We start from the raw sequence: 60,948 nt of genomic DNA, 5'->3' as shown, positions 1-60,948 counted from the left end.
AGCGGATTCCTTAAAAAAAAAATTGTGCTATTATTTTCCTTTGTTCGCTTCTCCAATTACTATTTCTAATATTGATCTCACATGATTGACTTAGTTTCCTATCCCTTTCCACCTAGTTAAATACTAAATTGATAAATAAAATAAAAAATAAAAAATAAAATCATTTAAATACCTTTATTCTACAAGATTTCAGGATACATAGGTAACTTTCTAAATACTAATATCAAAACCCACAAAGTGATTTCAAATACTTAATTCAAAAAATAATTTTAGAGTTGGATTTTAGGATATGTCAAATTGATTTTTTTGTTTTTGATGTACAACACTTAAATTGTGGAGGTTAAGAGAGAATTAATTTAAAGGGAAAAAATTAATTATAATGGAAGAGGAAACTAAGTCAATCATCACATGAGATGTAAAAAAAGTAATTGAAGAAACAAACGATAGAAAATAATGGCGAAAACTTTTTGAAATAATTCAATTTAATGGTTATTTAATTACATGTGATGGAAAATGGAAAATTAAGTAGAATGAAATTAATCAAAAATATTTTTAAACAAAAAGGCATTAAAAATATTTAAGATTTCACTTTTAGAAGAAATCTACATTTTGTCAATGTCATTTATGTTGTTATGTGCACCCAAGTGCATAGTTTGTGATGTTGAGTGCACCCTTGAAAGGTTGTGCTGCTACACACACCTTTGTCATAGTTGGTGTTGTTGTGGCCAATTTTTCCTACTTTTTTTGACAAGAATTGGCAATCAATACTTGATTAAAATGGCAAATGGCAATTACTATGCTAAGGATCTCAAAGAGGATTATCTAATCCTCCCCTCCCCCCATTCCCCCAAGAGCTTGACTTGCGTAGCTAGGCTGGTTTACATATGAGAGGCCCCAATCTAATAGGATTGTTCCTCTTACCGGGAAAAAAATAAAAAATAAAAAATAAAAAAAAATAATTGCTATGCAAAATTGCAAAGAATCTCTGCTTAGAGACTAGACAAATCAAGAATCTCATCACAAGTCTAGTAGTCTCTTAGGTGAGATCCTTTTTCTAACTCACTATGATTAGACTTATTAAAATATCAATCTGACTAAAGACCCATTTTGCAATTAACCTGTTAGCATTGGATTTTAGTTAAAAAAAAAAAAAAACAAAAAAATAATTGTGATCGGAAACCTTGTGTAAAACCCAAATTTATTCGATTTTATCCTAAATTCGCGCGTTGCTAAATCTCATAGGGAAATGAACATGTTCCTACTTTATCCACAACAATTTGCAACATTTTTACTAAATGCTTGTACCTGTAACTATAAAAATAGAATGAAGATTGTAATAAAAGAAGGGCACGAGCCGTGCATCGTAAGCCCACATGACATGATAGCGTGCCTCATGCTCAAGCGGATCGTACCTATAATGGCAAAGAAATAGTTGTATCGTGACAGGCTCATGCTGAACTTTCATAACAGAATTAATGCACAACCTGTTGTGCCATTTTGGGTCATGCTATGTCAGCAACTACACTAATAATGTTTATATTATTGGATAATTTGGTCACTAATAAGCAAGTCGGCCAGTGGATTGGCATGTCATGCCCATAGTTGGATTTGCGCCAAATTTTGAAAAAAGAAGTCTATGCCCATCGGCGACACGCCGTGTATAATGTTGAACTTGTGACGAGCTTGCTCGTGCCAAGTCAAGTTAATTATTTTCATGTTGTGTCTAACTGGCTCACATGTCAATCTCTAACTGTAGTTATTTCTAAATGGTTTTTAGCTTAGACAATTTGGGAGTGGGGGGAAGGATAAGGGAATCTCCACTTCGAATTGCCTCTAGTGGAATTCGATCCCACAACTTTTTGGTTGTGAGGTAACAAACCTTACCACTAGACCAAATTTTGCTTGTTAAGTTTCTTCTTTATTTACCACTACCTATATCATGAATAAAACTTCATATACAAAACAATTGTATATTAGTATATACAATCAATAATAGCATCATTAAGTGACTTCTTTTCAAAGATTAGGAGTATCATTTTAAGTTGCATTCATATACATTTACAACTTGTAGTCACACACTCACACCTCAATTCATGTTTGAGTTCTCTTTTACACATAAGCCGATTCGTATTGATATGTTACGAAAAGCATTGCTCATGGCTTGAAATATAAAGATTTGCCTTATTAGAGATCGACATGGCCTACCAAATCAAGCAAACAAATCTTGAGGTGTATTGATAAGGAAACGACGAACACTTTTCGTCAAAACTCTAGGCCCCTCTACTCAATTTCATCATTTTGAACAATACTTTGTCAAGCTTCCTTCCTTCTATACTTTTCTAGCTACCCTTCTAAATACTTCATTAAATTATGTATCTTACACTATCCGAGTCAAAGGGGAACATTGTTGTTTAACCTTTCAAGTCCACCTTAATTTGAAATTTATGTAATGTATGTAACTATGCTATGATTTTCTTCTTAGGAACTTTCTACCGACAGTCTATAGATAAGACTTTGTGATGATGTACGAATCACTTGGGAACAAATTTGGCCTAGTATAACTTAGTCAAAGCCTTGTGATCAAGTCATAAACAAAGTTTTAAAGCTCGTTTAAGTTTTGAACCTTAATTTTATTAGTAAGAATATTCATTGCAAGAACCAAACCAGTACATACACACAAGCTTACTAAAATAATCCTTCCCTCAAGTCCTCTATAACTTGTTATATACATCCGGGTGTAAGGTGCACCCAAGTGTATTATGCTCATTTTAAAATAGAATTAGCAGAATTATATCAAATGAGCAAAAAAACACCTTTGGGTAAACCTACCTTTATGTACACCTGGGTGGCTGGCTATATATAAAAGGTTATGGATTTTAGAGTACGTAACAGTACCTGGCCTACTTCTCTTTTATTGTCGATGTGGGACTATAAGGTCAGTAACCACTTTTTTTTTTTTTTTTTTTTTTTTTTTTTTTGACAACTTAGAAAGTAATAAATTTACTGTTGCCTAATAGTAATGAGAAATAAGAGTTAAACAAAACCAATTAGGTCAAGTTCTCAATTGAAGCCCTTATACGTCTTATATGCGGAGGAAGTTGTTCACTTATCAGTCTAAGCTATTAGCTATATGCCTATATCATAGTGACATAGTTTGGTTAACAAAAACATGCATATGATCAAGTAGAAAAGGCCAACATAAAAAATTTGGCAAGTTGTTGATTATCAAATTTAATCTCGTCTCAACTCTCTCGTTCATTCCTTAAGTAGTTGTACCATTTCTCGTCGTTTAACATGTAAACACTCCGTATTAGATCTAGTAGCCCTTATTTTTATACAGAAAAGGTACGGACCACGGAGTTATAACTAATACTCGTATGAAGTATACTTTTTGAATTAAGGCTATACCCATAGTTGTACATAACAGGAAAGAGTACTAAACTGGCTACAAGATAAAGTAACCAGCATAAAGAGTACAACAAACGAACAAAACAAAGGGAAAGTGAAAAATGGCAGGAGTTTATGACACAAATAGTTTACATTAGATTAGATACTAAGTACTGCATTAAGCAGAAATTTGTCTTGTGTTAATATTTTAATTAAAGTTTGCTAGATACGAGGATTTGATGGCTGCAGGGTGTAATTTTCTGGCTTTAATGCCAGGTTCAAAGCATCTCTTTCACTTAAGATTCGCATGTTTAAGCCGCAAAAGCTACAACTACAACAAGTACTCCGTTATGGAATCCATGTTATATAGGGCACGATATTAAAATCTGTTAGAATACTAGAATAGTCGTATTATAATCTTTTAATTTCAAACGATAAATGTAAAATTGTACTCCATGTTTATAAAAATAAAGTCGTGAGGGTTTACACCCCTTAATCTCTTATGAAATTATAATCATGCAAAGTAAAACATTCTATAGAAATAGAAGGAAAATTGTACACGAAATGTTATTTTTAAAGAAAATCGCAGTTAGCTCTCCAAAATCCTGATTACAAAAAACTCACTTTCATTATGTCCCACCAATTCAATCCCTAGCTAATCTACAATCCCAATCATGAAATCAAATTCACGTATTACAACAAATCCGCAATTAGCATGTTTAAAATTAAAAACTGGGATAATATTACTATATGCAATGTTTCTTCCGACCACAAGAATACCAAAAATTTAACATACTATACAAGTATATAATAATGTCAAATTTTTTTATGCAAAGCTATTTTTAAACAAAGGATGAACATCAAACATACAAGTATGTAAAATTGAAGATTACCTTCTACTGAATTTGAAATTTCAAATTAAATAACCAAATAAGAAAGAAAGAAATAACTAATTGAGTATAAAGATATGAAGCAATAATTGAAAATTTGAAACCCTAAAAGCAATAAGTATTTAGCGCTGAAGATTGAACAAATAACTATTCTGATTTTGGTCCAGTTCTATTTCTAATTTGTTGTGCATACTCCTAATTATATAAAGTAAATAATTAATTTACATGATTATTGAGATTGCATCATATATAAATGTGAGAAACAATCAATGTTAGCATTGATAAATGCCACGAAGTATATATGAACAGAAGGCACACACACACATGATTTGTAACTAAGGGTGTGTTCTATCTATTCACCTGATTTTCACTGATCTGAACTTATCTTAACTTATCTGAACTTACCTGAACTTATTTGAACTTATTAGACCTTATTAAAACTTATTTTAATTGTAATTTGTACTTGGGTAGCCCTTATTAGAATTTATTACTCGTAAACCTGAACTTATCTGAACTTATTACACTGAGCCTAAGTTTTATCATATACTTATACTGTATTACAAAAATAAATCAGATTGATCATCATTGTGTACACTTTATTAGAGAAGCTACTCCTATTTTGTCACAAAAAAAAAAAAGAAAATAAAAAAAAAAAAAAAAGAAGCTACTCCCATTGCCAAACGTTTTAAAATGAAGGTTGAAGCTTAGCTAACTTAAACTTACAAAAGTGTTCAAACTCTGAGGTTTAAAAAAGGTTGTTCTCATTGGCATGTACAAGATTCCCGAGTATTTATTTTCCTTCATTTAAGTATTTATTTTAGTTGTTGTAAATAAAATACGGAGTAAATTTCCCAGCTAAATTATTAGCCCCAGTACTACAACAAATTAAAGCAAAAGCCAAATTCCAATAATCTTACCCACTTTTCATAACTTTTTCTTCCCTTTTAATTAAAAAGAAACTTCTTGTCCATATTTATAATCTTCCGTATGAAATATTTTTCATGCTCTAACATAATTGCAACAATACTCCATTTAACTATTATGTTTACAGTTTACTTTATTTCTCGACTTATTATTACTTGAACACCTTAAATATTAGGACCACGCACCCTTACCCCCTTTAGAACATTATCCCCAACAATCAACACAATGATCATACCATTCATACATTCATAATCCACAACTACCACAACTCCACAAGTCCATATCCAATTATCCATCATCATCATAAGGTTTTAAGCATGGAATAGAAAATTACAAACCGTTTCTTTTTCAATAGTTTAAGAGGAAGTAATAGAAACGGTTTCATAGTGCATAACAATTAGCAACGGATATAGAGGAATGAGAAAAAGTGTCGGAGCAAAGGGAGTTATGATGACAAACAAAGGAAGAGCATGAGAAATTGTGAAGGTTTGTTGTGTATGGGGGCCATTGCAAAAACGCGTATTTGACTACTCGCACATGAAACTCCTTTTAGTCTTTTGGTCCCTTAATTTACTACTCGTAATTTGTAATTTGTAATTTGTAAGTTGTAGGCCATGTTGTAGTGACTTTGTGCCCCACCATACCCTAAATTTAGCCCGCCATTTAAGTTCTAACCTTCCTTTCTAAAAGGCATTACAACTGCCTAGCTATTTGTTTTAAATTCAATTTTTGTACCTAATCCGAAATTTTAACTATCCAAAAAGATCATCCACAATTGTATTTTGTACCTAAACAAATGTTTAATTATCCCAAAAGATCATCCACAAGTGTATTTTGTACCTGAACTAAAGTTTAACTATGCCAAAATATCATCCACAAGTGTATACTTCTACTTTTTTTGAGTCGGTTTATAGAGCAGAGTTATGCTAGTGTAACTTGACTTAATATTTTTTTTACACCATTTTCGCTTTTAAACTACCTATTTAATACTCATTCATTATAGGGACCATGACTCGATGGGGACTTTGCCTTGCAATTTGTTACTCGTATATTGGTTGAGAGCCAAATGTCAAAAATTGCCAGAGTTAAAAGTTGTTAATATATTCATGGGGTGTGATATTTATATAAAGACAATGTTTTACAGCTTTAATGTAAAGCCCTGTATTTATTGGATAGATTTTTAGCTCAATTAAATTCAATTTTGTTCAGATCATCTCATTTTAGTTCGTTATTCTACTTCAATTCAGTTCAACACAACTCAAAAGAATAGGGCTTAATTATGTCATTAAATCTAAAGTTTGAGTATTTATGCCCTATAACTATTTCTTTTTTCTGGGTTGTGAGATAGTGAGATACCTCATCCATTTCGAAATAATTGACGATACATTTTTCTAGCTCTTTCATCCATTTCAAATAATGAACAAACTAGTATAATTAATTGGGAAGAGATAGTGTAGTTATTAAAATGTATTTACCTCACCTAAGCTACCATGACCCACTAACTTCTCCTGTCCTTTTTGTTCATCCTATTTGGAATTTTGGAACTATTAATAAGTTGAGAGAATTTTCTAATTTCTCACGATATATAAAATGTAACATAATCATGTTGGGGTTTATTTTGATTCATATCAATTAGTACTTAATTAATTAATACATATTATTTAACTATTATATCTTTTTATTTTACTAATATGCAATTATAGATATTATGATTTAATTATTACATTAAAAAATGTATATAGTCATAGTAAAAAGAACATCTATCCAGGGGAATATAGAAAAACACAAAAATTATCTTACGATCCTTACTCATATTTCTCTAATTATTCCTAAATGAAGCTAGTATAAAGATATGTTATCATAAATACGCAAATGAATGGTTGTGGATTGATGTTGAAGTAATTGAATTTAGAATAGAGATCAAAGAGGTTGACCCTTAATCTTTGGTCCAAGATTTGCTTAGCTTCCCACTAAATGTCATAACATAAGATTAATTGTAATTGTGTGACCCTTTTCAACCCTACCTAGGAGGCTAGAAGGTATGTTCATCTCCAGTTTCCACTATGATATGGTGCTATAGATCGATGCGTTGCTTGAGCTAGCAAGACATGTTCAAATGATTTTGAGCGTACGTAGTTTCTAGGTAGCTAAGATGAATAATCCAATTCAATCTTACACAAAACAAGTACAGCATTCTAATCCGTCTTGAAGAAGGACAAACCACTTGGGAGTACGTAGTTTTACCATAAAACAAATATTTTTGGGTGTATATATTTAATTATTTATTCTTATTTACAATACATATGACAATGTCCCTTTAATGCTTGTTAGTATTAAATTTTGATCATCAATGTCTCTAAGTATATATTAGTATTGAAAAAATGGATATGTGGGACATATGTTGAGAGTCCTTGAGACTAATATGAAAACATTTTACATAATAACATTTTATATTATTTAATTATTAATATTTGCATTGAAACTTAGGCCTTGTTTATTTGGACGTACTTTTCTGTAGTTTAAATCTGTCCGATTAAGTTTAGTTTAGTTTAGTTCATATTATTATTATTACTATTACTATAATTATAATTATTATTTAACAATTTTATTAATTAATATAATTAATTATTATTACGAAGTATTATATTACTAATTATTAATTAAATTTAGTAATTATTATTATTATTAATACAATACCACTAATTAATTAATTTATAATTGATCAGTTCAATTCAGGTCGTTTCAGTTCAAGTCAAAAGAATGAGGCATTAACCTGCGGATGGTACATAAAATTGAGTCATGGCCTGTATTTAAAATAAGTGATAGTAGCGAATTCTATAAATAAATGGGTAAAAAGCATATATATTCCGATCAAAATCATCTCCCGTGCATCTTCCCAAGGCTTTGTGCATCTTCATATGCAAGCTATCTAGTAAAAAAGGTCTCAAAAGACCGCGTGTTTTTATTTTCCTATCATGCACATTCGACCATTGTTTTGAGAATTAAAAATTTCAATTCGTTTGGGAATTGGAAGTTAAAGGATTGGCTCATAAAAGGGGAGAACAACCTAGCTAACACGAATACCATTCTTGAAGGAAACATTATGCTCATTCCTTAAGCTTGTTAATTGAACATTTAGACTGCGTAATCCAAACTCAATGCAAGGGACAATTTGTCAATGGTAAAGTGAGATGCCAACTGTAAATTGAATGTAAAATAATTAATGTTTGTTCAAGCAATAATCAAGCACTATATCACTTGAATTTTATTAATTGTACTTATTCCTTATTGCCAATTGGGAAGAAATAGTTATGAAAATCAATGTACTCCCACCAAACATGCTCCAAAGATCATTCAACATATCTCTTCTAAGCAATTATCTCGAAATAGTCAACCAACATAATTAAGCACAAAAATTATGTGGATTAAATTACATTCCCACTTAGCTACGGAGTATATAAGTTTGTACGACTCATCAATTGCGCACTTAGTGAAGTATTAATAACCAATCAATGAAATGAAAATCACCATTTTAATCATAACTACATAATTAATTCTAATTCATAATTCTAATTTATTGTAACACAATGATGAAGCAATAATATATACATAATCCCATGAATGATACGGAGTAGTATGATAAGTATTAATTCAGCATGGTATGTCTTCATCCTAAAATAATTAGCCAATGTTGACTAAAATAAATTAATGAAAATAAAATACTCCCTCCGTCCCCAAATGATAGTCACTTTTGAAGAAAAATCACGGGAATTAAGGAGAATTGAAGAAAGTACATCAAAAAAGTAAATTTACATTGGGTATGCAAAAAAGTAGAGAGAGAAAGTAATTAAAGTACATGGGAAAGTAAAATTTACATGGGAAAGTTAAATTTGCACAAATATTTTTGCAAAAGTTAGAGAATTTTGATAAAAAAAAATAATATTAGTGGTACTTGAAAGAAGCAAATGTGACTAACATTTTGGGTCACTAAAAATGGCAAAAGTGACTATCATTCGGGAACGGAGGGAGTAGTTCTTTTAGTTCAAGTTCTTACAAGAAAAATAAATAAATATTCCGTAATAAGTACAGTTTGGAAAAATATTAAAGGGTTTATTCAAGTTAAATTTACTACAACTAATAAATTTCAAATAAGTATATTAATTTCTTCAAAATGGAAATAAAATTGATCGAATTGATTAATCAATTTATTACTCCGTAATATAAAGTCATACGACATCTATCTACAAAAACTACATATTAGATTAAATAATAAAGAATTTATTTTCATATAACGTATGGTCGTTGAGTAGACCTTGCACTGTAGGATACCTCTCGCTCGCATCGGTGGAATGTACAACTTCTTGTGTGAGACAATCAAATGATTAGTTGAAATCGTGAGGATAATTTTCATCTGATTCATCAAATCTTTTCTTTCAAATAAAAAAAAAAATCCTCCTAGAGAAGAAAAGGTAAGACTCCGACTTTTGAAGATGAGTAAAAGTTATCATACCTAAAAATTAACAAACAAAAGCAAACAAAAATCACACGAGAAACAAAGATTATTAACACTTAGCCCCTCCCAAAATTCAACGGTGAAGGCTAGGGTTTTAAAGAAATGATAGAGAGTTAAAGAGATAGATTAAATAACTTTAGTATCTACATTTATAATGTTGAAAAAAAATACAGTAGGAAAATGTTATACATAACCCTAAGGGCTATGTGTAAGAAGCTAAAAGAGAAAAGTATTATGAAATATATATATTAATTACACTAATTGCAGAATTTTGTCATGCATTCCTAAACCGATATCAGATCAAGAAATTTTTTTAATACTTATTTGTAGCCCTAAAAGCTACATATATATAACATTCCCCCAAAACTTTTAGTTAATTATGTGCTAAGTTTTTTTTAGTAAGTACTACAATATCTTAAAAAAATTAGCATCATCCTCCTTATTCTTGCGTTATTAAACCTATAAACCCTAAATCATAATCCACTAATTTTACGATGCAAATAACGAACAAACACCAAATTACTCACATCATCAACAAAATTGAAGTTATCTATTAAAAACCCACTTAAAATAAGTGGATAGTGCTAGCAATTGTCTCAAAGTGGCCTTTAATTAAACTCAACAACCAAATGTTCTCAAATTGTAACATCATCTTAATCAAACCCTCCACATGCATTAAAAAAAATAAAAATGAAACAAAATCTTAGCTTTTAAAAAAACCAATGATTCAAAATCTTAGCTAAGCAATAATTTTGTGATAGTCAACTAATAGAATTGAAGCACTAATAATGTGAAACCTCAAAAATATTTCTCCTGACTTAACTTCACATCATTAATAGCCGTTAATTTGGATCTTAAGCAATTGAAATTGTACATGACGTGAGCATTGGAAGCGTGGATATCACGTGCTTTAATATTATGCCACGTGGATAGATGAAGTCATGTGCGAGATCACGCGCGGGTCTTAAGCCCATGAAGTTGGGAAGAGTAAGCAAGGTGGCGCCGCAAATATGGAGGAGAATCACGTGGTTGACCACGTGATATGTTGTTCTGTTGAGTGTGCTATTTCTCGTTTTGTGCCGTAACTTCTGCGTTTTGTCAAGGTTTTTTTACATTTACTCTAAGAAACATTTAAATGGTAATATTTTGCGGGTTTTTTTCTTTCAACCCTCATGATTTTTTTGTCTAATTTTTTCGAGCTAGATAGAAGTAGAAAGTAAGGTAAAGAAATTCCTATTTTCAAATAACAATACTTAATAGTGAAATAATTTTATGGGGTAAATAATTGGAGACGGTCGAAGTGAGTATGAGTGTAAGCTTAGACCTCTAAGATTAAGGTACAGTAAGTTTTTACCATGTGAAACAACTCTTAATTGGTCTATTTTTTAGATAAATTATTTTATTATTTTGAATCTTTATAAAATTCGTTACATTGTATTATTAGAAATTCTATAAGAAATTATGTAGTCCGATGATATATCGTTTGATAAGTTCAATATACAAAGTACTCTGTACTCGTATAGTTTATAAATATAAAATGGTACTCTGTATTAAGATTGTATATTGGGAAGTGTGAAATTAGTGAGATGAAAGAAAAAAAGAATCAAAGAGAATATTCAAAAGTATAAACAATTGGTATTTTAAAATCCTTGTACTTCATACATGTTAGTATTAATTTTTTAACACAAATATCAGAACGAATCTAATAATTTATCAATTAATCATATTAGTATGTATTACTCCGTAATATAAATTCACGGTCAAATAATTGACAATGATTTTTAAAGTAATCTTGTACAAAAGAAGCAAAACACAATGAGGGAGTAGTTTTTTTTTTTCTTTCTAAAATTAAATTATTTATTTTTAAGTTTAACAAGTCTACAGTTGGACTACCTAAGAACCTAACCATGATCAACGACTTTTTTTTTCGACGAGGATATTGTGATTTATTTTAATGTTTATTCGAAAGGGTTTTGTGACTTTTGATCACTTCAAGAGTTGCTCATATATATTTTTTTCAATTAGAAAAATAAATAAGTTGCTCAAGTTTACGAAAAAAGAAAATAATAAGAAAATAGCAGCCTTAAAGTTGACTAGAAGAATAGCCTGGGCTATAAAAACGGGAGAGAATAAAAGGTTGACTATTACAAAATAGCTACATAAATCAATTTTTTTAGAGTGCTTACATTAGTTTTATACTTATTATATCAAATAGAATTATTTGATTGATCATTAATTACTCAATAGTATACGACCAAACTGTACTGTTATACTCCAATACTCCATTATAGTTTTATTACGGAGTATAATTAAGATGGAAAATGTTATACATAGTCTTTAGGGCTACATTGCCTACATATAAGCATTAAATTAAGATATGGAATATTTAGTAATTATGACGAATCGAGATCGACATTTTGCTAATTTATGTACTCTTTTAATTTGTTCTTAAATGTTTTTCATGATTTGACATTTTTTTTCTGTCTCTTGCTAGATTTCAAAACAACAGATATTTTATAATGGAGGGAGTATTTTAAATGTACAATTATGTTAAATTTTATATTTGTTTATTTATAGATAGCTTATAATTATGAAAATTTGTCAAATTGCAAATTATAAAAGCACAAGTTACCTTTTCAAAATTGAAAATCTTACGAGTAAAATGAGAGCAATTTCAATGAAATCAATTCGACATTTGCAATCAAATAAGAATTCGCCAAGCTATTTTTTAATAATTAAGTAAGAACAATTGATTCAAAAAAAAAAAAAAAAAGTAAGAACAATCTCAATAATATCATTAATACATACTACAGTAAAATAATAAGATAAATCAAAATGCTCTATAGAACTTATTATCCACACATAATTAAGTGAACTTGCTAAACTAAAAGGATAAGTCGAGAAACTATGCTTAAAATTAAATCCCAAATACTTCTAGTAGTTCAAATTTGTTATATTTGACATATTACATTCAATTTTAGCCATGTTTATGTATGATTTTGTACGCGTTACATACATAAAACAATCATATATGTGATGCTCTCAAGTCTCAATGGACCTGCATGCAATCACCTACTAGCTAGTTTCACACGACTTGTATACATGTCTTAATAAGTTGTACTCCGTATATATCAACACTATTCTCGTTGCTATTGAGATAATGAATTATCTTGTGTAAAGTTGTAAACTAATACAATCTTGTGTAAAGTTATAAACTAATTCAATACTTCACTATAGTTTTTGCGTGTTGCGGTAATTAAGTAAAAGATATTAAAGTAAATAATTACTCTGTAGTGAAAGTGGAGTAAATTACAAGGTTAAAACTTAAAACCAACTTTATATTGGGTAAAAAAAATGATGGAAGCTGCAATAATATCATCAACATTAGTTAGAAATTCACCTAATACTCATAAATGACGTTGTTATACTACCAGAATCCAACGGTCATTTGTACGTTGTCATACCCTTACGTCTTAATCTAATCATCAATTAATATCATGTTGTCCAATTAAAACACTCCTTTTCCTAATTGTTGCAGCAAATTCTGAAAGTCTAAGAGATTAATTAAATTTTCATCAAATAATTCCACTTAAAACAACTTCAACACGTTTTAATAAATTATCTTTTTTTACTTTCTAGAGTGTTCTTTTCGTGGGTGTCTTTATCGCATGATTACAAATGCTTAATTTCATTTTTATTAATTTAATTTTTGCGATGTTTATTTTGATCATATCTCATCCTAAAGTATAAAATTAATTTTTGTTTTTAGTGGTCTATAACGTGCCACAAGAGAAGATTATATTATCATGACCTAATTATTTAAGATGTTAATGCATGTCATAGGCCTTAACTAAGTTGAAATTCATTAAATAAAATGCAGTCATAGTTTGTTTATGTGATAAACCTTATCAATCTACTCCAAAACACTTTAATTTCAACCATAATTAGAGTATTATTAATATGTAATCTTGTTATTATAGTATGTCTTCATTCTTTTGGTTGATGCTCTACCACTACCTTGCATCCAATGAAATCGTTTAATTTTTCAATGTCAAATTCAAGTTAAAGATGGTTTGACGAATTCTATTTAGTATAGATTAGTATAAGTTTAATATAGGGACCGAAATTAGTAGATTAAACGCACAAAAATCCTTCTAACAAAAGAAAATAAAGTTCTTTAGTTTTATTGACTTCAAATTACTAGCAAATATATGAACTATATTGAGATAAAAATACAATGCGATATTGATTTAATAAAAGAATAAAAAGGTTAATGCAAATGCGAATTGAGAGCTAATGATATTCCAAAAAAAAAAAAGTCAATATTATAGTTATGACATACAGGGTTTTGACAAAATTACTCACCTTCCCCACCTTAATAAGCTATTAATTCATAATTGAGTGGAATGAATAATTGGAGTTTAGAGAAACCAAATTGGTTTGACTATAAGGTATAAATCATGATTATTTTTACCGGCACAGCATAGTACTAGTGGTAAATTGCATGATGCATGACTCAACTCGTACGTCTCATTCATCTTGTTTCATTTTATTTGTCCTATCTAAAATCTTCACTTAAAGTAGATCATTATTTTTGGGTGAAATCAAGTAGATTATCATATTGACTGTATATAACAAATTTTTCCATAAAATTAAGGGTAAAAACAACAAATTCAAATGGATTCTTATTGTATTTTTAATATACAAATTTTTCTATATTTTATATTTGTATTGCCTAGTTCAACTCAAATATATACGGAGTATCTTTTTTTTAGAGTTACTGATTTTTACAAAACTGAAATTATTTTTACTAAATATTATTTTTCAAGGTGAACTGAACAGCGCCAGAGTGAATATTAAAGGGAAATTAATGCAAGAGAAAATGGAGTGACCTTTTCCAAATTGAAGCTGATTTAAGCGGTCATATAAGGGCATGTTCTCTTACATTGAAATTCAGTTCAGTTCAGTTCAGTTCAGTTCAGTTCAGTTCAGCTCAGTTCAGTCAATGAGAACAGGTTTCAAGTTAGGCTTCTTACATTTAACATAATTATGTATAAATATAAGTTAACAAAATTATATTGAAAAAATTATATTAAAAATACGCTATACTGAAAAATAATTAAGATTATATGATTTACAAATCACAATGATCTATTATTATTGACATACATTATCGGCATACAAATAACAAAATAAATTGGATCATCGTCAAATAGACATGCTAAATTTAAATACGGAGTAATGTATACGAAATTCGATTCTGATATACCACTTGCAAGACAATAGCTAAATAAGCAAGCTAACATCCACACGGAAAACTAATTGCGATTCTTTTCATTCACACCAATAAAGAAGTAATTAACCTCCATGAACAAAAGAAGCAAGGCACTAGGGGAGTAAAAAACCTGCGTGAATAAAAAGGAAAAATCATGGAATAATTTTTGGCCTTTTTTCCAATCCACAACTTTTTTTGGTGTAATGGGGTTCATATTCCGTGAATTGATTAGGATCAAATTACTTAAGTTTTGGCAACAATCAATGTCTTAGCTCGTCTTATTAGCTCAAATTGTCTTTTATCTTTTTGTTCTTTTTTCGAATCTTATTTCTGACATTTCAAGAAAAAAAAGTATTTTAATTTTATAAATAAAAAACATTAAAATACGTCGAAATGACATATAAATTAAATAATAAATAAATTTTTAAAAAAAGAAAAATAAAAGTGGTATTACAACTGTGGGCTGTGGGCGTGTGAACGCTGCAACCCGGTCAACACCGAAAAACAAATTAGACCCAAACTTTCACAACCGACACGTGGCAAAAAACTGACACCTGGCGATAACACCCCCACGTGTCAATCTCCAATTGGACAATCAACCCCTGATTAGATACACTTACATCATTAAAAAACCGTTTACCGGGAGTTAAGAAGGACGAAGAAAAGAAAGCAGTATTACGTCAAATAGACGAAAATACCCTCAAAATAAACCCACTTATAAAAAATACTAGAATAAAAAATCAATTATGAGGGTAATTTGGCTGCTTATATAATTGGCCTCTCACCATTGCAGTGAGGCAACCCAAAAACACACAATTTGCTCAAAAAAAGTAAGGCTGAGAGTTTTTCTTCCCCCTTTTTTTCTTCAACCCTTTTTTCACAAAAATTGAGTGAGCCTTCAGAGTTGTTCAGATCTGATTTTTCTCTTAATTTTCCCCCTAATTTCTGTAATTCCCCGCTTCTTGGATTCCCTTTCTGTTGATAATTCATCTGTCTTTTTTGAAAAAATTGAATGGTTTGATGTTTTGGAAGGTTAATTATATCTTATAAAAGTGAGTTTTTATAGAATTTATTTCGAAACCAAGATATCAAGCTTTTGATTTTAAAGAAAGGATAGGTGTTTATTTTTACAGAATCGTGATTCCGATTTTTTAATTTTTGTTTAAAATCGAATCGAATCGAAATCTTTTGGGTTTTCAGCTACGAGGGTAAATTTTTACTCCCTCGAAAGTTGGTTTTTAATTAAGTTGGAAGAAAAGAGAAGAGAATTCTATTTGTTTCTACTTCTCAAATTTTTATTTTTATTTTTATTTTTATTTAGTGTTAATATTTTTGGACTAACCTGTTCTTGAATTTTACTAAGTAACAGGTTGATTATTTTTATTTTATTTTATCTTATCTTGTTTAAATCTCACCAAAAAAAAAAAAAAACAAAAAAAATTCTCATTTTGCAGGTTAAAAATGGCAGCAACAGCAATGGATATGATATTTAGTAATAGTAGTGCACAAATTAGTTCAGACTCTTTTGGTAATGAACTAATGGAAGCACTCTCACCTTTTATGAAATCAAATCAATTATCATCCACTCTTCCACCTTCAACCACCTCATGTTATTCTTTTCCGACGCCGACTTCGGCGTCATTTTGTCTAGCCTCACCTTCTTCTTACGATCCCACCACCGCCACCGCTACCACCTCTTTGTTTCAGGATGGTTGCTATTCAGAGCAGGCCCCCTTTTATGGGCTAACCCATCCAGATCCATCAACTACTTATGGGCTAACCCATTTCTCCCAAGCCCAATTTAGTTACCCACAAGCCCAAACCCAAGCCCACCAACAAATGAGCTATTCATTTCCACCACCACTTCCTTCTTACCAATCCAGCAATATCAATAACTTTCTGTCTCCTAAACCTGTTACCATGAAATCTAACGGTGTTGCCCCGAAGCCGACTAAGCTTTACCGGGGCGTGAGACAACGTCACTGGGGTAAATGGGTCGCTGAGATCCGTTTGCCTAAGAACCGGACCCGGCTTTGGCTGGGAACCTTTGATACAGCCGAAGAAGCCGCCTTGGCTTACGACAAGGCGGCTTATAAGCTAAGAGGTGACTTTGCTAGGCTTAATTTTCCTAACCTCCGCCATGAAGGGTCCCACATCGGTGGCGAATTCGGCGAGTACAAACCCCTTCACTCCTCTGTTAACGCTAAGCTTGAGGCTATTTGTGAGAGTTTAGCTAAACAGGGGAATGAAAAACAGGGGAAATCTGGAAAGTCAAAGAAGAAAGATAAAGATGTTGTTGTTACTTCATGCTCTTCGTCTTCATCAAGCTGCTGTACCACAGTCGCGGCTGCTGCCTCTAACGAAGCAGCATCGCAACAGCAGCAGCAACAAATTTCACAGCAATCGATGTTGCAACAGGGTGATGTTAAAGCCGAGAGCACCTCCGATAGCGAGGTGGGTTCCGGTGGATCATCGCCGTTGTCGGATTTGACATTTGGAGATAATGAAGACATGGGATCGGAAAATTTCTTGTTGGCGTCGTACCCATCTCATGAGATAGATTGGGATGCTATATTATCATCATCATCATCTTAAGAGTTAATTAAATTTGTCTAAGTATGGGTTATTATTAAGTTAGGGAGTTAACATGTGTCATCATAAAAGTCATGTAATGTTTTGTGTAAATTTTTTTTTCGTTTATTTTTAATTAAATTAGTAGGTTGTTAGTGGGTAGTTTAGGAGTGATCTCTACAATGAAGTTTTTGGAAATTGTAGGGACTCCAACAATCTTCTTTGGTGAGGCAAGTGTTTTTTTGATCTTGCCTTTGATCAAATGAAGGGTAGTTTTTTTTCTTATTGTTTTTTTTTTTTTATGTTTATAGTAGAAAAATTTAGGATTGTAATTTGATGATCATTTGTAGTGAAGTATTATTATTTTTACTATTATAATTCTCTGTTATCATTATTTTTGTTAATTATTGTTATTATCTCTATTATTTTTGCCAAGTTAAAAATTGTGAGATGTTAAATGAAATACAGTAATTTGATAAGAGATATTTTGATAAAAAAAATTCAAGAAAAGGTTGGTTGTATAAGAATGAGAAGTTATTTTCAAATGATGCTGGCATGCACTTGGACTGATAAGGTTATAGTCAAGTAAATAATGGAGTGGGGTTGAAAGGAATTGAATTGGATTTGTATCAGTCTGAAATCTGAATTAAATTTTGCAACAAAGTTTGGTGAACTGTTTATCAGTTTATGCTTACAAAATACTCAGATCATAAATTCATAACTTACGTACAAATAATGTTCAAGATTTAATCCACGTTCTTAACCTTATTGTTAATACACTAACATTTTTAAAAAAAAAAAAAATGTTCAAGATTTAATTCATGTTCTTAACCTTATTGTTTTTTTTTTTTTTTTTGAAATTAAATGGCTACCCAACTATAGTAGTTGGGTTCTTAACCTTTTTGTTAAGAACACTAACATTAAATTATTTTTTGGTGAGATTTTAACAAACAGCCACATGTTTCGTTTCAGAAATTACCATTTGGAGTATTAAACTTCTACTCGTATAGTCGCATGTTCAAAGTTTAGTCAATAGTCAACAAACAGTACTTAGACTCTACCATAGTCCAAGTCATTTTATTGTAGGTGAATATTGAAGAAGAAGAAAAAAAAAAAAATCATATGTATGGTAAAACCAACAAAAAAAAAAGAGAAAAAAAAAAAAAAAAAGCATCGTTTAGCCCGTTGAAAACGCAAGTTAATACAAGTGTATCATTGAACGCATCTCTTTTATTTTGTTGAAGAGGATGTATGCCTAGAAAAAAATTCAACTTTGTTAAATAATGTAAATAATTTTAAATTTAGGCAAAGATATAAGAGTGTTCTAGAGATTGTTATATATGCACGATAACTTTTCATTCTAATGGTTCTAGGAAGTACTGCGATCAAATCAATTATTGCTTTAATCATTGATTAAGTTATAATTCGTAATTGTTAAGCTATTATTGTTTGTTTGGGGTTTAGATTGGTCTAGCTAGGCTGGAACTTCAAGTTCAAATCTTACTACCTTCTTGTTCTTGAGTGTAAAGATTAACTACAAAATCTCAATGTCGGAATTTGGGTAGCTAAAACTATTTAAATTGATGTATCTCTTAAACTTATGCAGCTATTTAGTAATAATGTAAAATACAATAGTAAAATTTTGTACTCGTACATACAAGGGGAATCAATTCTATGAGAAATGAAGGCCTTGAACTTGATTATGAGGAAATTGAATTACCTATGCTCAAAACGGCTCTACTCAAATGTCTTTATGTTTGAATAAGAGATTTTCATCATGTAATAAACTTCCAAATTTGTTTCAACCTTTTCCACTAATTCATACTCTAACGAAAGGTATGCAACAACACATTATACTTTACTAGGCCTAGTCGATGAGTCCATAACAAAAGTAATTATTGGTAGGAGATTGTATTAATTGATAAATCTAGGTTATAATTGGGTTCAAACAACTGTTTATATCACAACCACTGATACCAATTTTTAGTGAATAATCTAATTTTTTTTCGACCAAATTAATTCATATTTTACGCTATAAAGTTTTATAGTTAACGAGGTTATTAGAAGCTCTAACATGCATGACATGTACTCCGTACTTACTATTGATCGAGACTACTCATAAACCATAACATAACATTTAGGACCACAAAATAATAGCTCCATTAATATTGGTTGCAAAAAGTGAAAGAGATCAAGATCAAGATCACTACACACAAGAATTTCAAACTAGTAACAACCAATTCAACTCAAAAGGCCAATGAAGGGCAGCCGTTATTGCGGTCAATAATCATGAAATTTGTGAAGTGTGAAATAAAAAGAAGTAGGAAAGAAAGTATGCAAGAATATTGAATTTTTGGGTGGTTGGAAATGTGGATTATTGGATATCCTTTGAGTAAAAGAAAAGCCATAGAGGAAAAAAGGGGCAAGAGAGTGTACATTTTCACGCTTACTTTGGAATGAAACGGCATATGTTAGCTGTGAAACGTGATACGTGAATGCAAACAATTTGTAACGTCACTCTTAAAGCGATGTAATACTGTCTTTTTATAATTATACTTCTTGCTAAATTATAAATTCTAGCTTAAATACAAATTTTGTTACTATACTACTCTTGGAGTCTTGGTTGGGTTGATAGAAAAATGAATGGTATCTATACTTTATATTTATGTGAATCACACATGATAAATTAATAATTACAAGTATGTAAGTTTTGTTTGGAGATAATAAACTTTTAAATTTTAAATTATATGTTATTAAGGAAAACCTTTAATATTTGATGAATCGATGATCTCATACCACATGAGGTGAAGTTCATCACCCATTTTAGAATAATTATAACTTATGCGATATAAGGGATTCATGTCTTACTGAACAACCGTTTCGTGAATCATCTTAGCATGTAATAGCGTGTCATCTTTCAATCACGCAATAACCAAATTTTCGCTTAAGTCACATGCATAAGTACGTGCAAGTATTCACAACAAATATCAATCAATATTAATTTTCTTTAATTTGAAAACTAAAATAGATCTAATTTTGCCTTATAATATTAAGAAGATAAAAGTGAAAACATTAAGCCAACATATACAAACAACTAACAAGTAACAACTGTTTTTTTCATTGCCAAATAAGGGCATGTTCTCATTGACTGAACTCGGCTGAACTGAACTGAACTCAGCTGAACTGAACTGAACTGAAATGAATATTTTATAAGAGAAGGAAATTAGGAGCTGAACTGAACTGAATTGAGCTGAACTGAACTAAACTGAACTGAAATGAACTAAACTGAACTGAATTTAAACGTAAGAGAACAAGCCCTAAGACTTGTATATACCGTTAATTCTTAGAGTGTGATTTGTTCACATGATTTTTCTATTCTAACTTAAAATGAAATCAAAAGTACGAGTAAGTCATAAGATAAAGAAATTGAGTTATAAATTTAGCTCAATTACACATAGGAGAGGGTATTGACTTGGGTGAAGAGTTAGTTAGATACAGTGTATCTGGCTATCATGTAACCTGAGAATAAGTGATATCAATAAATGAATAAAACCGTACATCATAAATGGCCTCTTTCCAAGAAGCTTCATCATGTTCACTTCAATAATTTGTCTCCGTGACTTCCTCGATCGAAAGCAAAATTCGTGAAAAAAGTTTCTTGAATTGGAAAATTATTGTTGCCTCCACGAAAGCCAAAACAAAATGTCATCGAACATTACGTTTTTTGGGGTTAAATAATGAAAGAGATTTATTACTCCGCTGTTGGAGAAACACTAAAATTTACGGAGTAATTTTTTACTCCATATTTGTTGGTACGGATGAATAGTTTTTTTTAAGTCTAACCGAATAGATTATGAATATGATAGAGAGATTGAATATGTGACCTATCATACACGTGTCTTTACAAATTATAAATGACCTAAAGCATACCATTCTAAGTCAAAAATAGTAAAAATTTATAGACTGTTACTACTCCGTATTTATTTTTGTTCGTGATTAAGAAGTATAATGTGTAACTGTTCATGAAAAATGATGTAGAAGAGTAAGAAATGAAAAAAGAGTGATGAACGTTATATTTTTGTTCGAGCAATGGTGCAAATTAGCATATTAGTTGTAACAATGCAAAGTGATTGATGGTTGTATTAGTTGTTACTTGTTACGAGTAGTTGTTAAACCCGTCAATTGGTTTCTACACGCAAGAGTAAAAAGGTTTCCAGACACTTTGTTATGATGTAGGTGTATGCTTTGATAAGAATACAAGTATGAAAATTTGTCAAGAACATATTAAAACATGTAGGATGTAGGTGTAACCGTGTAATGTAAATAACATGTAATTTAAAGCATATTGTGCATCTTAATTTCAAATGTAGCATCTAATCGTTGGTTAAAACCTGTCCTTAATTTCCTTAATCTCACAGTTGAATTCAAGCTTATGGTCCCCATCTTTACCAGCAATCTCAAACTTCTAGCCTCTAATATTCAGCATAAACAGAACAATCTTGACTTAAACAAGGTCTTTGCATAGGACAACCTTGAAAAGTTGTAAGCTTGAATCACCTTTTTCTCTAATTAATTACGAGTATTAATTATAAATGACTTACTTCTCAGTCTATGGTCAATCAATAATCAAAATTTTCAGTCTCAGGACACACCTAATACAACCAAGTTGAAGACCTTTGTCATTGGAAATAAAATCAATATACGGAGTAACACAAAAAATATTTTAAGATGAATAGAGTATACAAATGAAATACAAAGTATAGGAATAGTTGTTACTCTTCCTATCCGTTAAGTTTTGCCCATCTCCAGTTTTCACTTTATTAAGAGTTGTATTGAGTGAGTAGGTATTTTTATTGTTTAGTAAGTGGGGCAGTAAATAAAGTAGAGAGAAATTGTAGGGACTATGTTAGTTACTGTCTTTTAAAGATGAACCAAAAACAAAATCGAACAATATTTAAGAGATGAAGGGGGTATTAGACAACACCATCGCATAAATATTGTTGCAAAACAAAATGCGTTAAGACAAATGGACTAGAATCCTTGCAAGCTTGGCCATTGGTGCAACGTCCACACTTAAAGATAAACCAACAAGAAAATTTGGACAATCTTTAAAAGACGAAGAGTGTATTAGATAACGTCATCGCATAAATATTGTTGCAAAACAAAATGCACCAAGACAAATGGACTAGAATCCTTGGAAGCTTAGCCATTGGTACAACGTCCACACTTAAAGACATCATCCTAACAATCGATAAGAGTAAGTGGATTGGACAATACTAGAATATAGACATTATTCCGATAAACTCGTACCATGCTTTTAACGAAGTCATTTTCTCCACTAAATTTAGCACCACTAACATTATAATCATCTCTTTTCGCATACAAACACACACAGTCTATCTATTGTAGTGGAGGGCAGGCCACCTTATCACTATTCTTGATTCTTATTCTCCCTTCTTTTTGGAGAGTGAGTGAGTTTTGACTTCTGATGTTCATACATAAAAAGTTCACCAAGTGGAAACTGCAGAAAATTTTATCGGCAGGCAGGCAGGCTGGCTGGCTATCAAGATTATTCTTGATTTTGGTTCTTTGAAAACTCGAAAAATATTCTACAACTACTAAAATTGGAACGTATCGTATCGTTTTGTTTACTCCAACTATTTGTGGTGGTGATATGTGATCTACATCAGTCTTAAAGAAGGTAGGTGTTATGTCCTGAGATTTGTTTAATGTTTGTTTGAAGGTAGGTATCGCGAAAAGATAAAGTAGATAAAAACGTGCTATATCGAAGAATATGAACCTTCAATTTAAAGGTAAGGATGGCTTACTGTTAGATGTTGATGTTTCCACTTCATTTAATCAATAGCCTTTATAACGCACCTAATAATCGCTGCTACAGCGCCCAGGTGGCTTGTGCTTGATACGGCTGCGAGTGCCAACTTGTGCCGCTTCGCAGCTTCAAAATAAATTTCTGCAGTACAACCAGCAGAATTCGCACAATCTAGTGACAGTGACCAATTTGATTAATCAGACAAAACTTTCTAATTATTAGCTGATTTCCAAAGAGGAAGAGATTTGCAAGACTGATAGCTCGGAGGGAGTGTTAGAATGTTATTTTGGTCTCGAACTATCTCTGCGTACCAGAGGTTTTGGACAACTACGAATTGGCATCCACAGTGAGAAAATGATGTGCTCTCATTTGTGAATAAAATTTACAATTGTGGTGCAGTAAGAAAGCATTAGAGGTACATAAGAAAGAAAAGATCTAGAATTCCTGAATGATTTAATAAATATTGAAAGATAATCTATCCTTAAGTTATGACAAAATTGTTCTTGTATGATCGGACTATCTGGGACTGCATTGCAGCTGAATATAATTTTCCTTCTGCGTACAGACATGAATCAGGAAGCTCATGAAACTTCGACAATTGCTCCTAGCACAGCTAACACAATTTCCCTCAACTAAATTTGCCAATTTCCATCTTCTTCTTGATTGCCTTTTGCCCATGATAAACAAAGGAGTCTAGAATCCCCGACACAGTGAAAACACCTGAATCAACAAGCCAATATTATACACACTACATAAGACGGTCAAAATGCCAAAGGAAACTGCTAATGAGGAAAGATAGTCAAGTGATTAGGGTAAAATTAAGAAACGAGATCAGAGTTTTGGACTGCAAATGCAACTGCGAGAAAGAATGTTACCTCCAACTATAGCACAAACATTTGTCAAGAAGTGTAAAAAGGAAATGTGTTCCTCTTTAAAAGTCACCTAAGCATAAAATACAGAATTATTAGAATATTTATGCTGGTTCTATGACAATTTTCTGAAATCAAACTACAAATTTAGATCATAACCACAAAATCGGTAAAACAGGACATATCTTTCAGCCTGTAAATATGAACTCACCTTAATTGGAGATAGATCATAAAAAAAGAAGACTCCAGGCAGAGTTGAAAAGTGGCCTGCACTAGCACTCTTAAAGTGCTCAGTGACAGAAAACTGCAAAGACCAAGGTAAGTTCTGTCACCATATTGCAACACTGAACGGCTCTATGTTAATAAATTGTAACCAAATTATACCTGATTTGAATTAATAGCATGCCCATTAACGTCTGTGTATACGGTAGGCACCACCTGTAAAACAAATGAAGTTCGATTAAGCATCTACAATGGGTCCACACCTAAAATGGAGACTCCATAACTTGCAGATGAAATTAACACTGAGTAACAATATCCATCTCCTTGACGCAAGTTGCAACTATGGACCCATTCAACAGGATCAAGAAAGGTTCAACAACAATATTAGGTGTATCAATGACTAGATTATACAAAGTATAAGTAATGTAACAAGAGAATTGATGATGGTTTATGTAGAATGTAGCCATAAACCCACTATTTATATTGTGATTATTCCATGTGCATGATGCAAAAATCAAGATTTTCATCCAAAGGATACCACCACATGTTTAAGACTTTGTAATCAACATTCAACATGTCTTTTGGCTAAACAGTGGTAGTGTTAAAATAAGAAACCAGATTTCAGAAGCCCTATAGACAAGTATAAACATATCTACATATACCCAAAAAAAAAAAATCTAGACGCTGTTCACAATACAAATGAATGAGCTGAACTATAAAAGAAAAGGAGAGAGAATTGTGCCAAGACAGCAGACTAACCTTGAGAAAGTATTGGTACATCCCATTTGGTGTATTGTGTGTCCAGGTCACACTAAATTAAAACCAAACAAATTAATTGATTGTCGACAAGTTTAAAGGATTTAATTACACTCAAATACTCAAAGTTGTACTGAGTAATAGAAAGACAGGGAAGTGGAGACATACCCATCAAGGGGGTTTACAACACCAGGAAAATAGTCACCAAAAGTCAATCTATTGATTTTGTGACTTATCTGCAAAAGTATACATTCGGCGTCCATTAAAAAACCTCAATAAGATAACAGCAAAAAGAATGAAAGTACAGCAATATGCTTTCAGAAAAGCCGTATGGAAAGAGAGATTGTTTCAAAGAAACAAGATAGCAGCATTATGACTTACATTGAAACTATCCTTTTGGAATGCCAATAAATCATGGACATGAACACCTGACTGTTGAAAGCTTTTTCCAGGTGCAAAATGAAAATTTCCGGCAACCTTATTGACTTCCAAAAATCCATATATATTACATCCTTCACCTTCTTCATCCTTAACTTTTTGTAGAAAACCTTCCCTTTTACACTGGATGTCACAGGAAAAGAAGATAATGTTAACAGGACATACAGTGAGGATTGACAGGCACCGCATCAAAAATCACAAGACATTTTACAGAACAATGCATTCTAAGAGATCTAATAATGGTTTAGATTGTTGACATTTACAAAAAGTTAAGAGCGAGATAAGATACAAAAAAATTCCAGTAAACGTAACATTGTTCCCTAGGAGTATATTGCAAAAAACTAATATAATTCAATTGATAGCATGTTATAAAAATAACTTAACAAGGATAATTTCATACAAATGCCCAAAAAACAAAGACAAATGCTGCTCCTTCATTGAAAAACACACTGGCATCAGTCCTTTCTATTAAAACTTTCAACTGGATCCAATGTGATTAAAGCGCCCCTTCCCTTCCACAATAAATTTTAGTTATATTGCAGAATGGACTTCGACAATATTTACCTACAAACATACAACGTTAAAATGACAACACATTTAACTAACAAACCTGGTCAATTAAATCAGGGTTTGAAACTGCCCAGCCCTTCTTCCTATATGCTTCACGAACTTCTTCACAATTGTTGCAACAATCATCATCTGCCTGCAAAATTACAAAATATTTGCTCACATTCAGGAAAAGAAAGATGTTATCATAAACAGTGAACAAAGTAAACATATCATCCCAAGAAAGATATATTCTCACGAACTTTTATAGTTACCAATCGGCTAAAAACCCTGAACTGGAAAGCAGAGCAATTATGCAATTACTTCAAGTTAACATCGATTATCATACGAAATGTAAGAGGCCAACATTACAAACTATGAAATGGACAAGAATTGAAAAAAAAAAAAAGTGTGTTGTTGCAGGCATTGATTCTGAAACTAGCATTTGCTAAGTGAAGAGACAATAAGGATAATAGAAGTGCTCTATAGTTTCCCTACCTCAGGCTTGTAGTCAACTCTACTCAAATGCTTCTTGCTAGCATTTCCGACATTTATTGGGACATCATTAGCAGCGCACATTACCTTTTAAAATTCAAGTACAAAAGGTATACTCTGCAATGTTTAAGATTGTCTTTTCTTTATAAGAGTAAAATTATACGACACGCTCCTGGATATCTAGAGTTGTAGCCCTTATTGGCCAATGCCCTTTAGCAGATGTCCCAAGTTAATTGCAACATACCTTTTTTGGCAAGATTTTTTCTGCAATTGCCGCCCAAACTCATCCACCAACATACTTTTCTCCACCGCAAGTTCAAAATCCAATAAAGAATGGCCTTAACGTAATGACATGACATGCTTTTAATTCCATACTTCTATAGCCTCAAAAGTTTAAGGCATTATATACTGATATGTCCACAATGGTTCCCCCTCCCCTTACTACAAACAAGATGACTTCCATAGTTCCATTAAACAAGCTCCACTAGTACATAGCACATTAGAAGGGTTTCTTCGCTACAATTGTGGCCAAAATTTAACTAAATCAACTTATGGTTCAAGTGGACTTTCCTGCCACTTTTGCATAGTAGGTCACAAAGACAGGTCCAAGTCCAACCACCTCGATGCACATCTAAAAAAGACTTAAACCACAATCTCCCTATGTAAATTTGGCTACAGCCCAAGAAAACCTAGATAAGATGTTTGTGAGACTCAAAACCCAACAGCATATTCCTACCTGCTCAAGTAGAGCTCTAGCTGTCAATCTCCGCTGACGTCTTTTGGAACACAGAATTTTATCAGAAAAAGAATAGCCCTCACATAAGAAACCTGACTGAGTACACAAGAATCCTATAGGAAACCTTCCTAAAGCTATATGCCTTGAGAAATACTAAAAAATCCTACCTATCTAGTCTAGGAAGACTGGTCTTACACCTTTGGCAGTAGATGAATCTCAACTCTATTTTTACCAATGATTTTAAACTCGATCATCTGCTAATTTATTGCCATAATTTACAAAAGCAATCTATTCATCTACCTCCTCAGAGCCAAAAGTCACATGACCATTTAGTTGAGAAATCTGAGTGGCCAATAGAACTGGCAACACCACATTCTCAACACCCCACCCCCCCTCGCCCCCCCCCCCCCCCCCCCCCCCCACACACACACACACTCTCACTCACTCACACACGGAGTAATAAATAAAAATGGACTACTAATAAAGTTTGGCCAAGATAATTTTTTCAATGCTATTTGATGTGGGATGGACTATGGAGTATACTTTTAGAGGATATGAAGCATTCAATTGTTTGAATAGAAGGAGTCTGTGGCGAACACGTATAAAGCTCATTACTCCAAATAGTCTGATTTGAGTTGTGCACTTGTGCTAGGTTTTTAGCTTAAAAACCCAATGTATTACAAATCCAAAGTTGACCAAGCAAACTAAAAGCTTGGTTAAGCTTGAGGAAGCTTGAGCTTTATTGAATTTAAAGCTTAGCTTATCCTGGTTCTAATTCAAGACACTCGACTCCATTACAAACCTACTTTAATCCAAAACCGCCTTATAACTGGTTTGCACCTGCAATATGACTAGAGGGGTACACGTTTGCATTAAAACATGGAAATGGAGAAACTAAGTGATACACATGCTTTATGAAAATTGGATACATAGGAAGTGCAAAAATATAACATATAAAGATCGCTATCTCAATCTGTGCTCTTCATTCCTTCTCTCCTAGCTTTCACGTGTCAAACCCACCACATAATAAATCTGCGAACTTTGTCTCTCCTCAGTCAGTTTCTTTTCTCCACTAAACCCAAATCTGAGATACTAGACTCTGTTCATCTTTTTTTGCTGTACTATGTAACACAAAACAACAGAATCAAGACATTTCTCAAGTTGTGCTGAAGTTCAATTGCGTTACACCGTCTTCTTTAACTCAGCATACGTTACTCCCAAAGACGCAGCTATGAGAAATCTATGGGAACTTGATTTGCAGAATTGCAGATCTGGGAGCTATCAGCCTATCATTAACGCGTATGTAATTATTAATTTCTTTTTGTTCCCAGAAGAAGAAACATGTGCATACCTAAGATTTCCATTTCTCTAGCCTTTTCTCAACTCTCAAGCATCAATTACCGTGAAATATTTTTTTTCTCTAGAAACATTTCACAGCATTTTGGAACAAAATTTAAGCCATTTGTTTTGAAAGTGTTTGTTTCAGAAACGGATAATTGGCCTCTGGAGTTAGTTTCCATGCAACAAAAGGACAGTAGTTCTTAATGTAACGCTACACAAGCTAAGTTATTTCCAAGAGGCTTTCTAATGATACCATGATACCATGAGGCATAAACAGAGAACTCAATAATACCACCTTTCAAAGGATCCTTTGAAGCTAATATAACCAAGTTTGATGAACCTCACTTCTAGACACATAACCCTATAAAAAAGTCTCCCAAAGAGAAGCTAAGTTGCACGAAATTACTCGAGTTCTAGAAATGGGAAAACCTCAAGCCTGAGCCGTTTTCATTAGCAAGGAAACGGTGGGGTTTCTACAACCCAGAAGTTTCCATGCTTTTTAGAAGAGAAGTAACAGGTATATCCTAACAAAGTCTATCACAAAACTGATAATTCCTTTTTTTTTTTTAGCACCATTTTCCATTTTAGGAAGTTGCATATTAATTGCACCATTTCCACTTTGGGTATGCTTTCATACACTTTTTATTTGTGTTCAATTGCCAAATACCCATCATACCCTTAATCACACTTGATAATTACCCTTGTTACCTCACTTTCACTTTCGTTCCTTTGTTTGTAGCCACATAGGCATTTTTGTTATTTAAATCCTTTCCTAATTTTTGTGCCCAACCCGAATGGTGCAATAAAAAAAAAAGAAAAAGGGAGGAAGTATTATCATTAACAAAATATGCAAATACGATGTCATGTGACTAATATGAGTGAGAAAGATTGTCTGACTCACTACTCAAGTCACAATGGCTGCTTGAGAAAGCACCTGAAAAAAACTCCAAGTACAAGACTACAACAAATTAATAACTCACACAAGCTGATGATGCCATCAAACTACAGTTACATGGTATTCTACCCAACGCAGCCTTTAATCCCAAATCTAAAATTCTAAAGTCTAAAGGCTTAGGGGAAATGAAGCTTGCCATCAAACTAATCAAACATTCTTGTAATCTTGTGTAACATGTTCCAATATAATTGACAGAGAATGAACCTAAATAGCGTGTGTAAGTACTGTGTATGTGTGTGTGAGGCTATGTTAAGCCTAAAAGTTGACACAAAAAGCCATACCGCTTCAGCACCATAACATGAGCCACAATAAGTCTCATTATGTTCCAGCCTGCCACCATGTCTCTGTAATGGCTTCTCAATCTACAAAAATTCGAAAAAAAAAATATAGTCAGTATAAACGGCAGAATAAAGAAAAGGAATATTGCAGCTGAGTCCCTATTATTCTAGTAATCATTAAATTTGTACAGGTTGCAAATTTAAATGGAAACAATGGAAATCTGGCTCACATAAGAAGACTGTCCAAAAAAGTGTATTAGTAGTTAACACTATCTGGATTCAATCAATTTTTTAATATCCATTATTTTGAGGTTACTCTTCGAGGCAAAAGATTAGAAAGAAAATGTTGTAATCTTGTATATTAGTCCTTCAAAGTTCAAACTTAAATTAGGAAGTGATAGGATCATAGGACAGAGCGTCAACATATCATGTTAGGATTAATTATTGAGTATTCAAAATAAAAGTTTTCCTATCTTGAAAAATTTTCAGCAAAGTAATTAACAAACACAAGCAAGTAATATGTCAATCACTCCTTCAACAAAACTCCTAATTTTAACATAATATTTTGTCATAGTGATGAGGAAAATTTTGCCATTTACAATCTTTAGCGTTAGTGACTTTGAAAATAAAAGTTATATTTAAGAAAAAAAAATGGAAGTTATAAAATACAACCTTAAAAGAAAAATAAATACTGAAATAAGATACTTTTCTAGCATTCTCATTGGTTGGTATAAATTAAGCCATTGTTAGTATTTCTATCATTTCACCCATTAACATAATAATATAAAGGAACTCCATTAAAAAACAGACACCTAAAAATGCAAAAAGGTAGCAATTTTGAATAATTTTTTTATAAGGCTGAAATTTACCCTTTTTTGGTGAAAATAGTTTCACTTCCAATGAAGGTATAATTTTCATTTCACGGTTCAACCTTAAAATACTTGAATAAGCTAATGAAAAAGCTATTTCAAGCAACTTATTAAAATTGAGCTCATTAAGTGGAATAAGCTCTTTAAATTAGCTCACCATCAAACACCCCAATTAGCTTATTGTAGTGGTCAATCACCCAATAATGGTCATACAAGCTAATTTTCCCCCAACAAGCACTTTACCAAACACCTCCACTACAAATTAGATTTCGGAAAATGTTCAGCTTAAATAAGATGAAGCCAATCTTAATTGAGGTGATAACACTCTATGTAGGATACAATCCAAAGTATAATTACCTTTGCAATGAAACAGGTTTAAGAGAATTTTGCTAGAAAACATGGGCTCCATTCACATATATTTATATATGATATAGAGTCATGGAAAAGACTCAAGTTAAATTAGCAACATGCATGGTATGTCTAAGAAGTTTAATGGAAACAATACATAAGCAAGAAAAACAATTACCACTCAAAAAAAATATACTTCCTCCGTTTTTTTTTATTATTGCACCATAGAGGATGGGTACAAATATTTTGGTAGTGAAAAAATGTAAGAGAGAGAAAGGTAAAAATACAAAGTTGCCCATGTGACTTATTGATAAACTATAAAATAAGTGTGAAAAGCAAGGGTATGTTGGATATTTGTAGTGTGAACACAAATAATTTTTTTTCTAAAGAGGAAATGGTGCAATATTTGTGAAACTTCCTAAAAAGGCAAGTGGTGCAATAATAAAAGAACGGAGGAAGTATATTATTTCATAATTTTCTCATTATGTTATCACATATCACATCTAATACAGTAGAGGTAACACCAAAAAAAATTAATGGATTGCCAGTAATGTATAAAAATAAAAGTGAATGTATCGAAGAAAGCCAAAAGCATAGTTTTATAAACAAGCATTGTTTTAAAAGTGCAGGATATACTTAATGTTGCTTTCATGAGCTGAACACAGCATGACAATTTCATACTAACCTTGGGAGCACCGATACCCTCTTGTCGTGTCTCTATCACATTCCCATGGGAGTCTAATCTTTTTTTGATTATGTCATGTTTCTGCATGTCAAAAAGAACCAAGACAAACCAATTAAGAAAGTGGTAAGGCCATTCATCGTAAATTGCATCTCCACCAATTAAAGGTCCTGAAGGTTTTGCAATTAATGAATCTTTATACAGGCTAAAAGTTCATCATGTAACAAAAGTATGAAACAAAGTGTCCAGTGAGAACATATTTTTTGCATTGCAATTATTCATAAGCCCACTTTATAGGCACAGTTTTTCACCAGGAAAAGATAAAAAGGGGAAAGGGGGTTGAGAACCATCTGCCATATTTCATCAGCAGCACAATACATATTTTCACATATTAAACACCTGATCCTATAATATTATACTAAAGCTCACCCGAGGCCAAAAGGCTGAAGCACATATCGAAATGCCACAGAATAACATAGTATAATTATTGTTCATTTACAACAGAAACAATAATTCAAGCAAATAAACATTAAATTAGAGAAATATATATATGTGAAGACAAGTCACTGCATGGAGTACATACTACATCAAGGTGCTGCTCTCCACTAATATCCATAGCATCAAGGCTGAGAATTGAACATGGTAACGCGGGGAAAGTAACATCAAACTGCATGTTATCACAGAATCAATAATGAGAAACTATGTTAGCTAAAAGAAAATCAAGTCAGTGGTGTAGAATTTACAAAAAAAATTTAAGCGGAAAAAAGGAAATTACATTACATTGATGCGTAGGGTTTCTCCTCTTGAAGTATCAACTACAAGCTGTGTTTCAGTCACAGCATTTAAATATAGGCCTGCAATTACAATAGAAACACATTATTATAGTAATATAAAGAGAATTTTCAGGACAAGAGATGAGCTTTAAAACAATAACTTGAACCCTCTGAAAACATCTATCTTTACCACACATTAACAGGAGTTCACAACCATAGCTGATATATAGAACAAATTATTCCTAATATAGTTGAATATAGACATATGCAGAGTAACCTTCCTATCTAGAAAGGCTAGTATACAATATCTCTAATATAGACATATGCAGAGTAACCTTCCTATCTAGAAAGGCTAGTATACAATATCTCTAATATAGACATATGCAGAGTAACCTTCCTATCTAGAAAGGCTAGTATACAATACCAAAAAAAAGTTAATTGTATTACACACAGATTTTCTCTAATATAGAGTATAATCTAGTTGAAGTCATCCCACTTTCCCAACACATGATTCTTATATCGGAAAACGCCTAAGTTAAAAGTGCCAAAAACACAAGAACAATAATTGAAATCACCTGAATAAACTCTAAGACCAACCTCCCTCCTCCCCTAAGAATCACATATTCACTTGAATGCACATGAAGCCGTAGTTCTTATATTATTTAAGCACAATAGCATAACTCAGATATCAGACAGTATGTTCTCTAGGACAAAATTAGGTGAATAGCTAAATGGAGGTTACTTCAGCCTAAGAAAAATTGAACTTTTGAATAGGCAGACAATGCTGATCTTAAATATTAAGGCAGCTCGAATATAAATGGACCAGCCCAAGTAAGTTCCTTCAGCCTAAGAAAATGAACTTTTGGATAGGCAGACAACAGCTGATGTAAAATATTACGGTTGCTCAAATACAAATGGACCAGCTCAAATAAGGCACTATGCTAGAAACCTAAAAGACTTACATACCTATGGTTTATTGCTCAGCAGCTCATGATATATGTTAACACAAGGATACAAGCGTGCAATGTTTGTGTAAGATACGAAATTTTAATTCCCATATTGAATTTATAATGATAAGTCACATAAGTGCAAACATTAGATAAGTATTTTGAGGATATTATTAATGCTACAAGCACATATTTAATTTATATGGAGAAGGTTCTCTGAAGGTTACCTCCTTACTCCAGGAATTTATACAAACTGTAATGCATGATAATCATAAACAAAACAAAGCTTTCGCTCTGAGATGCAATAACAGCAACTCACACTTTAACTTCCTAAAGCCATTGAGTTCTCTATGCAAAGGGACATATAAAAAAAGTAAGAGGAATTATCAAGATTCAGGATCCGCATCAGGAGCATATGTTTTTTGGAGGGAAATTCTAAATGGTTTGGAATGCCCAGAAGAATTGTCACTTTTGCAGCTAATACAGTAGCATACATTTTTTTTTTTTTTAACCTATCCAGCTATCCCTCATAGGATGTGGTCAAATTCCACTCAGGAGCAGAGAATTCTGAGTAAATTATTCCCATAGATCCAAATATCCAATCTCTAGCAGAGGGCTGCCAATGGTACACCAAAGGCTGATTATTCATGTTATTGATAAAGCTCCTGATATTTGCAAGAGTTAAGAAATGTTTTGTTGAGGCATTAGGGGGTTTCGAAGGGAGGGAAAATGTGCTAGAAGAGGAAACCAAAAACCTGGGCTCGTTGAGAAGAAACAAGTTAGTAATTTTTTCAATAATTTCATTGCTTCATGTCTGATGGAAACGCTTCTGTTTAAATTCTATTGTTTCTAGGTATTTATAAGTTAATAGTGGGAATTTTTTGCCGGCAATTCCGTCATTCCGTAAACCAAAATTTTGAAGAATAATGAATTAGCTTTAAACACAAAGAAGCTAGTGTGTCAAAAACTCACAACCAAATGAAGATATTTTAGTTAAATAAAGTAACACAATTTCCCTATTATTTAAACATTTCTGAGTACACAAACTCGATTGCCAAGGTAAACTGTAAACAGTTTCTCTAAAAACAGAAATCTTAAAAGTACTAAACCAATGATCTTGCATCAGCTAGTGTTCAAGATTTAAGTTCCTTCACATGCACACTCTGAGCAGGAAACTACTAGCAAATAACTTCACACAACTTCACATATATTGCAAATCCAATGCGACAGCACAAAATCAGGTAGTTTGTCTCAATTCCTTAAGTTTCCTTCAAATTTCATTTCGATGTACAGAACATCAAACCTGAAAGAGAATATCTCTAATAGTTTCCTACATTGCCCATCATTGTTCCTAAAAGATGAAGCGAAATCATAAATTACCGGGGCCGAAGCTAAGAATCATAAGCTAGGACTCAACATAATCCACTACATACATGCCTAATCTTCAATGAAAATTTTGGGCCACAGGAGGGGCCGGGGCCCCAGCCAGAAATCCCTGACTTCACCCCTGCCTAATCACTTCAGTCAATACCAAATTCTTCAATAAGAAGTAAAAATAAAACCATTGTATAGCACATCCACCTAACAACTAACAAATATCCACCTAATTCATACCAATATTCTAGATTCATACACCATCTATCCATAATCATGTCCTTAACTCAAAATAATAAATAATCAAGATCAAACAAAAAAAAATCTTGAAAATTATGACAGGAAATTACAGGAAAAATGTAAAACAATAGCAATCAGAGATACAAATCTTATTTTAATTCATCAAGAGGTGAGTCAATTAAATGAGGCAGCGGGTATAGATTTGAAGTAAAAAAAAAAAAAAAAACTAGACTACCAAGGTAAGCAACTTCTCTAGAGAACAGAAAAACTCAAAAGTATCCAACCATTGGTCATGCATCATATCATGTTCACAATTCCAATCCCACAAATTGCACACTACGAGTTGAATTTTCTACTAACAAACATTCAACAATGTCTACAACTTTTTGCTTATCTAAGACAACACCAAATTATCTCTCATTTCATCCTATTAACAATAAAATACTCATTTGTTCAGATCCTAAAACTCGATCAACTAAAACTTTCCTACACTTATTCATCATTGCTCCCAATCATTTCAATCCAACACATATTCCTTCCTTCAACAAGTATAGCACATCCACTTAATCATCACCAAAAATCAACCTAATTCATACCAATCATATAGCTTACAAACACAACCACCACATCCTTAGCTCAAATTTCGATACGAATCACAAAACAACTCACAATTCCTCGCTAAATTCAATCATATAAACCACATCATTGTCATTAAATCAGATTCCGATACGAATTACGAAACAAATCACAATTCAAGCAAAGTAAAATCGCAATAATCACATATTTAGCTAAAAACAATAAATAATCAAGATCAAACAAACAAAAAACCTCAAAATCATAAAAACAACAATAATCACACCGAAGAGAGAGAAATTTCGTACTAAGTTCGGAGAAAAAGAGGAGAAGCATAACACAAGATGATATAAGAGTGATGACACCACCAGATAACGTCCTACTGTAGAAATCTTCATTGATTTTAGGATAAGCATCCAAATTCCGTATCTTATTAAAAATTCCTTCCATTTTTCTGCAATTTATTTCCTAAAATTCTTCAAAATTACACCAAAAAAACTGGAGAAAAATACTGCAAAAAATGTGGCGCAAAATTGTTGAAGTCTGATAGAATTTGACTGAATTCAAAATCAGTTCAACGAGGAATGGATCTGAAGCATGGAAGAAAGTTCTGGAAAATTCTGGGTTGGTTGAAGAGGAGAGAGAAAATGGACAAAGTAGAGAGAGAAACAGGAGGGAGAGGAAGAAGGAGGAGATGGTAATTGAGGTATTTTCGCCGGAGAAAGAGAGGAGAAATTTTTGAGAGAGTTTGCTGATTTGTCTGCTTCGCTGGATCTGCGGTCCAATTCTGCGCCGTCAACTTTTGGGTTTTTGGGCCTTTATTTGGGATTATTATATTGGGTTTTATATTTTATAATGGGCTATAATTATTGGGCTTTAGATTTATTGTAGCTCATATTATGTTACAAATTTTTACCTACACCCCACGGCAGGGAACACTGCGTGCACCCTCCCCACCCTCCGCACGTGTTCTGCCCCCGCCCCTTTTCATTTACAAATTTTCTGCAAATTTTTATAAAATGTTCATTTTTGTATTGGTAAATGTTCATTTGTGTATCATAAAATGTTCATTTTTATTACAAGGAGTTTTTGTTCAAATTAATATATATTTTGAATTGAATTTTAAGAATTTTCTATAAATAAAAATAAGAGCTAAATTATTTATAAGGATTACTGCATTCAAATCATTTTTAATATAAGAAATATTGCATCATTCAATGTTCATTTTTGTTTATCCGTGTTCCAACAAATGTTCATTTTTGTATAACCAAATGTTCATTTCAAGAGTTATGTGTAAGTTTCATAGTAAGATGTATGCAAATACATACGTCTTATATTTCTATTTGTTTAAATAAAACATTGTTAACAAATAATTTCCAGTATAAAGAAAATTTAATTTAATTACAATGATAACGAATTTCTATACAACTATATTATTACATGTAATTGTTCTATAAATATGAAATTGAACCAAATGTACATATGTGTCTTGCTAAATGAACATTATTTGTTATATTTAATATAATAATGTGTGTGTGTGTGTGTGTGTGTGTGTATCCTCCTTGTTACAACTCTAATCATATAGTTGTGTGTTTTCGATGAAAATCATAATTTGAGCACAACATATATGTTGCCTTTAACATCCTTACTTGACTATCCTGTATAATGAAAGACCGATCAAGTTTTTCAAAAAAAAAAATACTAGTAATAAAAATGCTAACAATCATTTATTTTTATATATAGTTGTGTTGTGATCAATTTAAATTAAAATGCTAAATGATCATTCATAATGCTTTTAGATCAATTTTATTACTTTTAAATGCAAATTTTTAATTGATAAATGTCCAGTTTTATTCATGCTAAATGAATATTCATAAAGCAAAATGATAATGATAAATGAACAGTTTTATAATGCTACATGTTCATTAATAATGTTAAATTATTCATTTTAATAATTGTGATCAAATACGTAATGATAAATGATCATTTATATTGATAGATATCGAACATGTATGTCAATGTTTTATATTTGATCATTTTGTATTATATTAATGAACATTTTAAAAAAAATGTTCAAGGTGTTCCAATTATTGCAACAAATAATCAACTTCCTCCAAGTGATCCAAGAAAAGTCCTGTTCCTTCAATTGCTCTAAGAAATGTTCAAGTTTCTTTGTTTGCCAAGATAGGTTATTCAATGTCATCCAAGTGTTCCAAGCAATTTTCAAGTGTTCCAATAGGTTTTCAACATGGTAGTTAAGAATAATGTCATGTAAAAATGAACATATAGTCTATTATAAATGATCATTATAATTTGCAATTACAAACATGTCTTTTTCAACGGGACCGACCACTTGATATTATTATAGCTTTTAAAAGTTGAGGATCAACTACATGAGATTTAATTAGCTTAGCGCTCTTTTTGTATTGTATCCACTCTTGATTAAAAGAAAGGATAATCGCCATCTCTGTTCATACACATTTTTTTTTTAAAAAAAAAAATCAATTAACAATTACATAACTCCATAATGTAAACGACTAATCAAATAAACACTTTCAAATCAAGTAAATAATACTTACATGTCTTCAGAATCGTCATTTTCGTTGTTGTTTTGCAGATTCTAGTGCAATTTCATCTCTTATATCACACATTTATCTTAATTATTGTACTCAATTTCGATCGTAAAAAATAAGCAAATAGACTTACGATTTTGATTTTGTTGGAGATTTTTCTTTCGTCAATGCAATTTCATCTCGTATTTTATTCATTGTTGTTGATATTGTAACAAATTTACAGATTTTTCTTCATGATTGAGCAATTTCAAAGCAAAAATGGAGAGAGAAAATGGCAGATGAAGAAAAAGAAAATGATGAATTTTAGAAATTTTTGTTTTATATTTTTGTACTGAGGTAGGCGGTGGCAATTACTCTTTACTACGAAGTATGTGGTTAATGAAGTTATCTATAAGGGTTATTATAGTAATTTGGGGGGAGGGGGTGTAGGCATTGTTGCCTTGAGGGGGGAGTAGGCATGAACAACTCCATGGCTTAGGGTCCGATTAACCATTGCAGACTTTCAGACCCTTATCTTATACAGTAGATATACAGTAGAGTATATACTACGAGTCTGTTCTGATTGATTGAACTGAAATGAATTGAATTGAATTTATTGGAGCTGAACTGAACTTATTGGAGCTAAACTGAACTGAATTGAGCTGCAAATAACTGAAAAAAACTGAAGAGAACATGTCCTACATAGCGTTTTTTTTTTCTTTGAGACAAATATACTACGTAGTTATATTCTCCACATGAGTTGGTATTACGGAGTAGTAATAAGCTTATACGTCCTCAATTCTAAATTAGTTGAAACGTTTCTTTTTATCATGTTTGTTAATGCATAAATATAGTCGTAAAAATTTCAAATTATCAATAAGTAAACTTTATAAAATGTTGATAGTTTGAAGATACATGTTGGGAGGAATATAATAATATCTCATATGGCTTGTAATTTTCTCTTTTCGAAGCTAGTGGACAACTGCAGAGTAATTTGATACAAATAAATTGGAATGTTAAGCCTTAATATTGTATTTAACATTTAGGCCTATGTTTAAGCCCTATTATGATTTAGGTTATATATATACCTTGTGATACAGAAATACAAACCAAAAAAGATTGATTCCTGACAGTGCTAGTTGAAGTATGAATTTTGGTTTGGGTTTGGCCCAATTTCAATTCCTTTTGAAATATGAAGTACTTGTAAATTTTGGTTTTTAGATTCGTGTCCAATCCAATTTGGAACTTGATAATTGAACCCAGATTGAATATATATGAATAAATGAACTGTTTGAGGTTTTAGGCCCTGTGGTTCATGGACCTCATTTTTCTAAAACAATAGCAAAGTCAATCCTTCCAAGCCCTACAATTGGCCCACAAACTTTCAAATAGATTTAAATACACACTAGTAAATGTCCTCAAAAAAAAAAAAAAAAAAAAAACACACTAGTAAATTCTGGATTCAATTTGTTTGAAATTTATTTATTTTTTTTACAAAAATAATTACAATCATATACAGTAGTATGATTTTTGTTTATGAAAAAAAAAAAAAAAAAAAATCCAATCCAAATTTATAAATAGGTTTTGATTTAGAATTTGGATATAATCTGGATAACTTTCATCCCAATGTCCATTACTAGAGACTATACGTCATGAAACTCCAAATTTTAATTTTGTACTTGTAAAAAATAGGCCTTAATTCCAAGTTATCCAACATGCATAGTTTGTTTGAAGCAAGTGGTGGTGCGGTTGTAGACTGTAGTACTACTACTTCCCACAAATCTACAATAACCACAAGTTGGATTTGATACTTATTACCCCCCGCCCCTCCTCTTAAGGCATGATATATACGGATACACCTTATTGGCCGTCTTGCAAAAGAAACCTAGTGTATGATACATGTATATCCACTAAAATAATATCGATCTCAACTAAGCTTTGATTGTCTTTCAAATTTCGCTGTCACATTATGATCAATAGAAACTATTCCGACCAAGAAAATCAGATTTACACAATCCAAAAACAGTACGTGTTCAACCTCGACGTGACAAGTGACAATATTTAACAAACTGCACGAGTGCACAAGCAAGCAGTTTATGAACAAACAATCCAAGCCAAGTGGCATAATCAATACTATAACTATCTTGTTAATGAAAAGTTATAATAATTAATCAACAACACATACAATTTAGTACCTTTGTGACTGTAAATTCAAGCTTCTAAAAGGCACGCGAAAATCTTCTCATAAAATCTTAAGAGAAGTCACTATAATTAACACTACGTCAAATCATGGTTAAGTTAATTCAAAATCATGCCAAATCATAATTTTTTTCCCTCGTTTTGGTTTACTATTGGTTGAATATCCAACTATTCGACAATGAAAAGATCTTCTCCAACATAGTACAATATTTTAATAATATTCTATTATTTTTTTAGAAAAATAAATAAATAAATGCAACTTATATTTTGGACAATGACTCAATGCCAACAAATATGCCAAAAAAATTGATCAAAAACATTTTATTCGGCGCCAATATATTGCAATGATTATTTATTCAGTTGCCAAACAGTTAAAAAGTTGTATTAGATAAGTATTAATCTAAAGAAATAATCGAAAAAAAAGTGGGAGCCATTTTAAGCATATTGGGTGTACTTTGTACCTTCCTTGAAATTATGGTTGGATGTATATATCTTAATTAGCTAGCTTTTTACCTTTTTTGAGCATTTTAAATGAGATTTTATACCCTTTATTTTGGTACTTTGATGTAACTATATATCTTGTATTTAGTCATTTAGATAGAATTTAATAATGAATTTTGTAACATGCCAATAAACATTTGCAATTTGCAATGTAGTGATCTTTTTTATAGTCACATTGTGCAATTTTAAGTTTTGAACTCCAATCCTTGTTTGGGAGAATATTCATTTTGATCTCCCATTCATATTCATACACAAAAAAATAAGAGTTGAGAGTGAGCTAGACATTTTGATCGCATGATATATATGACGTGTTGTAAAGATTTTTGTTTAAATTAAACCAAGTGTTTACTATGAACACAAGATAAGATGTTATAGAATGCCCTTAAACGTTTTCGTTAGGTCAAGTCCTGATAGATATTGATAAGGTGACCCACTTGTATATTTTGTTCACCTATTAGTATGAATGACAGATTTTTACTAAAATCATTTTACTTTTTAATTTCCATATTAACCAGAAAAAAACAAAAAAAGGGGGAATCTAGCTTAGCTTGATGGAAATTGCAACTATCTAATCTGAAGTGTATTTGCAGTGCATAGCCCAAATGTGATGGGATGTCTTCTAATTGACCCATAAAATTAAGGATTAGTTAGATATGAAAGGGAAATCTCTTGTTGTTTTAGCGTAAATGCTAAGCTAGCCATTTCCTTACAAATCAACTATATATACCTCATTTCTCGTTATTGGGTTCATGATACAACAAATAAAGTCTCTTTCTTCTTAAGAAAATGTTGTAATCATGTTATAGCATTTGCTTCAAAATATATATTATCATCGGACTCGTCTTTCAAATTTCGTTATCACATTATTAACTAGTAACCATCAACGTCAACACAATATCTAACATCCACTCAATACATCAAATACACGCCCATAGTTATAGATACATACCGAATGCCCTTACACTAATTTTTTAGCGTGATATGTATGTGCTAATTAATGCAAGTACCAAGAATAATTAGATTAAGAAATGCACCTAGCTAACTTTAATGATTTTTTTTTTTTTTTTTCAAATTTTTTAAGCAACTGTTTTCTCTCCTACTATTTTATTTCCTTAAAATTATTGTTAATATATATATATATATATACCAAAATCAGACCATATCAACATGAACACGACATATATGTAAAACAAAATGTTTCTGTAAAGGGAAATTAATCAGAACACTCTAATTAAAGGTCATAATCCGTGTGCTAATTAATTAATTCTTATAATTATTTCCTAAAGCATGCAAAAATGCAACGGTTTCCTAACAAAGTTTGCTTTATAATTCTATGTCAAAATTAAGGTCAATTTAAGAAGGACATTGGACCTTCCATGCTCCAAAGGGTTAATATAAACTTAATAATTTATTAATTAAAAGGAATTCCTAATTAAAATAGATCTTATGCCAAGATCACGTATCATATAGTAGCATATTACTTATTGTTAGTTGTCCCTATATGTAAATTACTTAAATCCAAAATAACTATATTGATAATATTAAAATACCCTACTTTATAGTTAAAAAAAATTATTTTAACGACCTACTTTAACAAGATTTCAAAAAGAGCTAATGATTTTGCTTTTAAAATTTTTTTACATGTATGTCTCTTCTTAGTTTTGGAATATTCTACATTCCTAATCTTGTTTATAATCAAGCTAACTGATCGATCTTAATCAAACTCATTTGTTAAAGTAACAACTTACCAATAATGCAATTTATGTTTTAAGGTTATATTGAACACTTGTAACCATTACACTTAATTTTACATATGTTAATAGTTAGGCATGTCAATAGCTGTATACTTTGATACTCCTAATGTCATAGGTTACATTAGTTTATGTACAATAATGCATGGAACATTGCTTTCCCAACATTTGAATTGAAGAGGTAAAGCCAACTTATTAGCTTGATTAAAATCACAATTCACAAATTTCAATTCAGATTAGATTCTCGTAAGTATTAACTTTAGACTATTAACTTAAAGTCAAATCATATAACATGCAACGCAACACTTGTTTAGAGTAACTAAATTTGAGTTAGTTGATGAACTTTTCAAATCGAGCTTAATGTTACTCGGTTCACAAAACTAAATCTTCTTGTCAAGTTCAATCGAGGAGCCCACAAGCCGGCTAACATCACTATCACCCATCCAAATGATTCACATTTCTCACGGTACAATTGCAAATTTTATGAAGTTAGAGCAAAAATATGTCAATATCAAATAATGTAAAACTATAGGAGGGTGTGTATGTTAGCTTTATGGTTTTTGCTAGGGTTGTTATTATGGGAACAATAATTAGTAGTAACATCCCACTCACCTGCAGGAAAATGCAGAGTTATAAAAAAAAAAGATAACATTATTTAAAACGATGAGCTTTAATTGGGGGCCCTATACCATGTCGATTCATACAGGACAGGTAAGTGGAACAAAATAGTTGCTAAATACCTTTAAATCTATTTTACTTTCTAACCATTTTTCTAATATTTTTCTTCTTTTTTAAAATTTTTAGATAGTTCAATTTTGTTTTGGATTAGTCAATTATGTTGTTTCCATGCATTATACTTGTTTATTAAGGTTTATCTTCAAATTTCTGTCAAAAAGCTAATTATTATTAAAAACAAAAAAATTATATCCTAAGAAATGGGGTATATTTATCTTTCTATGCCGCAATGTTTTTTCTAGCCCTCCATTTTCATACAAGTATATTTTAATGTTGTGCACGTAAATTATTGAAGAATTGTTAGTAACAACATTGTTGCATGTTGTTGTTCTTTCTTTAAATTAGACTAATTAGTGTTCCATAACTAGTGCATTGATATAAAATATGATGGGTTAATAGATTTTAAAAAAGCTGTGTAAGTAATAAAATAAGGATATATAGAATTGAGGATGCAATTATCATCAATCAAGCCAGCACATCATCTATTGTAACGTGCACACTAAAACTAGCACAATGTTGTTTCATTTATTACTATCTACGTCGTAGTATTGTTTTTCACAACGGATCGGAGTATGTACACCACATCTATTTGTCCATTGTTATTGTTCTCGATGATTTCTACCAATAATTTGTTCGACTTAGGAATTCTGTTGTTTAGAAAAATTTAAGTCTTTGGAAGAGATTAGATAGAGTAGCTGCCCATCTACCAATGCAAACTACCAAAGTACTAGCTAAATATCTTAAATTTCTACTCTTTGACCTTGTGATGTGATAGACAAATAGATGTAAAAAGCTATGCAGATGATAAGATAATACAAAATGAAGGATGTAATTATTATCGACCAACTCATCACCTATCATAACGTGCACGCTAAAACTAGCGTAGTTGTTTTTTCACAGTAGAGTATATACACCACCGATTTGTCCGTTGTTCCCCAATAATTTTTGCCCAAACCTCACTCGTTCAATCTATGCCCCAACATAGGTGTTATATGTTGTTTAGAAACATGTAGGTCTTAATTTAGAAGAGATAGAGTAGCTACCCTTCTACCAAACTACGACCTTTGTGATCCTTTCATTATTTCATAAGAAAAAACAATTTAGTACTCACTTGGCTGCTACCAATTATATTATTTCATGTTAATAAAAGAAAAAAAGCGTGAAAGTCCTCCCAAAAGCCAAGGCAATTACATTCTTTATATATACAAGTTAGACATCTGGATCTTACTAGCTAAATAATGGAACCAATAGATTTGTATATTATAAGTTCATAACTAGACAAAATAGTTATAAAATTATATGATCAGATATGATAATATACTAGTTATTGGGGTATAGATTGTTTGGATATTGTGATATAGTTAATATAATTATTATACGTGTTGTTTATTGTACATTGATCGTCTGCATGCATGCATGATAATAAGTAAGTAATTTAAATTAGGGTTTTAAATCAAGCAAGTCAATTCAAGGAGCTCGATGGATCAATCGTGCAAAGTTAGGTAATTGGCATGTAGCAGACTGTCTAGCAGTTGACTGATGCAACCTAATTCTCCTGAATTGATAGAGTAGTGATAGCATGCTATTTTGTATGATTATAGAGTGGTTTTTAACGTTGAATATGTGAGGTATTGATGCCTTAGTTCATTATTCACTCTATTTTTATGCAATTTTTGTGTATCCTATGCTTCACGGGTTGTTAGTGTTTTTGTTGAGATTTTAGGTCCAAAGACGACCAATTGAAGCCTATGGATGATGAACCAAGGTTAGAAGCAAGAAGATGATGGAAAGAAGCCAAGGAAAAGGAGTCAAGTCAAGAAGAAAGAGAGATGTGCAGTGGAGAGGCCTCTCCATAGAGTGGCGCGGCCTCTCCCTAGGAGCGGCCTCTCCAGGTCAGTGGAGAGGCCTCTCCACCCCGCTAGTGTAGCTACTGCCAAACTTGGCAGTTTAAAGGATTTTGTGAGGAGAGGCCTCTCCAACTTTATGCCGCGGCCTCTCCACCTGGAGTGGCCTCTCCACCTATTTGGAGAGGCCTCTCCACCTCGTTGCCGAACTTCCTGCCTCACTTGGCAGATTTGAAAGAAGAGATGAGGAGAGGCCTCTCCAACATAGGGGAGCGGCCTCTCCATCTGAGGAGCGGCCTCTCCACCTTTTTGGAGAGGCCTCTCCACCCTGCTATGGAGCATTCTGCCCCAATTTTCCCCAGTTTAGAGCGGCCTCTCCAAGACATGGAGCGGCCTCTCCAGTCTTTGGAGCGACCTCTCCAGACCTTGGAGAGGCCTCTCCCGATAGGTTCTGCGAGCTTTCTATTGCGGAGTTTACTATGTATTTGGGGGTTATAAATAGCTTTTGGGGGCTCATTTGTAGGCATCTTCTTCTCTCTTAACTCCTTTAGACTTATTCTCTTAATTAGTTCATAGTTTTCCTCTCCCTTAATTTAGTTTCTCAAAACTCAATCATTTTGTAAGAATTATTGGAACTTTGTTCTATCAATTTCAACAACAATTATTCTCAACTTTGGAGCATCAATTAGTAACCTCTTTCTCTCTCCTTTGTTATTTAATTTTTTGATTTTGTCTTTGATTAATCTTGGTTCTTGCTTAATCTTTGTTAATTGTTCTTACATGTTCAACCATCCTTGTTTATTCTCTCTCCTAGTTTAATTGAATTCATGTTAACCCTAGATTTAATTACTAGATTGTTTTTCACCATGATTTGTGAGTAGTTAATTAGCTAGGGGTTGGTTGAAGACCCAACCAAGCCATGGGTTGATTGATGTTTGTGCTTGCATGTTCATTTTGGGTTGATGATTGATTGTTAAGGGATTGGTTAATTGCATGTGTAATTGGTTGGCCACTTATTGCTCATGTATTCACTTCTATGCTAGCATTGAGAGATGGAGTCTAGTTGTGAGCCTATTCTTATATGATTATGCTAAATTCCTCGTGATTATGGTTCCTTGTTTGAATGATGTAGTAGTCTTAGTTGCAACAATTAGGTGAGAAATCCCAATTGTTTGTGCCTTAATGCTTTCTTGGACCGATTGAAAGACAAACCCGAGTTAGTAGTCTACTTCCCATTGTTAAGACTTGGTTGGCCTATCTTGTTAGTTGAGTTTGGTTTAGGATTGCTTAGTGTTATGGCTTCGAAAGAAGGCAATGTTGAGTGCCCTCTCTATCACCCAATTTGTGTTCATGCTTGCCTATTGATTTGATCCGTTGGTTTGGTTGGAGTCGATCCCTATTTCTCCCTAGTGTTTGTCTCCATAGTAGTTATCTAATCAAAACCCCCAATTTGTGACCGAACTAGATTGCAACCGTTTCATATTCTCAGTGTACTTACCCATTCCCTGTGGATACGATCCTCTACTTGCCCTAGACTTGTCTTAGGTTGGTTTAGGTAGAAATATTGTTTGGTTTTAGGGTGATTGTCCAACGACCGATTATTTCCCTCTACCAAAATGGCGCCGTTGCCGGGGAATGGTGTTAAGCATTGAGTTACTTATGAGATATGTGAGACTAATTCATTTGTATAGCTTTATTTTTCTCTGTTTTTTTGACTAACCTACTAATCTCCCATCTAGTCTTCTTTGTTTATGCCCAAACGCAGCAATAGGACACTTCCTCTTGTGCCATTGAATCTCGAGCTTGAAAAAGTAGTAAGGGCAAATCAAAGAGAAAAGAGGGCGATAGCTAGTGGTGCCACATCAAGTGAGCCACAAGTGGTAGTTGAGTCCGATCACTCTAGTTCTAGTGAGTCTAGTGGAGACACCATCCCATTAGAGTCACCAAGGACAAATTCTCCAACTTCTCCACCTCTTCACCAATTTGAGATGGCTCTTCCGAACAAGACTTTGAGAGAGTTTGGTGTTCCTCCTCCATATCAAGAAGCAAGTGGGATTGCTACTCCCGCTATTGAAGCAAACAACTTTGAGATAAGGCCCGCCCTTATCACCTTGATTGAGGGTCATCAATTCTCCGGAGCAAAGCATGAAGATCCCATTGCACATCTCAAGCAATTTACACGGTATTGTAGCACCGTGAAGGCAAATGGGGTTACTCCGGAGTACATTCTCTTAATCATGTTCAAATTCTCTTTAACGGGCAAGGCAAGTGATTGGCTTAATAGATTACCTCCGAACTCATTGAACACATGGAATGAGGTGACTTCGGCATTCCTTGGGAGGTTCATTCCTCTTGGGAAAACGGCGGAGTTGAGGTCCAAGATTTCGAACTTTCAACAAGAACCCGATGAGTCTCTTTATGATGCTTGGGAGAGATTCAAGAGCTACCAACAACAATGCCCCCACCATGGCATGGAAGATTGGCTCTTGCTCCATGGGTTTTATAGAGGTCTCTTGAGATCGGACCGCATACTCTTGGATGGAGCATCGGGAGGACCTATCATGAACAAGCCACCCACGGAGGCACTAAAGATCATAGAGGATGTAGTTCAAAACTACACCGATTGAATCCCCGATGAGAGAAACACTTCCAAGAAAGGAGGAAAGTACGAGGTAAATGCTATAAACATGATTAACTCAAAATTAGATGCTTTATCTTCTAAGTTTGATCAATTGCAATCCTCTTCTCTATCCCCTTCCCTACGTCAAAATTCGCATGCATCTAGTTCATTGAATGAAAACATGTCAATACAAATGATGTCTTGTGATGCTTGTGGAAGTGATGATCATGTGACTTCGGAATGCTATTTGCTAAATGATTCATGCTCCCCTTCCCCTTCCATGGAACAAGTAAATGCGATTAACAATGGTCAAGCCAATCCTAGGTATGACCCTTATTCCAACACCTATAACGAGGGATGGAAACATCACCCAAACTTTGGTTGGAAAGGGGGCCAAACCCAAGGAAATGGTCAAGGTCAATATAGTGGCCAAAGGAATGTTCAAAATAATCAAGGAAACTATAGGAACCAAGGTAATGGTAACTATGTATCAAACAACCAAGTAAATCAACAAAATGACAATAGGTATCACCAAAGAGGTCAATATTCGTCTAATCATAACCCACCCGGTTTTAATGGAGGAAATAGACCTACCCTTACTCCTATCCCTCAACCTCCTCTCCAACTTCAAGCTCCCCCTCCTAAGTCAAGCCTAGAAACAACTATGGAAAAATTTGTTAATGCTCAAACCAAGAAAACCAATGACTTAGAGGAGACTATCAAGCAAGTGCAAGTTCACAATAAGATGCTAGAAACTCAATTAACTCAACTAGTTAATGCACTTAAAAAGCATCAATTCTAGCACCTCTTTGCCTAGTCAAGAAGAACATTGTAAGGCAATCATGACTAGATGTGGGACAAGCATAATTGAAACACCACCCATAAGCTTGCAAAAAGAGAGTGAGAATGAGGAGGTTAGAGAAGAAAAACAATGTGAGGTGTCTAAGTCAAGTGAGGATGAGATGGTTGTCATGAGTGAGTCCACCATGGTGAGCTTAACCGAAAATTGTAGTGCAATTATTAACAACCATTCACCCACTAAGCTAAAAGATCCCGGAAGTTTCTCTATTCCTTGCTCTATTAAGAACGTTTCCTTTGAAAATGCCCTATGTGATTTAGGAGCTAGCGTGAGTTTGATGCCTTTTTCGGTTTATGAGAAGCTTGGTATAGGTGGTTTGGTACCCACTAATGTCACTCTTCAACTTGCCGATGGATCCACCAAATTCCCTAAAGGTAAGGTTGAGGATGTCCCTCTCAAGGTAGGTAATTTCATCATTCCGGTTGATTTTATTGTGCTAGAAATGACGGAAGATGCCCTTACCCCTATCATCCTAGGTCGACCATTCTTAGCGACAGGTGGTGCAATTATAGATGTTAGGGAAGGAAAACTCACATTGAATGTGGGTGATGATGAATTTTGTCTTACTATTGATCCCAAGAGAGGATGTCCTTCCCCCAAAAAAGATTGCATGACACTAGATGCTATTAGTGACAATGATTTGCATGATTTGAGAATGCTTTGTGCTACTAATCCTCTTTTTAATGTCCATGAGTCAAAGCAAGGTATGGATAGGTTTGATGAGGTGATTGCCATGCTTGCTTGCCTCAAGACAATGCTTGAAAAAGGTGAGTCTAATGCTCACAAAGATGAAGAGGAGGACACTAAAGCTTCCAAGAAGAAGAGGAAAGGAAAGGCAAAGAGAAAAAGGAAGAAGAAGGATTCAAAAGAAGTTGAGAATGAGCTTGTAATAGGTGTTAGTCATGAAGACAATTTTGTTTTGCCCATGATGGCAACTTGTAATGATGAAAACAATGGTTACGAAATGGTTTCGAACTTTATCCCACCTTGAGGATATTTTCGAATTTGCGTCAAGCTAGTGACGTTAAAGAAGCGCTTTCGGGAGGCAACCCGGGTATTTTTGTAGTGGATTAAGCGAGAAAAAAAAAACACAAAGTGCAAGTCTTTCAACAACAACCAAGAAGAACAAGGTACCAAGGAGGTTCAAGCTTCAAAGAAGACCCAATCCTTGAGTTAGTCTTCTTTCTCTCCCTTTTTATGTGCTTTTATTGCTTAACATTGAGAACAATGTTTATGATAGCTTGGGGGGGAGTCATTTGCGTGCCTTCTTGACATGTTGGTTTGTTTTGGTTGCGTTTGTTTTGGTTGTTTGATTATTTCTCTAATATCCAAGGCCCTAAATCCAAATTTTCTTCCTTGAAATCCAAATTCTTATAATGTGAATATTAGTTTCCCTTTTCTAGTTAGTATTGTGAATTATTCTCAAAAAAAAAAAAAAAAAAAAAAAATTGTGTAAAATGAAAAAAATGCCCAAGGATGAGACTCAAATGACGATATTTATGTGTTTTGCTTGCTTGACTCTTGTGTGATGAGTAAAAGTTCTCTTAGAAGGGTGTATGCAAGAGTTGGGGTCATTTAGAGAATTATTAACCTTGATTGCATTAGTATCTATGAAATGAAAACCGATGAATGCTCAATTGCACATCTAGCATAGGATATTGTCTAAATTTCCCCAAAGAAGGATATGTTTGATTTGAATTGCCGTCCCTTGTGCCCTTGATGTGCATCCTCCTCATCCCCGAAATGAGACTCTATTAGGGAATTAGTTCTACTTGTATCATGTGTAATAAGTGGCATAATAAGCCACATGTTTTGAATAGAAAAAGAGCCGCTCACAGTTAAAAGAGGCGAGGGCAATGAAATTGAAAAAAAAAAGAAAAGAAAAGAAAAGAAGAGCATAGAAAAAAAAAGGGAGACCAAAGACTCCCCCAAAAATTCTCAAAAAAATTTTATTTTCTCTTCTTTAGAGGTCAATTTGTGGATGCCTCCCACACCGTTTCTACATTGTTATATCTCGTGAAATTCCTGAGTTAGAGTGTAGTTAGAGGGTCTTAGGTGTGCATTTTGGGAGGTGGACTAGCATTTTGAGATTTTATAACCGAAAAAGGGCTTGTTACAACTTTGAAATATCTAGATGTGCTCTAATGAACTAGTAAAAGGTCTAAGGAAGTAGCCTAATGCAATCTTTCTTAGTTCTTCTCTTTACCCCCAACTCATGTGTACATTTGTATGATTGGTAATTCTCGAAAACTGCTCACTTGTCTTGCTTGTGATTCATATCCCGATTGAGTTGATTAGGACGATAAAAACATTGGAATATTGTGTAACCAATGATGGTTTGTGTTTGGTTTTTTTTGTGAGTTGTGGGTTAAGCTCAAGGGAAACCCTCACGAGATCAAAACTCGTCCCGTAAGGCGACTTGTGGGTTTAAATGGCTTCTTACTTGTGCTAAAAGTGATTCGTGTTTGCTTTAAGTTATTTTGCTTACCTTTCCTCCCTCTCTTGTTGTTTTCCCTTGGCTTGGCTTTAGTAAGTTCTTTCCTCACTATGGTGTGTTATGACTATTTTGCTCGGGACGAGCAAAAGCTTAGCTTGGGGGGATTTGATAGCATGCTATTTTGTATGATTATAGAGTGGTTTTTAACGTTGAATATGTGAGGTATTGATGCCTTAGTTCATTATTCACTCTATTTTTATGCAATTTTTGTGTATCCTATGCTTCACGGGTTGTTAGTGTTTTTGTTGAGATTTTAGGTCCAAAGACGACCAATTGAAGCCTATGGATGATGAACCAAGGTTAGAAGCAAGAAGATGATGGAAAGAAGCCAAGAAAAAGGAGTCAAGTCAAGAAGAAAGAGAGATGTGCAGTGGAGAGGCCTCTCCACCCCGCTAGTGTAGCTACTGCCAAACTTGGCAGTTTAAAGGATTTTGTGAGGAGAGGCCTCTCCAACTTTATGCCGCGGCCTCTCCACCTGGAGTGGCCTCTCCACCTATTTGGAGAGGCCTCTCCACCTCGTTGCCGAACTTCCTGCCTCACTTGGCAGATTTGAAAGAAGAGATGAGGAGAGGCCTCTCCAACATAGGGGAGCGGCCTCTCCATCTGAGGAGCGGCCTCTCCACCTTTTTGGAGAGGCCTCTCCACCCTGCTATGGAGCATTCTGCCCCAATTTTCCCCAGTTTAGAGCGGCCTCTCCAAGACATGGAGCGGCCTCTCCAGTCTTTGGAGCGACCTCTCCAGACCTTGGAGAGGCCTCTCCCGATAGGTTCTGCGAGCTTTCTATTGCGGAGTTTACTATGTATTTGGGGGTTATAAATAGCTTTTGGGGGCTCATTTGTAGGCATCTTCTTCTCTCTTAACTCCTTTAGACTTATTCTCTTAATTAGTTCATAGTTTTCCTCTCCCTTAATTTAGTTTCTCAAAACTCAATCATTTTGTAAGAATTATTGGAACTTTGTTCTATCAATTTCAACAACAATTATTCTCAACTTTGGAGCATCAATTAGTAACCTCTTTCTCTCTCCTTTGTTATTTAATTTTTTGATTTTGTCTTTGATTAATCTTGGTTCTTGCTTAATCTTTGTTAATTGTTCTTACATGTTCAACCATCCTTGTTTATTCTCTCTCCTAGTTTAATTGAATTCATGTTAACCCTAGATTTAATTACTAGATTGTTTTTCACCATGATTTGTGAGTAGTTAATTAGCTAGGGGTTGGTTGAAGACCCAACCAAGCCATGGGTTGATTGATGTTTGTGCTTGCATGTTCATTTTGGGTTGATGATTGATTGTTAAGGGATTGGTTAATTGCATGTGTAATTGGTTGGCCACTTATTGCTCATGTATTCACTTCTATGCTAGCATTGAGAGATGGAGTCTAGTTGTGAGCCTATTCTTATATGATTATGCTAAATTCCTCGTGATTATGGTTCCTTGTTTGAATGATGTAGTAGTCTTAGTTGCAACAATTAGGTGAGAAATCCCAATTGTTTGTGCCTTAATGCTTTCTTGGACCGATTGAAAGACAAACCCGAGTTAGTAGTCTACTTCCCATTGTTAAGACTTGGTTGGCCTATCTTGTTAGTTGAGTTTGGTTTAGGATTGCTTAGTGTTATGGCTTCGAAAGAAGGCAATGTTGAGTGCCCTCTCTATCACCCAATTTGTGTTCATGCTTGCCTATTGATTTGATCCGTTGGTTTGGTTGGAGTCGATCCCTATTTCTCCCTAGTGTTTGTCTCCATAGTAGTTATCTAATCAAAACCCCCAATTTGTGACCGAACTAGATTGCAACCGTTTCATATTCTCAGTGTACTTACCCATTCCCTGTGGATACGATCCTCTACTTGCCCTAGACTTGTCTTAGGTTGGTTTAGGTAGAAATATTGTTTGGTTTTAGGGTGATTGTCCAACGACCGATTATTTCCCTCTACCAAGTAGCAACTCAAAGGGCGTATATAATTAGCTTAGAAGGGACTATTTTAAGTAAGAGTTAGAGGGTTTTAATAATCAAATTAAAACTCTACTATATATTTTGTAATTAGAGTACCTGCGTTCAGTTTACCTTAAAAAAACAAAGCTTTAAGTCTAATTAGTTTTTTTTGATAAAGTATAAGGTACGGTGAAAAAAAAAAAAAAAACAGGGACTAAATATGTTTGATTATTTATGTAAGTTTAGAGAAGTTTAAGTGAATTATTGAATCCTAAAACACCAATTAGAGTACTTAAGAGATGAAAGGATTAAATGAAATTGGTTGTAAAAGGCGAGTTTACATAAGTTCAAGTGAAGACAACGTATCCTAATAAAACACTCATTTAGAGTAGTTAAGAGATGAAAGGAGCAAGCTAGCTAAAAAACAAGCCATCAAAGATTTAAAATGATTATATATAACATAACATGCAATTATATTAAATTGTCAAATCATCCTCGTTCAATCTTATTTGAATAATATTACATTAAGTTTTTATATCTCTAGCTACTCCCTTTATTTGAAATTAGCAATAATATTATTATTAAGGCATGTTCACATTTATTGAATTGAGCTAAACTGAACTGAAGTGATTTGAGCTGATGAACTGAACTGATTGGAGCTAAACTGAACTGAAGTGAACTGAAATGAATATTTTATAAGAGAAGGAAATTAGGAGTTAAATTGAACTCAACTTAACTAAACTGAAATTAAGCTGAAATGAACAGGCCATAAGTCAGTAATTCAAACTACGCTATCTATATGAAAATTAATTAATATTGTCCAAACTGACCTTGGCATAACTTATTTGACACACTCTCTATAATAATGAAGCACAAAATAAAGATTGGGCTCAATAAATAAAGCAAGTATATATATAGTTATATACTTTTTTTGACAAGATATATAGTTATATAGTTATATGTTCTTTGTTAATGTCCACAAGTATACAACTGCCTTTTACGTTCTAGTATGTACATGCTGAGAGGATGCGAGTGTCTGCGCGACAACTGTGGCCTACTATTCACAACTGTTGCTTGATTGCCTGCCGAACAAGAGAAAATCCTCACGCCTCTGGCCACCCTCCCCGCCCCCCCACAACACCTACTCTAACTTTCCCTTAGCTTTCCTCAAATACCAGTATATCTTTGTTGAAAAATAGACCTCCCGAATATCTTTATATGTAAGTATCCCATATAGGTTGAAGAAGAGAGAGTTAATCACTTTATAAGGCTAAGGAGCTACTCCTCATATTGTCATATGGTTTTGGGATGGAACCTCCTTTGAACTTGTGAAGTAGACTATTTACCTTAGTTTGCGAGTGCGACCCAGACCCGTATTTAACAATCTTACTTGCTTGCTTGCTTTTACAAAGCTAATAATATAAAGTAGAAATGATATTGTTTCAAAAAAAAAGTAGAAATGATATTATTAAAATTATAGTGTTCCGTAGTTAACTAACGTTAGTTGAACTTGTTAGATTGGTGCCTTGAGGTTTGAGGAGTTTCATTTTGTTGGCATGCATCTTGGATTAGTCCATTTTGACGATCTAAAGTTGTCAAAAACAGTTTCCATTACGTGCACGCACTCTAGACAAAAATCGATATACAATAATAGTCATTTTTATTTTAACTTTGATGATCACATGATTGAATAGAAAATGTGAAAAATAATGGTACGAAAGGAAATAATGCTTGTTATATGTAGATGATATAAACATAGTAAGGATTTAAATAACATATTTAGGTTTGTAAGATCTAAAAAATCTTCTTCAATATGATGAATTTTAGTTACATAGATTTGTGCATTGACTATTATTGATGAGTCAATTTTATATATGCATGCTATTGATATCAAATTTGACATGTGCCACGATAATTTTTTATTGGTTTGAAAAAACATATATGGAAGATATCTTTTGACATTTAAACAAATTTGAAATCTAGGTGAGTAACTGAGTATAATTGGACACTCATCACCTAAGTTGGCTAAGTACTAGCTAGAGAGTTAGCTTGTCATATAATTGAAATATGTATATTTATTATAAAGTGAAAATTCAATTTTAGATATTTTAGGTTAAATTGGTCATCATTATTCATTACTACTTCACCCATTTCTTTAATTTTTAATCGATATAATTTCATTAACTTATATCGCTTATAAAATTATGTCGTTTAATTATGAGGTTTATAGCTAGTATTTTAATTTATTTTTTTTTGGCAAGATTTATTTATTATTATTTCTTCACTAGTACTATTTGGAAACACAGATCAAAGAACATTAAAATCATGGGATGTAGATATATCGTGGCAACCCGAATGTGACTCTCCAAGCTAAATAATCTCTTACTATTAGACCTTTCACACCTTTGTATAAAGTTATAAACCCAAGCCATATTCACATTAATGTAGGTATGTTGATCATTGAATTGTTGTATATCAATCGATATGCCATGTTTGTAGCACACATACTTCACTTCCTAATACATCCCCGTATAGAAGATAATATATATAGAGAAATTACTTAAATAGCTTTCATATTATTTTATAATTTTGCTTTAAATATGTCATTTTTTGGTTTCTGATCTGTATTTTTACCTTGCCTCCAACTCGATGCAACCTAAGATCCCAAATGACCACTTATCAACAATCATTTCTCATTATATTGTAAAAAATCACTCATGGTTGCTAAATCGTCAAAAAGTCTAATAAAAGTGTCTAATATATTGTCAAATATTTTGCACCATCAATCCAATATAATAGAAGTGTCTCCCATATAGCTATTTAAAACTATTCACAACCCCAATAACCCATGAACACCAAACAAGAAAGAAAACAAGGTTGATTTAAATCAAAAAGGTTGTAAACAACTCCATATTACCCACTAAAATTAAAATTTCATAATATAATACAACATGCTCTAAAAAGCATTCCAATAGACAATCAGATCCCCTTTACATTATTTAATATGTTTATGAAAAATCCTTTGTAAACAAAGTGGTAGGATATTCCAATTTATTAACATTATAATTTTTCATAATTTTCTTTTCTTTTTTTTTATTATTTTTTTTTTGTAAATGGTGGTGGGAGGAGAGAGAGTGTGAAGTGTTGTTGTATTGTTGTAAGTGCTAGAGGCACTAAACGGCAAGAAAAGTGGGCCCATAATGAATCACAGCCCAAGCATCATGACATGTCCATAACTCCAGGTGGGCCCACTTGTGTTCTTGAGAAAAGAAGCCGCTGTGTTTGTGTTTGGGTCGTTTTCCAACTTCTCTTTCCCTCTCCTCTCCATTCGTGGGGCAGTCAATGGGGCCCATTTCCGCCCAACCGAAAGTGACCCACTTTTTTTCATCTTAATTTAGGATTCGTGGCAGTTAATTCAGTTAGTAGCCCAAAAAAAAAATATATATTTTTTAAAATTTTTTTTTTAATTTTATTTTTGGTATAAAATTAAATGTACCTAACTAACCTTTTCTTATCTTCTTGTTTTACCCAAATCTTAGATGATTCTTGGAATCTTTAGGAGGTTAAGATATGATAAAAATGATTCATATAGATTATGTAAGAATTTCACACGGTTGATTTGGAATCTAAATTGTTTTTAACTAGAGTGTAGTAAAGTGAGCAAATAGTAGTACTAAGCTAAGAGAATCATGCTAAAAGAATTGCACCACCCATCTATAAATTTGATGGCATAATATCTAAGAAGGTGTGATGCTTCCATATCAAATCAATTTTAGAATAGAATTAGAGATTTTATCATACGTGCAAATTGCTTAAAACATGTAGAATGTTTGGCGGCTAGCCAATCTCTTTGTGTGGCCGGCTTCAATTATTTAGTTTTCAACCGTTCTATGTTAAAAAGAACTTTGGATTAACGACTAAGAATCTATATATTCTTTTGGACTTGTACTATACCTCTCAATTTAATGTAGTTCAACTTCGATCCATTATTCGATTTAGACCAGTTTTAAACATATGTGTCAAAAAGTACGGAAAATAACTTGTGTAATTATTTGCACAAAACATCAATCCGAAATTAATAGTCACGTAAATAGTGTAATTTGACTAATATTATCACAATGAAATTTAGACGGGGGAGTGTATCAAATGCATGCGTAAAAAGTCACCTTAGATATGTAAGTACATGTAATGCATGAATATTTTTTGTTCAATAATAAGACCTAACAAGGATTTGCTTTCCATTAAGAGAATATGTACATAACACTACCTTTAATAATGGGATTCTTTCTACTCATAATGATGTGTTATTAGCTGAATGTGACTTTAGATATGTTCTGATTGCTATGTAAATTCGACACTTAGCTCTCCTAGCTTCACCCACCGCCCCCACCTAAAAGAATTGTAATCGATGTTACTCTAATTAGGGGTTTTTGGCTCTTTTTGTGAATAATTATTTCTTAATTATATGGAATAATTACTATAGTATAGACTTATAGTAAGTATACTCTACTATAAGCCATCTATTGTGCAACTACATCAAAGATCAAATATTACAAATTTCTTCTTTGTATATCGTTCCTAGATATATTTACGATTCCTAGCTCGACCACTAATGTTCTGCTAATTTTATTCGATCAATTTGCTTGCATAGTAACTATTGAAGTATTTATTTTTACTTCAGTACTATTTAATTTTTTCTACGTCAAGAGGAGGTAATATGTCATATGGTCGGTATAACCGTCAGCTAAATATACTAATCTAATCTTGGAAGTATTAGCTTCCATATATCACATGTGACACTGAAATGAAAGTTCTAAAACCTTAACAATAAAAACACAAGTTTGAGTTTTTGAAGTGACAGAAATTTTGGACATAATTACTGCAAAATTTCCAAATTATAACAAAATCAGGAGATCTCATCTCATCATACAACTCTGAAAATGTAAGATCAAACTAACTTATGGCGGTGGATGGCAGATCATACACAATTAATTAAAAACTAAATGATGATTTGGCACCCTAAAAATGTGTTAACGTGGCTTAATTACGTCGCTATGTTTTTTACAGTCTTTGAAAAAATTATAATGTTTCCCTTAAAACATAGGGTATGTACGTACATGAATCATGAATCATATGAAAATGGTGACAAAACATAGGTTAATATGTTGTCATTGCTGACAACTTCTTGACTCATAATATAATAAAAACTATAGTATAAAATTATAACATATAGTTTAAATTATATGATTCCTCGAAAAGATTAATGAGATTTTCTTCTATCTTCCAAACAAAACAGTGACTTTCTTTTTTGACTCTGATTGCCACCCCCCTTGTCGTGTTGAAATTCAACAGGTCCACTGATGCCAGTCCAAGGCACTGCCTTACAAGAGAAGAATTCTAAATTCCTGGTCCAAATTTATTTTTCATACTTTATATTATATGATTATATGATAGATAAATTTAATATGTATTTATGTAACGAGAATCAGGTACTATATATAAATTTTAATTTTTTACATGTTTCTGTTTATGCCTCCTCGTATAATGACTGGTAAACTTAGCATCTTTGAATGTCAACGCTTGATTTTGACATCTACGAGAAGCAACCAGCAGATACGGGTCATAACTACTATTTCAAAAGTTGGTTATTATTATACTCCCGTAACAGTCGCCAAGAGCGGTGATTTTGTTATTGGTTGGTTGATAGTGTTATTTGAACTAGTTATATATGTACGCATCAACTAAGTACAGACGGAAAGAGTATTGTTGATGTGCATGAGTAACATGAACTATGTATGCGTATTTGTAATTTGATGTCTTGTTATTATTGCCCTTTTCGATGTTAAAAATAATTGCATGGAGCTGTAATAGAGGTGGTCAATAATGGTCTGGCTAAAAATAAAAAGTACAATTTTTGATATTTTAAAGCACAATATTAGTTTAAAACCCAAATCAGACTTGTAAAAAGTTACCGCTTAACCGGAATCTACAACACTTTTTTTGTGGATTTGGGCATGAAATTTCTCATGCTTGGCCCGAAAGCTGTACTTAAGTAATAGATTGAGTATCATTGTTGAATATTCTTATTTGTTAATGGTAGCAGGCTTCACATTGAGGTGAAAACACTAGAAAAGACTTGTTGTTTCACTCAAAATTTGGTCAATCTAGAAAATTAACAATAATGTGCATCATAATGCATCCTTAAAAAGGGGGGTCATGGTCAAGCTTAGATTTTACTTGGTTAAGTAATTTGACTGAATTGAACCTAGACTTGAGCTACATACACTCCATACATGCATGACATTTTATAGATTTAAATTTGAATTGAAAATTAAAGGCATGAACCTCAAATCAATTTATTTAAGTGGTTCAAAATCCCTCCTTTGTAAATGTGGTTTAGCTTCATTTGTATTTATATAAGTAATTCAAGATTAATTACTTTAAAACTCAGATTAATCAGCCTAATAAATATTCTTACTACAAATAATCATTCACAGCTGGGGTGGACGAAACTATATTCAATTCAGTTCATTAAAAAGTATATACAATTCACATGCGAGAACGTGTTTAGGTCCCATATAAGTGAGTACCATCATAAATTGTCTCACATCAAATAAAAATAGAGTAGTGAAATTTAGTATCTTATTTATAAATTAGGGAAAAAAAAATTCCCATTGTCCAAATCCAATTATTTTGATATGACTTATAAGAGTCTTAATAAGACTTATAACCTAAACTCTATTTTTCAATCATGAGCATTATTAAACCTACTCCCACCTTACCAAATGATCCAAAGGGCCAAAATTAGTCGGATAAAAAACGTGGTTTAGTTAGTAAAGCCAAATCAGAAGTCAAGAATGTCAAAAAAAGTGAAAGTTAGGTAATTAAATAAAATGCCTAGCTTAACAATATTATGCACTTGTATAATTTTGTTTAATTATAGCGCACGAAAAGTAGAAAAGGGATCTTTATAAAAATACTATTGGTGTAACTTTGTGCCAAAGAAAGTATCTAACATCCTTAATTTTCTCTTATCGTTCAGACCGACATGAATTCTAGTTTGTATACGACTATATGAGTATAATTACTATACAATAATAGTTAATTAAGTAATTAATTATTCTATATAAAGAAAGTAATCAAGCATTGCTCCGTAACTTCCGACTTTGACTGTTGGCTGCTTGCATGCATGAAATGTACTCGACCATTCGACCGCCCCTATGTATATTTTCTAGATGCTCTTAGTACGTTAGACATAAAAAATTACATACACACATTCTATATATTTTATGTACTAACATGTCTACATTGGTGTGTAATTTCGAAGTAGGATTTACACTTAGGGTAGTTTGGAATATAGCAAGAGTCATAGTCGGTTTAGAATTTGTTACGGTCCTGCCCATTTATGTGTAATCCTGTAAAGCAAGTATTGCCTCGAGGTCAAAATTTCTAAAATTCCCTATGATAGATACTTCAACCAGACAAGCATATTTTCATAAGAGAACCCGAATGTCAATAATATTTAGATCTTTATTCTTTCGATAGATGTTGACTTCTTATTGACTACGACGATAATGCCTGATAAACGTATATGTTTCTATATCGTTAAAGATGAGGTTAATTAAGGGG

At 32.7% G+C, this 60,948-nt stretch overlaps 1 protein-coding gene, 1 non-coding gene and 1 pseudogene across 2 annotated transcripts; 1 reads left to right on the top strand and 2 right to left on the bottom strand.

Annotated features, from left to right (window-relative positions):
• The first annotated feature begins 15,775 nt into the window (after positions 1 to 15,775).
• On the top strand, positions 15,776 to 17,938 carry LOC145613403 (ethylene-responsive transcription factor RAP2-4 pseudogene; annotated as a pseudogene).
• A 5,816-nt stretch (positions 17,939 to 23,754) lies between these two features.
• Positions 23,755 to 36,556, bottom strand: LOC145614132 (uncharacterized). Its single transcript, XM_081669131.1, has 13 exons — positions 36,141 to 36,556; positions 32,706 to 32,779; positions 32,509 to 32,592; positions 31,929 to 32,009; positions 30,030 to 30,110; positions 26,286 to 26,378; positions 25,619 to 25,798; positions 25,406 to 25,473; positions 25,241 to 25,292; positions 24,644 to 24,697; positions 24,471 to 24,563; positions 24,266 to 24,332; positions 23,755 to 24,110 (listed from the first exon to the last, which is right to left on the bottom strand). The coding sequence occupies exons 1-13, from the start codon at positions 36,280 to 36,282 to the stop codon at positions 24,019 to 24,021; spliced, it is 1,161 nt and encodes a 386-aa protein (XP_081525257.1). The 5' UTR covers positions 36,283 to 36,556; the 3' UTR covers positions 23,755 to 24,018.
• An 11,224-nt stretch (positions 36,557 to 47,780) lies between these two features.
• LOC145615754 (small nucleolar RNA R71) lies at positions 47,781 to 47,887 on the bottom strand. Its single transcript, XR_014107346.1, has one exon. It is a non-coding gene; the product is annotated as a small nucleolar RNA R71 (small nucleolar RNA).
• Positions 47,888 to 60,948: the final 13,061 nt, after the last annotated feature.

The sequence above is a fragment of the Chenopodium album genome, chromosome 25 (assembly GCF_948465745.1).
Source record: "Chenopodium album chromosome 25, dcCheAlbu1.1, whole genome shotgun sequence".
Lineage (NCBI taxonomy): Eukaryota > Viridiplantae > Streptophyta > Magnoliopsida > Caryophyllales > Amaranthaceae > Chenopodium > Chenopodium album.
This window is presented reverse-complemented; position numbering and strand designations above follow the sequence as displayed.

What these genes read in the sequence shown, in the direction of transcription:
- LOC145614132 (XM_081669131.1), bottom strand. Translation starts at nt 36,282, where the DNA reads ATGGAAGGAATTTTTAATAAGATACGGAATTTGGATGCTTATCCTAAA. An exon ending in CCTCTTTTTCTCCGAACTTA is followed by an intron (nt 32,780 to 36,140) that starts GTACGAAATTTC and finishes TTGTAATTGCAG; the next exon opens with GCCTATATTTAAATGCTGTG. An exon ending in AGGGTATCGGTGCTCCCAAG is followed by an intron (nt 30,111 to 31,928) that starts GTTAGTATGAAA and finishes GAATTTTTGTAG; the next exon opens with ATTGAGAAGCCATTACAGAG.